Source organism: Papio anubis, chromosome 6 (assembly GCF_008728515.1).
Source record: "Papio anubis isolate 15944 chromosome 6, Panubis1.0, whole genome shotgun sequence".
In the NCBI taxonomy this organism is placed as follows: Eukaryota; Metazoa; Chordata; class Mammalia; order Primates; family Cercopithecidae; genus Papio; species Papio anubis.
In genome coordinates, this window is record NC_044981.1 from 48,167,394 (window position 1) to 48,239,482 (window position 72,089).

At 35.6% G+C, this 72,089-nt stretch overlaps 1 protein-coding gene across 1 annotated transcript; it reads right to left on the bottom strand.

The window, feature by feature from the left end:
• Positions 1-339: 339 nt before the first annotated feature.
• CRISP1 (cysteine rich secretory protein 1) lies at positions 340-38,032 on the bottom strand. The gene is made up of 7 exons (XM_021937360.2): positions 35,000-38,032; positions 29,658-29,786; positions 25,757-25,847; positions 20,081-20,229; positions 14,479-14,576; positions 12,028-12,116; positions 340-9,287 (listed from the first exon to the last, which is right to left on the bottom strand). The coding sequence occupies exons 1-7, from the start codon at positions 35,087-35,089 to the stop codon at positions 9,160-9,162; spliced, it is 774 nt and encodes a 257-aa protein (XP_021793052.2). The 5' UTR covers positions 35,090-38,032; the 3' UTR covers positions 340-9,159.
• Between the last annotated feature and the right edge of the window lie 34,057 nt (positions 38,033-72,089).

The following is a 72,089-nucleotide window of genomic DNA, read 5'->3' on the forward strand; positions in this document are numbered from 1 at the left end:
AATATTTAGAAAGAATGAATAAGTGCTACTATTTGATAGCACAATAGAGTGACTACAGTCAATAATAACTGTACATTTTAAAATAATTTAAAAGACTGTAATTGGATTGTTTGTTACTCAAAGGATAAATGCTTGAGGAGATAGATACCCCATTCTCTATGATGTGATTATTTCACATTGCATGCCTGTATCAAAACATCTTGTGTACCCCATAAATATAGACACCTACTATGTATACACAAAACATAAAAATCAAATAAATAAATAAATGAAGAGAGAAAATAGTTTATATGGTAAATAATATTTGATAAATTGGCTTACTGACAGGGGAAAAATAGAAAAATAGATCCTCAGCTAACCTAAATTATTTTTAAAAATATTATAATACATGAAATACATTAGGAAAGAATTCAGGAACAAATAAAACCGCAGGTCCAGGAATTTCTGCGAGTACATACTCATGTAAAGGGGTTTATGGAAGAAAAGTTAAGACATTTTTCACAAATGGATGAAAACTACTAAAGGAGGTGAAAACCTGGGAGATGAGTATTAATATATAGTTAACAGCAAATGGATAACTTATGACCATATTTTTTAAAAAGTCAAATTACTTTATTTGTTCAAAACAATATGGTTTGTACATTAAACAGATGTTATTAGATATTGCTTGTTGAAAATATTACCATGGTTCAGATTATACTGGAGAAATCCTTTGTTGTTTCTTTGTGGCATCCTTTCATCTTGTAAGTTATCTTTTCCAATAGACTGTGTCCATATTTATATTAGTGGTACCATCAATAATTGCACTACCTTCAGTGTTTTAGAATTTTCTGAAGGCAATTGAAAAGCAGGAGATTGACTTGCCAATGATCACATACTGTAGGAGCTTCTTCTTCATATATTTGCAATTTTTATACAGTATCTATGCTGAGCTGTAACATTCCATTTAAGTAGTTTGCAAATGCGCTTAACAGAATAACAATTTTTTAAAGAAAATAACAAAGATTCATAATAAATAGAAATAGATAATACTAATAAAAGGATCCCTCAGACATTTAGCTCTTTATCATTCAGTTGAGAGCAACTTCTTGCCAGAAATTTTTCTGTCGAGAGAGTTTACACGTACCGTATGCCATAATGATTTGTCACTTTACAAATATGTTTCATGGTCCTGAACCACAGTGGAGAACTTCTTACTCAGATTTTAAAGCCCCACCAATTAGAAGAATTGCTTACTATATATATAGCAGGTCAGGAAACCTCTGTTTTCTTGCATCTGTAGGTAATTGACCCCCTACACAGCGAACTTAGGAAACATCTTCATTTATGCAAAAAAATGCAAGTTCACTTAGTGATAGGGTATTGGCCAAGTTAGAGGAGCCACGTTCTCTCAGATTCTCCTTCTTAAAACTGAGAAACTTGAGCATACACAACAAACAAGTACAGGAAGACTCTAGAAGTGAAACTAAGAAAGCAAACTGCATAAGGACCTTGGACTTGAGTATCATCATAAAAATGACTTCTCTGAGTTTCCTTTTTGCTTCCCATGTATACTAGACAGAGCACTGCAGAAGTCTCAACCCCAGAACTAGTAACAGGATCAGGCAAAAATTAAAACAAACAAACTAAAACAGAATAAGGAAAGCCTGCTCAACTCAGCCAAAGGATTAAGAAGGGTGAAATAATAAAGAAGGAAAAAGAAATTGGCAATAACTGTCTGACTCCAGACAGAAAATGAAAAAACTGTCCACAAAATGCTTGGAATAGCTTCAGTAGAACTCAGCACAAAGGCCATAACACCTTACAAACTTCTGAAAAATTAGAGCTACTGAAAAAATTTAATAGGCAGATTTAGTGACAGTAGATTTCTCATTTGAAACCACAAAGTTCAGAAGAGAGTGGCACACTTTACAAGTACTTGAAAAATAATGATTAACCCTGAATCCTATATCCAGTGAAGGTATACTTCAGGAATAAAGGGAACATAAAGGCATTCTCACATAAAGAAGGGTCAGATAATTGATTTGTAAGCCTACCCTTAAAGAATGGCTAAAGGATGTTTTCTAAAGAAAAATAAAAATAAATGATAAGAGAAGTTTTAAAAATTCAGCAAAGAAAGAACGTCAGAATGGATAAAAAAAAGGGTTAAATACAGGAGACTTGTCTCTTCATGATTTTCTTAAAATATTTGTTGGTTGAAGCAAAAATTGTTACACCACACATGGCGATGTTTAGTATATGTAAAGTTAGTACTTAGCATAAATATATTATTAAAGTGGGAGGGAAAAGTACCTAAATAAAAGTGAGGTTTCTACCCTTCACTCTAAGTGACAAAATATCAATACAAGTAGACTGTGATAATTTAAGTAGATATATATATATATTTTTATATGTAGAGTAACCACTAGAAGAAGCTATACAAAGTGGTATACTCAAAAACAGTATAAATTTAAGATGAAAATATTAAAAATGTTCAAATAACTCACAGGAAGGCAAGCAAAGAGAAACAGAGGAATAACAAACAGAGAAACAAATGAAAATAAATAATACAAGGCCAACTTAAGCCCAAATATACTAATAATTTTAAAAAGCACAAAGAAAGAAAATGGTGGAGAGAGTATCAAGAGGGATCATGACATAGTTCAGTAAACAATTGAATTCAAAGCTTGACCAAAGTGCGAATTCTGCTATGACAACATCATTTAATACATTATATTTAGATAGGTACGTGGATACATTTTCAGTGAAGTCATCACAAGACCATCGCGCAAGGAAAACTTCAATGGTATTTGAGTCTTCCTGGATACCTCTGCGAGGCATGATGATGTAGTGGGAATGGTATTAGACTCAGTCCAAAGGAGTGGTTAAAATGAGATAAGAACCCCATCGAAGCTCTCACATAGTTTCAGACACAAAGAGAGGTATCAGGGCTCCATACCAGGTCTGTTCTCTAAATTGAAACATGTCTCACTTAGAAGCTCATTCTCTATCATGGTTCTAACATTCTAATTATTATTTGACAGCTCTACGCAATGCTTAGTTTAACAAGTATTTAAAAATTCTGTTCATAAAATGGTTGGAATGGATGAGAAAGAAAAGAATTTCAAAACCTACATTTCATGTGTATACTTTCCACATTAGAGTCTTCTAATAACTTCCTTTATACTATTTTATGACATCTAAATTTTAGAAGGAGCTATTTTTGTGTAGGATCTCTCTATTACTTTCAAGCTATTTAATAACGAAGTCATGTAAAATTTTGGAGCCTTAGTGTTTACATACATAAAATTGTAATAATAAATCCCACCACAAAAGGCTATATGTAGTTGAAGTGATACTGTATAACTGACACAGTGTAGTAATAACATTCAGCATAATTCTAAACACCTGAATATAGTTACTATTTGAAAAAATGATTTGACATTTACAACCTCAAGTCAGAAACCTAAATGCAGTTGAGATTTGCAGAAGCAAAATAATTATCATGCCTCTTCAGAGGTAATTTAGCTTTATTTTAAGAACATACATGTTTGATATGTCTTTTACTAAATAATATTCTCAAGTTTTTGTAATATGATTCATTTATCTGCCTAAAGAAGCTCCAATATTCACAAAATTTTACCAACAAATGTGAAGTTTTTCATACACTAGAGATATCTACATAAATAATTCCTCGAAAGTGTTATAGGGTGTTGTACAGATTAAGTAAAAGACCGGACATGGTATTTATGGTCCTTTTGTGCCCAAATGTTCCCTTCCAAAAGGGTTGCTAAATGCAGTGTATATTGCTGTGAATGCCATAAATACCACCTTATGGTCTTGTTTTGGAAGTACTTTTCTGGAAGGATTTGCATTTAAGTGGTAGTGAATTCTGAACTTTACATTCCGTGAAGCCGGATAAAAACATTTCTATTCCATTTTTACATGAGGCCATTGGTTTCACAATATGAAATTTTCTATATTGCTTCATGATTTTTCTTCCCATAAAAACATGCAGTAACTACATGCTAATATACGTATAAGGAACATACCACATCCCTACTATGATACAATGGTTTGCCGTATATAATCCCAGAGCTATTCTGGTATCACCATTCCTTTAGCAGTGAGGGAATAGCAGTGCCCTTCCTTGTTAAGGAAAACATAGTGTTTACCATGATGTCCCAACTATGTGCTTTGAGCACATTTCGAAAGTCCACTATTACCTTGCATGGCAATTATCAGTCTGGACACTTTGAAAGATTTTATTTTTGTCTCCATACACATCTATACAGAATATAGTATATATTGTAGTATTCTTATAATGAAGAGTCAAGAACGTGCTATCTTTGTTTGAGGCATCATTTAGGCTTTCTTTTCAAGTTACCCAGTAATCTAAATCTATTTTTTGCCACCCTGCCCTCCACTGCTACCTGACAACCTAATCAGATTTTTATTCGGAATGTTGACCTTTTCTACCTTTGCTTCACAGATCATCTTGACTTTCATTCATACATGTAAACACACACACACACACACACACACACACACACACACACACACCCAGAGAGAGAGAGAGAGAGAGACAGAGAGAGAGAGATTCAGAGAGAGAGAGAAACACATACCTGTTTTGGGCTCCTGAGTCTGTGACACTCCGCCCCTGACAGTGACCTTGAAATATATCATGAGTTTTCATACTATGAGTAAGTGTGCTACTCTGTCCATAGACCCTGTTGATAAGCTATGGGCATGAGGGTGATGTTGAAGACCATTCTGAAAAATTACACCATTGTTTGCCACACGTTTTCTTGGAGATAGCCTATGAAGCTATTTAAGTCACTTAGCCAATATTCTTCTTATAAGCAAGCATGGTTTCTACTCCCTCTTCCAAGTGATGTGACACATGGTGGATACCCAGGGAACTTTCTTTTGTATCAATTTTCAGGAGAAAACAGCGGATTTTTGGGAAAATAAAACACACTGAAACTAAAAACAAATACCAGGTATTGGGCTTTGCTTGTAGCTACACTATTGGCCATATTTCTTTAGTGTTCAAATTTACTAATGTTTATGTCCTCATTTGAAACAGGCAAAGATTTGTGCTTCTTGATCACTGAATATGTTAATATTTTACAACACTAAGGGCTCATTGTTTAATATTTTGTTTTCACTTTCATTCCTCTACTTACTTAAAACGTGTGTCTAGAAAAGTTATCTGCATTTTTTCAAATTGTGTAATTTAATAAAATGAAATCAAAGGATTAGATATTTCAAATAACTCACAGCGGTATAAAGTGTTTCCAGTCATGATGTTAGAAATGTAAAAAATCAAAATGTTTGAGTGAAAGGAGGAATGAGAGCAACAGAGAAGTGGATGGGGGAGGGAAATACTAGATCATGTCATATGTATGTAGATTCTATAATTTTGACTTTTAGAAAACTGCATCTCTCATCACAAGAATATAAAAACTTTAATCGTTTTTCTAACCACCTGCCTAGTATTTCGTATCATGGATCATTCCTAATTTACTTAGCTTTTTATTTCTGCACCTAGGTGTATTTTTATAGCATTTGGTTTTCCTTAATTATAAATAATGCTTAAGTAAAAATCTTTTTATGGAGACATATTTTTGCATGTGAGCATTTCAGTATAATACATTCCTTCACGAGAAACTGACCAAAAAAAAGCATGTTTTTAAAATTCACTTGGTATCTTTAAATAGGGGTCTTTCTACAAACTTAGTTCCTACTAATAATGTATAGACATGGTTGCCTCTTCCACTTCTCTGATGGGTAGATTTTAGCATATAATTAATTTATTCTTAGCTGGACAGAAAGATAATCCTACCTATATTTGAAATACATTTTTGTATTATGAAAGAGATAACTTTTCTGTTTAATGGTATGTGTATTTCTGTATCTATTTAGTGGTTTTTCTCTCCTCTTTTTTTCTAATGTAACATTTTTCATTATTACTGATCTATAGATTCATTTTTTATATTTATGTAAACATACATAAGCCACACAAATCAACTGTGTATAGACCTTTTAAACTAAAAGATTTAAAAATTAATCTTAACCTTTCACTTGCTCATTTTTTAAAAAGTTTTCCAGTGAAATTACTGTCTTCAAATAAACACTTTCAAGATTTCATGTCATGATTTTGTTCAAATTTCCTGCCCTAGTATTTTAATACTGTTTTCCAAACGTTATCTTTCTCATATGTAAATATCTTTATCAAAACATACATCTTTTAATTTAATTTTAATTTTGATGATCTCTATCGAATAATTATTTTCTGAATGAATTTAGGATAAACTCTATAAGAGCTCTTCTTGCTATTTCCATTATGATTGTACGGTATTACTAAATAATGTAGTGAAATCAGATATTTCTGCTAAATTGAATGTTTTGTTTAATTAAAGGTAGTTTTATACTATAGATTTCTTGAAAATCCCTTTGTTGTATTAATAAATTACTCCATACTTGTTATGTTATTTGGGTTGGGGAAGAGATTGTTCATTTATTACCATAACACGTGTTCACTGCTGAGTTCACAAAAGGAAGAGTCCAGAGAGTGCCGTCAACTATGTCTGAAGGGCAGAGCTCAGGGACTGGAGTTTGAAGAGAATGAATACTAATGCCGGCTAATAGTCATCGAGCACACTTTAAGCACCAGATACCTTTCTAAGGATTTTACATATGAACTCATTCAATCCTTAAAACGAACTTATGAAGTAGGTTCTGTCTCTTACTATAACTTATGGATGAGGACAAAGAAAAATAATCTTTTTCAAAGTCACAGAGCAAGCACATGTTGTGCCCTGAATTCAAACCAGCTGGGTGACATCTCTGCTCATGCTCTTAATCTTTGTATTATACACCTAGACTTTTTTTTTTTTTTTTTTAATACTGTGAAAGTACAGACTGCCACTGGATATTGCTTCTGCTTCAAAATTATTTGTTATATTTATTCTATATTCAGTAACGTTTGGAAAGAGGTATAAGACTTTCTGTTTTTTAGAAAGCTGTTGCATAGTAAATAAGAATTCTTTCCACTGTCATCTAAAAATAGCTTTTTAAAATGATTTTCCAAACAATATGTGTGATTCTGAAAGCTTCTGAGATAATAGAAGAATGGTGTACATGAGGTCATCCCCCACCCCCAATCTTCTTCATTACGGGGTACGTTTCACATAGTCAATGTGCTCTGAGATATTTTGGGGGGAAATACTTTTCATATTTAACAAATATAATTTATTGCGAAGTAAGCCAGCATATTATTTAAACTTGGGTAATGTAGACAAAGTCAAAGTTTTGTTACTTGCATATTTGATTTTCCTAAGACATAGACTTACCCTTCCTCCTCCTTCCCCAACCCTTGAGAAATATTTGAATATGCTTACTCTTATGCAAAGTGGGAAGATATGTAGTTGGAATGCAAATTTTGAGAAGTATCATGTTAACTTCTAAAGAGAGCATATTGTAGTGTAAGAACACGGTAACACTGCCTATAGTAGACTGCAGGATTAGTTGGTTACCTAGCATGCAAAATTCAGAACTCAGGGCTCTAATTTGATCACTCTAAAATCTAATGCTACCTTGGTGAGGTAAGAGAAATCATAATACCTGATAATGAAAAAATAAGTAAAGATTTTCTACAGCACATGCATTTAATTTTCTTAGGTAAATTATTATTACTTTGATTTTTGTAATGTATTAAGTATTTCAGCTATAAAGTACCATCCTACTTACAGTGTCACAGGATAAGTTACTGTTCTCCTGATGCTAATATGTCCATGATTATGCTAATGACAATTACTCAAAAGATAGATACAATCAAGTGGGTAGATCTAACGAATGTAGTTTAAATAAAAAGTGAGAAAGGGTCTGAAGGATTTACATGGGAGAAATGCCCATGGATCTAGATGGAAAGACATGGGTCATGTCAAGAGGGCATCATTCTCAAATTGTCCTCTTTTCTTGGAGCCACACAGAATTTTTGTATCTGTGACAAGAACCTCTGTAAGATGCAGAATAGGTTTAAGGCATGGTTTTTTTACTTTTGGAAAGTGGGTGATGTCTTTTTTTTCTCCAAGTACTTTATTAAAATGAGTAAAGAAATATACAAGTAGGTAGAGCTACTTTTTATTAAAATGAGCAAAGAAATATACAAGTAGGGTATAACTTTGGTATAATGTTAAAATTTGACCAAATATTTCTAGCCTTCCCTTTTCTCATGTCAAGCCCTTCAATATTCCCTAATGCTTCAGTGCATTTTACGTTTGTTGGCCTTAACTGTGCTGTTCCATTGTGTTGAAATAATCATAACCTTTGCAATCCTGTTTACTCAGAAGATGTGTCATTCCACCCTTAAGGCTTTCCTGAATCTCCAAACAAAAGCTATTTATGCTCATCTGGCAATAATAATATGTGACCCGTATGTCTTTTGGGACTTATTTATTTCTCATATTATGCTATTTTTATATTTCTTTTATACTGCCTTTGAAATGAAATGAAACTGTATTCTTTCTGTATATATAAACATGCATCTTGCATGCAATCAGTACTGAATACATATTTTGTTAAATTAATGGCACACGAAGCTTTTTTTATTGTTTCTTGCTTCACAAATGTATATATAAATGTGACAATAAAACAATGAGACATTTAAACTACTTCCAATTAAGTGATATTTACCTTGCAAGATGAGACTGAACTCTGTTTGCTTTGTGGATTCCTTTAATTATTGATTTAAAGTAGAAGTAAAATTTTAAAAGTGAAGAATTATTACTGGATGTTAGTTGTGCAGGGAAGATAATCAGAGTGGCTGAAAATATGGGGAAAGCAGGGGTCGGAGTTCAACCACGTAAGACCTACTTTAGCCCAGGTTACTGTTGAGGCACTCAGTTATACCGTAAGTTGAATTATGCCAACTTAAGAACTATAAATTGCATGATTTAAATTTAAGGCAGGTGTTGGGCTTGGCCTTTTACTCCAGTAATAAGAAAATTGAAAACAGTGTTACTTCAGGATGTATCAGGACAGGAGTTAAAATCTCTAGCATGATTAAAATCAAATAAAATTTAGCAGAAGCTACTGAACTATAGCAAAAGACATGATCCAACAGACATCTCCTCCTCATCATCACAGCACAGAACTGATGAAAATAACAAAGACCTATTTTATCTCAGTGTCACACAGACAAGTGGCTTTACAGAACATGCGAGGTGTCGAGTGGTTGCATCCAAGAAAACGGACTTCTAAGCTACAGTCGGTGTATTCATCATAGTAGATACAGGGGTTAGCTGAAAGAAAATAGTATGGTTTTACAACACAACCTTTTAAAAATCACATTTGCTGAGGAAAGAGACCATCTTATTAAAGACACAAAGAAATTTTTATTAACAATAGCTAACTCAATTTGATTAGCATAAGCTAACTTATGCTAATCCGAATGCAAAACAGGTGATAAGATCATGTTTGAAAGAAAAAGGTAAAATTTTTGTCTTTATATAAAACAGGTTTTTTATCACAATTTTTAAAATCCAATATAAACAGATTGGAGAGGAATTATTTTTTAAATTACATTGTCATTTTGAAAGTATTAACTATGCCATTGCAATATAAAATAGTCACACTATTTTGTCTAATTATCTACTGCTGCATTGTTTATTGGTTAAAGGTTTGCTTTGGATTATTAAAAGTGATGTATAGCCAATGGAAAATGGAATTAAAAACCACATATAGGATGGCACCCACCCACCCAGAGGTTATCTCGATTAACATTCTAGTGATTTTTCTCACCTTGCTCTATCCCATGGATGTGCACACACCTATATTCTGGTACATACAGAGGCAGAAATGCACACAAAATTCTCCAATCACAATGAAGATACCCAACATTTTAAATTTGTGGCAATAGCATCAAAAAGTTTACTAAAATAGTTTTTAACCTGAATTCTCTATCACAAATAACAAATGGATCTATTTGTCTCTCTATAAAGGCAAGAATAACAAGAATTTAATTCCCTCTCTCTTTTAAGATTTTCTGACCTTATCATGCAGTCCTGAATTTGAATCTTGATAATTTGGTGGTCAATTTAAATTTTTCCATTATATTTCTTCTCTTTCAATTATAAAGTTCGATCATTGCATGAAATTTATAACAATCTTATAAATTTTAAATTTACATTTATGTCTTACTGTTTATTATTTTAGTCAATATCTTTCTACGCTGTATACATTTTCCCTTCCTAAATTATTAAACTGATTCACCTTTCAGGAACTTGGAGAATAACTACAGTAGATTTATCAAGGTGCAACAAGGAGATGAAATGTGGATGTTATATTACTCCTGAGCAATTGTATATTTGATGGTGTATCTCTGCTTCTTTTTCCTATAATCAGCAATTTGCCAAAGTCATTACTCCTTTTTGAAAAAAATCAATTACCTATCATTATCCTACTTTATTCTCTTATGTAGTATTCTGGTGAAATATGATTATCAATGGATTTGTTTTCTTTAGAGGTAACATTTTTTTCTTTGAATCTGTAAAATTATCAATGGATTTTTTTTCTTTAGAGGTAACATATTTTTTCTTTGAATCTATAAAGTGTTGTAATATATTGTTTTCTTTTATCTGTTGTTATTAATTTATATACTTTCCTAATATTATAAGTAAGAATTATTATTTTTATACATTTCATTCGAATTGCATTAAATGATTTATATCTGCATATCTAGGTCTTACATTTTTAGCACTGTTTGTGCCCAATATATTCAATTCTTAAGTTCATATATTTCTTTAATAGCTCTCACTTCCTCAAACACTTGCAGGTAAAGAAAGGGCTTATGATATACATCGTCTATGTAATAGAATCAATCTTCTTGAGTAACATTTCTCTTTCCTACTCTTCTTTTACTTCTATTAAATTATTATACCACTACAGACATTGTTTTTCTCACCTAGATTCTAAAAATCTACTAAACTGCCATCCTTTCTCCCCCTAAGGCATAGAAAATTGGTTGATTTTTATTTATTTATTTATTTTTTTGATGGGGAGGAAACTCTCTCCAACTACATTTTTTTTCCAGAAACGGGGTATAAAAAGTGAAGTGGATACAGAGAAAGAGAGAGGGAGACAGACAGAGAAGTAAATAAATTAAGAGTAAAAGAGAAGAGAAATGAGAGAAAGGTAAAAGGAGGAAGAAGAATCCATTTTCTTTCTTACTTTAAAAGCAAATAGAGTAACCTGATTAGGTGAAGAAAAATAAGTGACCTTTCAAGTTGGAGGTCACAGGATATTTTTCTTAGGTTTATTTTTTCCTCCACAGACTTATTACTAATATAATTTATCTTAATCAATATTATTCCTAGGAATTAAGAAATTATGGTTGCAGGTAGGCTTTAAAAAGTGAAATTTGGCTATCTAAGTAAATAAACAGAAATGGCACCCATTTGGCTACAACTTCACCTTAGGTAAGATTTTTCAAGAAATTGAAAAAAAAAAGAGGCTGTAAGGAATGTAAGAAATAATATGAGCATCAGCTAACTTTTCAGGTGGTTCACAGGAACAAAAGAAGAATAAGGATCACTCAGTAAAAATTTCATGCTATAATAAGTGGTCAGGCAACCTGAGTAGTCATGGAGTGGCAAGCAATTGGAGAACATCGGTAAACTGAAAGCAATGAGCCTAAATTATGGGCTGCAATAAGAGGGCCCAAGAACTTTTTAGAGAGCAGAGAAAAATCTACACTTACCTCAATATTTTATCTAGGTTGACCTTAAGTATTTTAATCTATAGGGTGGGAACTCGAGTTGTCAGACCTAGACTTTGTGATTTCCTTTGCCATAGGTTAAATCAACAGTCTTCAGTCACTCTGGCAATTGGGGAGGGGTAAGCAGAAATAATTTGTGTATTTTCTTTGGTATGGATGAGATGAAAGCTGTTCAAAAGTGCAATGATTTTTAATGCTTAATTTAAAGATGTATCATTCCCAGACCAATGGGTTAACTGTAAACAAACATAATGTAGAAAACTTACTGCAAAGTTTATCTTCACAGTTATTTGGGCAGGCTTCACATGGGACACCCTTCTTATAAGGTTCATGCTTTGTTTCAGGATCATTTCCCCTTGAATAAAAAAAAGTGATTTCATAAAACTCATCTTTGAAAAATGCATATAAAATCTTACTCACAGTGTACAGCCAACTTTAAAAACAAATTGTGCAAATATTCTTGTAAAGAAGAGTGATAATTTTTAAAATGGGTATAAGATTTCCAGTCTTATAGCTATAATTTTTTTTTTTTTTGCACATAGAACCAATAAATGTGAGTGACATGAAAATATTTTTCAGGCAATGTGCACATCTCGTTGGACAGTCAAGTCCTAACAGTACTTGGGAACTTTGGGTACCCTCAAGTACAAGCAAGAGCACTCATAAGCAAGAGGGCTTTAGAGCCAATTACAACAGAACACTATTCTTCATTAATACCTATAAGGACTTGGTAAACCATCATTTAAAAGGGCATGATTCTTACCAATGTTAAGAAGAAAGTCTCAAGTGAGGCAAGTTAGAGAGGTTCTAACTCCATCTTGCACTATGTTATAAGAAATTTTTTACATGTTAATGTCTTTTGTTGAAACAGATGGTATATATAAAAGATGAAAGTACATCAGCATGGATAAAACTAAAGTGTTGGGGTGTGGGAAAGAAAGTAGATAAGAAGTTCTAGTTCTGGACTAACTTGAAACTTTTGAAAAGACAGGCAGGGCTCAATGACTTATCTCTGTAATCCCAGCACTTTGGGAGGGCAAGGTGGAAGGATTACTTGAGCCCAAAAGTTCGAGATAAGCCGGGGCAAAAAAAAAAAAAAAAAAAAAATTAGTCAGGCCTGGTGGCGCATGCCTGTAGTTTCAGGTACTTGGAAGACTGAGGTGGGAGGATAGCTGGAGCCCAGAAGGTCAATGCTGCACTGAGCTATATTGACACCTCTGTACTCCAACCTGGGTGACAGAACAAGGCCCTATCTCAAAAGGAAAAACAAAAAAGAAAAGACAATTCTTACCTGTGTATGTCTAAAAACATACATAGTGTCTAAAAACATAGATAATATCTGTTTCTAAAGTAATACAACTTAAAAAAGTAAATGTTCTGGTTTTAAAAAACCTTTTTAAATCTGGTATTCGTTTATCTGAGCTGCTAAAATTTCACTTTGAAAAGAAGATTATTACTAAATTCAGTAAGAGATTTAGTCAGAGACTTGGACTAATCTTCAACCAAGAAAATTCCCCTATCATAGCTCTCCATGTTTTATACTTTTCTTTTTCGGAGCAGTTGAAGTTCACTGCAGACCACCAACCCTTGAAAATACGTATTGCAAACTATGTGTTGTAGGAGCAAAGAGATTTTATTGTCTTCAGCACAATTTATATATAACTCAGATAGAGTTATTATATGATGATATTACACTCTGAATCAATAGTGATAGTGGAGGCATCACTGCAAATGTGAAGTACGGCAGTGTATTTTCAAATCAGTCATGTTCAGTGATTCATATTGAACATCTAGTATTGTGCTACATACATGGGAGACAGTGGTTGAGCACAATGCATTGAGCTAACATTATGGAGGAAAGGCTTATGTGTTAATCTGAGAAATACATGTAGCTGAAGGAGATGCATAATGGCGTCACTGACTTTTATCAGCAGAAGTGATATTGAACTGGCATTTGTAGTCAAATATCAGGCAGTTCTATTCAACTCTGAACAATCTTCTCTTTTCTGATAACCATCACTGGAGCCACACAGATGGGCCCTGCAGTCATCTTTGTCTTACTTGATCTTGTGTCATAATCACAGTTCATAGGAGAAGAAGGTGCAGCAGACCCTTACTGAAACAATCGGATTAAGTTTTCTAGGAATTGCGACTAGTATCTGTGATAGAAACTATAACATGTGAATTTCATTTTTAAAGAGAAGACATACATCAACTTTTTGACTAGATAGCTAAGTACAGAGAAAGATACTTGGCTCTTTCCATTTGTTTCCTTGTTAAGACACCACTGCATGCCTGTCCTTTTGGTCTAACAATACTCTTGTTTCGTTGAAGTAAATGCCCTCATTTCTTTGCTTAACCAAATCTGTTTCTCTTATATAATAATTACCTGAAGAATCAATGACACATAGGAAGACTGCTGGTAAATTGCTATGAAAATATATTGGAGTTTTTTTTTTAAATAAGAGAAAATACAGTCAAAGGAATAAAATAATATGTAACTAAATATGTGTTTTCACATAAATAGGAAGTAGCCAAGACTCAAACTACAGATTGTATAACCATTCATCTTTGAAGGACGCCTTGGTTATTTCCAGCTCTTGTCTATTATGAATACAGTTGCTATAAACATTTGTGCACACACAAAAAACAAAGTTCAAAAAACTAGATTAGGTTACCTTAGGGGGTTATATATTTTAAAAACTAATAATACATACTCATGACAATAGTGACAAACGTAGAAATATCGAGGTGATCCTTTGTGGCGGCATGGTGTAATGGCACAGCCAATCAGGTAAGATGTGGCCCAAACAATCTGCAATGATAAAGAGTTGTTTTACTGCAGATTAGATATTTTACTAAATGACTATAATATCAATATAGTCATCCATGATTAAAAGTTAACATGTTGCTTTTAGGTTTACTTTGGGTATGGCTTAACAAGAAGTCATAGAAACAAAAGGACTCCTACATGTCTAGATACCATACATGCATGTACACACACATAGCTGCACACAATGCAAACCAGGTGGAGAAAATCAACTGACAGGGGAGGGTGACTTGATGGTTGGCATTGTCTCTATTTATTGTCAGTTTTTCTTTCTGAAAATAAGTAGGACTTCTAGATGTAATTTCTAATTTTAAAGAATCCCAATGTTCATTTTCTCTGAGATAGGAGAGATGGGTAGAGAGAAGGTAAAGGTACATAAGGTAGTGTTGATCATTTTGTTATGAACAGGCTGATGTTCAAAGGAGACTTGAGTGTTGCCTTTCTGGACATGGGCTGTACATGGCTGTGCATAGGACTAATTTCTCTGATCGTATCCAGTGTACTCACGGCTGATCAAAACTCTGTGTCGACTCTCCATGACTCATTCTTATTGGAACGAAACATGAGAGGCTGTCTTCAATGCTGGCTCATTCTCCCCTTCTCATCAAACTTATGTGGATGAGATAACTTATCAGTTTACATAATGAAGGCTGCTTGGTGATTATATAAAAATCAAAGCTTGGAAGAAACTTTTCTTATCGGTCAGTGAACAGGCATACTGTAGAGTACTGAGTTTGTTTTTGAGGAATAGTGAGCCAGGTTTAAATTCCATCATTTACTTCTTGGGTAGGTTGTACTTAGAAGTTTGTTTTATGCCTCTGAGTTTCATTTTCTCAGCTGTAAAATGGGATACAACAATGTTGTCCTCTACACCATCAGTGAAAGGTAGGATTAAACATTCAAATATTTAAGAATATTTAAGTGGTTCAAAAGGAGATGTTTTCAGTAAGTGCGATTGTTCCCACTTGCCACTGCCCCACATGAGCCTGGGTAGCTTTCTTACAGTCCTAGAGACTTTCCTCACATTTCTGTTCATGTTCTTGATTACAGAACATGTCTGCTATGACTCTTTTAGATAAAATATTGTTTTCTCTTTACAAAGAGAGTCATGCATGAGTGCCAATCTCTCCACACCATATGGCTTTTAATTTTCTGCTGCTAACCTAGGCTTTTACTAAAACTATTGCTCTACCTGGGCATAAAAATTTTTATAATGTAGATTCTTTGTTTGCAGGTTCTTGCTAACATTTTCTACCAATCAGTATTTTCCATAAGAGACCCTGTTGAATTCAGACTCTAATGGAGCACATAACCTGAAACATGATTTTAATAAAAATGCAGCTGAACATCTATTTTGCTATGTTCCCTTTATATGTTAATTGGTAATAAGATTATTGAACTTAATTTATTCATTTATTCCTTTAACTCATAGCAAAGAAAAATTGAAAATGAAACTTTTTTCATTAGGTCTTCAGACACAAATGACTTTAGAAAAAGAGCTTTTATTTTACAAAATTTTTCATGAACATACTAATGTATTTATACAAGGTTACAGAAAATGTCGGAAAATGTCTGGAAAAGACTTGTGGTATATTCCCCCACTGGGCCTGCTGTCATGGGCTTACTCACCTTCACATTAACATTCTTGTTGTTCAGTTGATTCTGCTTGGAACCCTATATTCTGCTCCTTGCCCTTCCCTGCCCTCAGCTGCTTCTGATTTTTAGAACATTAGGTGAAATGAAGTTCCCATCTCTCCAGTGCATACGAAAGATTAAGAGCTGTGTAAAGACCACTGGACTAGGATTCAGATCTGGGTTCTAGTCCTCACTCCTCCATTTGCTAGCCATGAAAAAAATCCATAACTGGTGGAATGTAAAATGTTTCTATATTCTACTGTATTAAATTTTAAGCAAATGAAAGCAAATTTCTTTGATTTCATTGTCTTCATTCCTTGGCAACAGGAAATGAGAGAAATCATTTTGATAAAACGTGTTCTATTTTGAAAGTGACAATGATTCACTTTGAAGGAGACAAATCAAGATTATCTGAAGGTGATGGAATTCAGTTAATATACCACAATGATGAGATAATGCTTTTGCGATAAAATTAGTGTGTTAGTTGACTTATATAGGAAATAGAAGATTTGAATCAAGGCCACAAATTTGTTAGATTTTTAGCTTTCTAGATGTTCATTGTATTTTTATCCTCTAATCCTTTGATAAGGTAAATTATATGATTAAGTAGTTTAATGTTAAGATACTCCCAGATTCCTGCCACATACCCTTTGTATCTAAGTGTATCAATCTTAAAAGAAAATGCTATTTACTAGTGTTTTATTTAGGATTTCTGCATTAATTTCTGTGATTATGCTTCTTTTTAAATATGCTTTATCTTCATTGACTTTTAACATCAAATTTAAGTAGGCTTTATTTCAAGTGGATTTTATTTTATGAAACTTACCAAGGGGTACATGTGAGAATATAGTGAAAGGAAGCAATCTTTAAGCCAGAAGGAGAATCCTCTCAAGAAACTAACCATGCTGGCACTCTGATCTTGGACTTTCAGGCTTTGTGAATTCAAGAAAATAAATTTCTGTTGTTTAAGTCATTCAGCAATGTGATGTTTTGTTACGGTAGGCTGAGAACACTAAAACAGATTTTGGTATCAAGAACTGAGATGCTGCTTCAACAAATACCTAAAAATGTGGAAGCAGCCTTGGAATTGGGTAATGGGTAGAGACTGGAAGTTTTAAGTGCATGCTATAAAAAGTGTAGATTGCTTGGAAGGGACTGGTGATAGAAATAAGAGCATTCAAGTATATTTTGTTGTGGTCTCAGATATAAATAAGGGACATGTTCTTGGAAATTGGAAGAAAGGTAATCTTTATTATAAAGTAGCAAACAAAATGGCTGCTGCCTTGTCTTCTAGTGTTTGTGGAAGGCAAAAGTTGTGAACAACAAACGTGGAAATTTAGCTGAGGAGATTTCAGAGCAAAGGGTTGAAGGAGTGGTTTGGTTTCTCCTCACCACTTACAGTAAACTACAAGAGGAGAGAAAGAAATTGAAGAAATATTTATGCAAGGACAAACCAGAACTTGAAGATTTACACGATCATTAGCCCATCTATATTACAGAAAATGAGAAAGTATTTTCCAAAGAGAACCCTAATGTCACTGAACAACCATTAGATAAAGATACCATGGATATGATTTATGGATTCAATCATACATCTCAGCAGAAATAGACGTGTGATTATACAGTGGAGGTACTGCCAGTTTGAACTAAAGTGGACAGAGAAAACAGACCCAAGTGATGGAAGGCTGTCAGACTTCTTAGACTCTTCAGAAAGACATGATGGAGATATTTCATTGTAAACATGCATTATCCTTCAAGAAAAGGGAAGAATGACTCCCCAAATGTTTCAGAGATCATGATGGCTGCCATTCCCATTACAGGTCCAGGGTGCAAGGCTGCTTCCTGCTTAGCTTCGAAGAGTATTGTCCCTTCAGATGATCTCTGAAAGCAGCCATGTTAGCAGGGCCTCTTCGGAGAGTCATTTGATGAGGCTGCCTCACTGAGCTAAAGGGAAAAGGCTGCCCACAGAGCCATAGGTGATGCTGCCTCCAAGTTGGCCAAGAGTGCAGAGCATCAAACCAAAGAGAATTATTCTCAAGCCTTACTATCACATGAAATTTCTTTTGCAAGGTTTTGGATTTGCCTGGGACCCATTACTGCTTCCTTTTCTATTTCTTTTTTGAAATGAGAATATCTATCTTATGCCTGTGTGTCTATTGTACTATGGAAGCATATAACTTTTCTTGTTTCATGGGTTCACTGCTGGCGAGAAATGTTACCTCTTGCTGAATCACACCTTGAATCTCATGCATTTAGATAATATTCAGATAATATTTAGATGAGACTTTGGGCCTTAGACTTTAGAGTTGATGCTGGAATAAATTAAAAATTTGAGGGCTCTTGGGATAGAATGAATCTATTTTGCATGTAAGGAGAAAATAAGTTTGTTGGGGAGGGGCAATGGTACAATGTTATGAGCTGAATTGGTCCCCCAAAATTCATATTCTGTACCCCTAACTTCCATCCAGTGTAGCTGTATTTGAAAATAGAGATTCTAAGGAAATAATTAAGATTAAATAAAGTCATATGACTTGGGCCCTGTTCCAGTAGGATGTGTCCTTATACGAACAGATGCTAGACAGCTTGCTCTTATGGTCTCTCTTGTCTCTGTCTCTATCCTTGATTCTCTCTGGCTCCACTTTTGCACTGGGAAAAAGCCGTGTTAGGACATTATGACAAGGTGTCAGGCAGAAAGCTTTCACTAGAAACTGACTATGCTCTATTAAGATCATAGACTTCTAGGATCCAGAATGTGGGAAAATAAATTTCTGTTGTTTAATCCACCTAGCTGTGGTATTTTGTTATGGCATCCTAAGCAGACTGATAGAGCAAAGATGTGAAGAAATTGCAAATTTTGTAAATTGCTGGTGGGAATATAAAATGGTGCAGCTGCAACAGAAAATATAATAGTACTCCAGTTTTTCAAATAATAAACATAATATTCACATATGATCCAGTAATTCCTCTCCTTGGCATATGCCCAAAACAATTGAAAGCAAGCACTCAAACAGATATTTTCACACCAATGTTTAAAGCAGTATTATTCACAATAGCCAAAAAAATGGAAACAACTCAAATGCCCATCAGAACAGACAAGCAAAAGGTGATATACACATACAGTGAAATACTATTTAGCCTTTAAAAAAGAATACAATTCTGACACACGCTACAACATGGATGAGCACAGATTTAATATATTATGCTAAGTGAAATAAAGCAGACACAAAAGGACAAATATCATATAATTCCAAAGTTATGAGGTACTTTGAGTAGTGAAATTGTTCACAGAGACAGAAAGTAGAGTGGTGGTTGCCAGAGGTTTGGGGGAGGATTGGAAGGTATTGTTTAATGAGTACAGAGTTTCGGTTTGGGAAAATGACAATATTCTGATGATGGGGTTGCACAACCATCTGAGTGGACTTATTGCCACTGAACATTCATGCCACATTAATGCTGAACACGAAACCATTTAAAATGGTTAAAATGGTAATTTTTAAAATGTATTTTTTACCACAATAAAACTAAAGTTAGAAATCAGGGGTTTCCCTGTATTTTAAGGTACCATTATTTTCACTTTTACAAATACTACCAATATCAAATTAGATTGACATCTTATGATTTTGTGAGTTTCTGGAAAATCTAGTGAGTAAAGAAGGAAACTGAGAAGTTAGGCATCTTCTCTGAGCCATATTTTGAACAGAACAATTCCTTCTATTCCAAATTATAAGAGGAACTCAGTAAATTCAGTAAAGATTGCCATAAGAAGGGAATTATTTTCGGTTGTTTCTCACCTACGTTTCCACACACATGCTTATCTCTTAAACAATGTGCATGTTTGCCAGCACACAGGTTACCTGAGTGTACCGGTCAGTACTTATGTCATCATCCGTTGATGGCCATAGTCCATATTTGAAATATTTAGACTCACTGTACCAGACTCCAATTATACTGGACCATGATACAGGATAAGATGTCATATTCATATTTTCTCCGCAAAAGGTATCTGAAATGAGAAAACGGGCTGGGTCATACTCTGAACAAATGGGAAATAGTATACAAGGAGACTTTCCTCATTTTTATTTTGTGAATGGTTCACTAATCATCTTGACAACATCTTCTGAGAGGAAGTAAAATCTGTTGTATCCCTGCTGAAAGCCTTCTTTCTCATTGATGAATGAGCATATGGTACTCAAGTTTAGTGAAAAGTTGATAGTAGGTGATGAACACATTTTGAAATCAAATCAATCAACATTTCAGTCTCTGCTGCTTCCAAGCTGCTTTAGATAGGTGAAACCAAATCAGAGAAGCCTAAGAGTTTTAACAGGGTCTATGGCTTAAAAGAAGCTACACACAGGTGTTCACAATACAAAGATGTTGAATAATCATTTGTTTATTTAGCCATTCATGTATGGTGTGGGCTTTTGGTTGAACATGGTAGTCAGGAGTATCTGCCTTTTCTTAAGGCAGGCAGGAACCACTTTGCTATTTCACTGCTCAAAAACATTGGACCAAGATTCCAAATATTCTGTAGATATAAATGTGAGTTAGCATTTTTAAAACATCTTAATTTTGAAAAGATTCTCATGTTAAAATATAATGTGTATTCCTGAGTGAAGGTGATATAGTTTGGATGTCCCCTCCAAATCTCATGTTGAGATGTAATCTCAGTGTTGAAGGTGAGGCCTGGGTGGAGATGTTTACCTCGTGGTAGCGGATTCCTCAAATAACTCAGTGCTGTCTTCATAATGGTGAGTGGGTTCTCAAGAGATCTGGTTGTTTAAAAGTGCGTGGCACCCCCCAACTCTCTCTCTCTCGCTCCCTCTCTCACCATGTAAGACACTTGCTCGCCCTTCACCTTCTGCCATGATTGTAAGCTTCCTAAGGTCTCACCAAAAGCCAGGTAGATGTGGGTGCCATGCTTCCTGTACAGCCCACAGAGTTATGAGCTAATTAAATCTCTTTTTAATAAATTACCCAGGCTCAGGTATTTCTTTATAGCAACACAAAAATAGTGTAACACATAAGTAATAATTTTTTTAAAAATTTATTTCGTGGAAACTAGCAGTAAGTTACCTAATCTATATGCTTTAAGATGGGCTCGGGAGGGCGGAGCACGATGGCCGAATAGGAACAGCTCCAGTCTTCAGCTCCCAGCGTGAGCGACACAGAAGATGGGTGATTTCTGCATTTTCAACTGAGGTACCAGGTTCATCTCACTGGGGAGTGCCAGACAATCAGTGCTGGTCAGCTGGAGCAGACCGACCAGCCAGAGCTGAAGCAGGGCGAGGCATCACCTCACCTGGGAAGTGCAAGGGGGAAGGAAATCCCTTTTCCTAGCCAAGGGAAACTGAGACACACAACACCTGGAAAATAGGGTAACTCCCACCCTGATACTGTGCTTTACCAAGCGTCTTAGCAAACGGCACACCAGGAGATTTTATCCCACACCTGGCCAGGAGGGTCCCACACCTAGGGAGCCTCCCTCATTGCTAGCACAGCAGTCTGAGATCTAACTGCATGGCAGCAGCGAGACTGGGGGAGGGTCGCCCGCCATTGCTGAGGCTTAAGTAGGTAAATGAAGCCGAAGCCGCTGGGAAGCTCGAACTGGGTGGAGCCCACAGCAGCTCAAGTAGGCCTGCCTGTCTCTGTAGACTCCACCTCTGGGGACAGGGCACAGCTGAAAAAAAGAAGCAGAAACCTGTGCAGATGTAAATGATCCTGTCTGACAGCTTTGAAGAGAGCAGTGGATCTCACAACACGGTGGTTGAGATCTGAGAAAGGACAGACTGCCTGCTCAAGTGGGTCCCTGACCCCTGAGTAGCCTAACTGGGAGACATCCCCCACGAGGTGCAGACTGACACCCCGCACCTCATACGACGGGGTACACCCCTGAGATGAAGCTTCCAGAGCAAGAATCAGACAGGAACACTCGCTGTTCAGCAACATTCTATCTTCTGCAGCCTCCGCTGCTGACACCCAGGTAAACAGGGTGTGGAGTGGACCTCAAGCAATCTCCAACAGACCTACAGCTGAGGGTCCTGACTGTTAGGAGGAAAACTAACTAACAGAAAGGACACCCACACCAAAACCCCATCAGCACATCACCAACATCAAAGACCAAAGGCAGATAAAACCACAAATATGGGGAAAAAGCAGGGCAGAAAAGCTGGAAATTCAAAAAATAAGAGCGCATCTCCCCTTCCAAAGGAATGCAGTTCATCACCAGCAACGGATCAAAGCTGGGTGGAGTCAAAGCTGGGTGGACAATGACTTGTCAAGTTGAGAGAAGAAGGCTTCAGTCGACAAACTTCTCAGAGCAAAAGGAGGAACTACGTAACCAGTGCAAAGAAACTAAAAATCTTGAAAAAAGAGTGGAAGAATGGATAACTAGAATAATCAATGCAGGGAAGGCCATAAACGAACTGACACAGATAAAAACCATGACATGAGAAATACGTGACAAATGCACAAGCTTCAGTAACTGACTTGATCAACTGGAAGAAAGTGTATCAACGATTGAAGATCAAATGAATGAAATGAACTGAGAAAAGAAGTCTAGAGAAAAAAGAGGAAAAAGAAATGAACAAAGCCTTCAAGAAGTATGGAATTATGTGAAAATACCAAATCTACGTCTGATTGGGGTGCCTGAAAGTGAGGGGGAAAATGGAACCAAGTTGGAAAACACTCTTCAGGATATCATCCAGGAGAACTTCCCCAACCTAGTAAGGCAGGCCAACATTCAAATTCAGGAACTACGGAGAACGCCACAAAGATACTCCTCGAGAAGAGCAACTCCAAGACACATAATTGTCAGATTCACCAAAGTTGAAATGAAGGAAAAAATGTTAAGGACAGCCAGAGAGAAAGGTCGGGTTACCCACAAAGGGAAGCCCATCAAACTAACAGCAGATCTCTCAGCAGAAACTCTCCAAGCCAGAAGAGAGTGGAGGTCAATATTCAACATTCTTAAAGAAAAGAATTTTCAACCCAGAATTTCATATTCAGCCAAACTAAGTTTCACAAGTGAAGGAGAAATAAAATCCTTTACAGACAAGCAAATGCTTAGAGATTTTGTCACCACCAGGCCTACCCTACAAGAGATCCTGAAGGAAGCATTAAACATGGAAAGGAGCAACCAGTACCAGCCATTGCAAAAACATGCCAAAATGTAAAGACCATCGATGCTAGGAAGAAACTGCATCAACTAACGAGCAAAATAACCAGCTAACGTCATAATGACAGGATCAAATTCACACATAACAATATTAACCTTAAATGTAAATGGACTAAATGGTCCAAATAAAAGACACAGACTGGAAAATTGGATAAAGAGTCAAGACCCATCAGTTTGCTGCATTCAGGAGACGCATCTCACATGCAGAGACACACATAGGCTCCAAATAAAGGGATGGAGGAACATCTACCAAGCAAATGGAGAACAAAAAAAAGCAGGGGTTGCAATACTAGTCTCTGATAAAACAGACTTTAAACCAAAAAAGATCAAAAGAGACAAAGAAGGCCATTACATAATGGTAAAGGGATCAATTCAACAGGAAGAGCTAACTATCCTAACTATATATGCACCCAATCCAGGGGCACCCAGATTCATAAAGCAAGTCCTTAGAGACTTACAAAGAGACTTAGATTCCCATACAATAATAATGGGAGACTTCAACACCCCACTGTCAACATTAGACAGATCAATGAGACAGAAAGTTAACAAGGATATCCAGGAATTGAACTCATCTCTGCACCAAGTGGACCTAATAGACATCAACAGAACTCTCCACCCCAAATCAACAGAGTATACATTCGTCTCAGCACCACATCACACTTATTCCAAAATTGACCACATAGTTGGAAGTAAAGCACTCCTCAGCAAATGTAAAAGAACAGAAATCATAACAAATTGTCTCTCAGACCACAGTGCAATCAAACTAGAACTCAGGATTAAGAAACTCAGCCAAAACCACTCAACTACATGGAAACTGAACAACCTGTTCCTGAATGACTACTGGGTACATAACGAAATGAAGGCAGAAATAAAGATGTTCTTTGAAACCAATGAGAACAAATATACTACATACCAGAATCTCTGGTACACATTTGAATCAGTGTGTAGAGGGAAATTGATAGCACTAAATGCCCACAAGAGAAAGCTGGAAAGATCTAAAATTGACACTCTAACATCACAATTAAAAGAACAACCCCATCAAAAAGTGGGCAAAGGATATGAACAGATATTCCTCAAAAGAAGACATTCATATAGCCAACAGACACATGAAAAAATGCTCATCATCACTGGCCATCAGAGAAATACAAATCAAAACAACAATGAGATATCATCTCATACCAGTTAGAATGGCAATCATTCAAAAATCAGGAAACAACAGGTGCTGGAGAGGCTGTGGAGAAATAGGAACACTTTTACACTGTTGGTGGGATTGTAAACTAGTTCAACCATTGTGGAAAACAGTATGGCGATTCCTCAAGGACCTAGAACTAGAAATACCATATGACCCAGCCATCCTATTACTGGGTATATACCCAAAGTATTATAAATCATGCTGCTATAAAGACACATGCACACGTATGTTTATTGCAGCACTATTCACAATAGCAAAGACTTGGAATCAACCCAAATGTCCATCTGTGACAGACTGGATTAAGGAAATGTGGCACATATACACCATGGAATACTCTGCAGCCATAAAAAAGGACGAGTTTGTGTCCTTTGTAGGGACATAGATGCAGCTGGAAACCATCATTCTCAGCAAACTATTGCAAGAACAGAAAACCAAACACCGCATGTTCTCACTCATAGGTGGGAATTGAACAATGAGATCACTTGGACTTGGGTAGGGGAACATCACACACCGGGAGCTATTATGGGGAGGGGGGAGGGGGGAGGGATGGCATTGGGAGTTATACCTGATGTAAATGGCAAGTTGATGGGTGCTGACAAGTTGATGGGTGCAGCACAGCAACATGGCACAAGGATACATATGTTATAAACCTGCACGTTGTGCGCATGTACCCTAGAACTTAAAGTATTAAAAAAAAAAAAAAAAGATGGGCTCATTTTTGAGCACCTAAAATTATCTTATGGGCAGCTGTGCAGGGCTGCATATAACTTATTTCTCAACTGCATTACCGTTCCAAAGCTAAGAAGATCCCCTGGTGTTATTGTTCAGTAGCTAAAGTAACTACACAGAATGGAGACCTAGGTCTCTAGCTGCTCACTCCACTCTTCTGCAATACTGAGAGTTTTGATTCATTTCTCCTGATGGTCAGAGCTTGGAATCTGAAAACTGCAGAACTTGGAATCTGAAAACTTAAAGGTATAAACCTTAAAAATTCATGAGTTAAAAACAGTGTAATAGTCCACAACTCACTGCCATGTATGACCCAGTGCAAACAAGGAAATCTAGATGACTTAATTTACTTTCATCAGGGTACATAACAATCCCTGTTTTACTATTTTTTTTTTCTTTTTAGTCCAAAGGCGGGTCATAGAGACACACACTTACTTGGAAGTCTCCTCTCAAGGGGGTTGCTCTCTGTCATATCACAATAGCGTGAAAAAGTTCTGGCATTTTGTGCAGCCTCTTCACTCCAACTCTGTAGTGGAAAGAAAAAAAAAAAAAAAACAAGCACATGGTCCAATTAATATTTTCATAAGATTCTAATTTATTGTTTCTAATAATCCATGAGATATAATATCTTCCATTGTATCAACTAGAAATATAAATAATGAGATTACTATTAAACGTTCTAGTAGAAAGAGAAAGATAACAATTTCAATTTATTATGTTGGCCCTTGAATTCACAAATTCAAAATTTGGTTATTACATTCAGAGATAGATTCTCTCACAGATGTAGTAGAGAATTTAAGTAAATGCTTCCAGGGAAACAGACCAGAGTTACCTAGTAATTTATTTGTAGTTTAAACTCAGACATGTTATTTTATCTCTTTGAATCTCAGTTTATCCGTCTGGAAACTGTTAGCTGTAATTTATGCCCAAAGGTTTGTTCAAATGTGATAATCCAAGGAATACAACTAAGATGTGATAAATCTTATGTATTGAATAAATGATGGCTGTGATTAGAAGCAAGGACACAGGCCGGGCGCGGTGGCTCAAGCCTGTAATCCCAGCACTTTGGGAGGCCGAGATGGGCGGATCACGAGGTCAGGAGATCGAGACCATCCTGGCTAACACGGTGAAACCCCGTCTCTACTAAGAAATACAAAAAATAGCCGGGCGAGGTGGCAGCGCCTGTAGTCCCAGCTACTCGGGAGGCTGAGGCCGGAGAATGGCGTGAACCCGGGAGGCGGAGCTTGCAGTGAGCTGAGATCCGGCCACTGCACTCCAGCCTGGGCGACAGCGCGAGACTCCGTCTCAAAAAAAAAAAAAGAAGCAAGGACACAGTCACATTTATATCTAAAATTATGAATAACAAAAATGGAAGCTAACTCCACATGGCAGAATCTGTCACCAATTTTGTGTGTATCTTCTCTCACTTTAACCTCATAGCAACTCTACAAAAGAGATAATATTATATCCATTTGTAAATAAGGTAACTAAGGCACAGAGATGTTAAGTAACTTTTAGGGGGTCATACTACAAATAATTGACAAAATAAGAATTTGAATCCACTTAGGATGGCTTTAGAGTATGTGTTCTTGAATCTCAGTGTGCATCAACTACGCTGAGTTGAAGCATTTGGTCAGGTATGAGTAAGTAACAGCTATTCTCCCAATGCAGAAAGGGAGAAATTCTGCATCTGTAAGTATGACACTCCGTGGTAAACGATCTCTCTAACATTCTTCTATCATTGTGGTGTATATGAAACTGCCTAATTTTTACAAAGAACTGAGCCTATGAACATTTGTCTTATCTGAGTTCCTTTGTCAGGAAACCCACCATCAGGCCCCTCAGGTGGTAGCAGGGAACTGAGGCTTTCCTGATCACCACACCTGGGCAAGGAGACACAGCTACTACCTGTCGACCAGCTCCTCTTTCTTGTCCCTCCTGTCTTCCGTCCCTCCTATATAAACCTGTAACTTTGGTTGGTTAGGGAGAGGGAAGGATTTGACAGGCTGACATCACCCACAACAAAGTCTTTCTTCTCAGGCAATGGACAATACTCATCTAGTGACTGGCTTTCTGTGCTGCAAGCAACTATACCTTGGCTGAACGCCTGGTGTTCAGCAGCATATACATCCATTTAAAAGAATATCCTTATATGTGCATATAACACATTGCCAACAGAAGGTGTAGAGTTTGTTTTTACTATAAGTTTTTATGTAAATCATTCAGCTACTCTTTAGACTGTTTGGAGGACATTCATTTTCAGTATCGTCCTGAGCATGTAAAGTTTAATTATTATATGTATTTGCTGCCATCTTGTGGTCAACTTTTTGAATTACCCTTGGGGTTGAATGAGACGAATTAAATAACTCATTCGCTTAGCACTGGGTAAAACCACGGTTTTGCAGGTTTTGATCGTTTCAAGAAAAAAAAAAAATTATTTTAGTTATGGCTATGTCTAACTTTTGAGCAGAAATGACACAACACATCTACCAGTGTATAGGCTCTCTGGGCTGGGGGAATACCATGGCATTCACTAGCAAAGAAAACCTACGGGAACCGGAACTTATCTGGTTAAAATATAGCAGGACGTTTGCACTTTGAAGAAGCTGTATAGGACGTTACCTCTGATTAATGTTGGTGAGATACTCCTTTTTTGAGACATATTCACAATTAAAATTGAAGTTTGTACTATGATCATACCAAAGCTCAGAATTTCAGCTTTAACAAGTGACTCTGCTTTGGTTATAATATTGTGTTCAGAAACTATTTTTTTTAACAAAATCTCTGCCTGGTAATTGCGGTTAACTCTTCAGTCCTATTGTTCCTTAAATTTGCTGTTGCTACTTCTAATCCTATATATGTCCTATGCATTGTTTGTGGACCAGCTGAACCCTCATATTTCTTTTGAAATATTTCTCAGTTTTACTGGTACACTTACTTTTATCATCTTGTTGACATTTCATACCTTTGTACCTTAGCGCTGGAATATATGCATTCTTATATTGTTTCCAGTTTTTCTTCTGTATTTGCCTTTCATCTCCAATCTCAAATCAGAGGCTATATTTTTTCACGTTTCTTTAACCTTGTTTGTACCTCCTAGGTAAACTTATTTGCTCATCTGGCAACCAAGGAATTTGGACTCTACTTCTCCAGCTCCTTGGATCTGGCCCACTTGCATTTTAATCTGGGCCCCAGTTCTTAAGATTTTGAATAAGCTCCTCAATTTTCCTTAGGTTCAGTGTCATAATATGTAAAATGAAGAAAATTGTATTGGAAGAATGCAATGAGCTAATGTAACAAGGTATTTGAAAAATGCCTGTAAATAATAAACACAACATGTATGTTTGCTACAACACCATGCAGGAATGCCTATGAAAGCTATTGATTTTTATCTTTAGTTCAAATACCTCTTTGGATTTTAAAACGATTAAGAGATAAATCTCAAAATCATTTATCTATTTCCTTGTTTCATCCTCTTCATCATTTGTAAGAGAAAGGTGTTCCTTAGAATCACCCTCCACAGCCTGCACTATTTCTAACCCTTGTTGCTATAGGCTGGTCCAGGGTTCAAGGAAACAGGCTGAGGGTGCTCATGAAACTGAGTGATGCTGCTGGATAACAAATGTGAGAGTAATCACCTAAACACCTGAGACTTCCCTAAATTTGTCTTGTAGCAGAGCATAGCAGGTTTATAATGAAAGAATTTCTCTTCCTCTTTATGGGATGCAATGTTGATGAGATACCAACATTGGTATGCAATGTTGCAATGAAACTGGAGGATAAATTTATGGGTGCAATGAAACTGGTGGATAAATTTGCCAATATTTATTTACCTGGCCACATCAACTAACTAGATATCTGGACATTTTAACTCTAGGAAGAGTGTCTTAGCCTCTGGACTACTGCCCAATGAAGACAGCTATGAAATGCATGGATAACTTGTTGATCAATATTTGTCGTATATACTGGCAGCATCAGCATCAGCTGGGAGCTTGTGGCGGTCTCCAGGTCAGACCTCCTGAATCAGGATATCAGACACCAAGAAAGTGTGCTTTACTAAGTTCTTCAGGTAATTCTTGAGTACATGAAAGGCTGAGAAGCACTGTCTTAGAGTATTGAGGAATGAAGCTAGGCTGGCTGAGCTCTGTCCTTGACTAACCATACAATCATCAGAAAGTTACTTACCTTCTCTGGGTCTCTCTTTCTTCTGCTACGTAAAATATTTGTTGTGAAGATAAAACTTTTAGCACTTTGAAAGTGCGTAGAACTTAATAAAAACTCAGTAAACACCACTACTATTATTGCCATCATGGTTGTTGCTATTGTTCGATCTTACCATCTTCAGCATGTTGCTGGCTGGTGGAACTACTCCTCTTCTGAGAGTGTTGTGTATATTAACGATCTCTTGTTGTACATTTGGCAAGTCAGTGAGGAGCTTATTAAATTGTTTTTTAGCTGATTTCCTCTGTTACCAGAAAAATATTAATTAGTGTTACTTCTTTGAAGTGGAATTTGTCACATATATTTTGCAGACCTATAGGCAATGCAAATTAAGTTTATATTAAACAGTGATTTATAGCATTTTCAAATTTATAGTGTCTCATTATATTGGATTCCATTTCTCCAGTACTAGTTTTGAGGATTTCTGAACATCAGGATGACATTACATTAGTCTTCGGAATAATGCACTGTTTATCCTGTGATTAGGATTTTTCCAGGTTCATACTTTGGACCATGATGAAGCACTTTTTATTGGGCAATAAGATCCACAAAGGAAGATATCTTCAAAGCACGCCTGTTACTTACTTCTCTGGCTTATTCTCCACACACCTCCCACCCTGCAACAACTGTACTCTCTGCTTCCCAAATAAACTACTTCCACTTGAACCCTTGTCTAGTGGTGTGTGTCTGGGAGAACCCAAACTAAGAAATTCATTACTGAGGACAAAGCCGCAAGTGCTATCAACACAAATTCTGTGTCTTCTTCCTGTTGGTATGAGAAAACATCAATACTCTCAAGTGTATGTGTGAGAGAGTATAACATAGAATTCAAATTCAGCCTACAATCTTGAATTCGTGACTGTTCTTTTCATTTATTTATTTTTTATTCTGAAACTCACTAAGAAGAAAAATACATGACCAAAGTATTTAGTTTAGCATTAATCGCTATAAAGAGCATTATTTTATGTGTGTGTGTGTGTGTGTGTGATATCACATATACTTCATACCTTTTTAAAAAAATGTAGCAGAACTAATGTACTATAATGTGAGGGGTGTCTGTTGCTTCCTTAATACCACATGACCACCAGCACAATTTATGAATGCATAAGATCTAGCACCATAACTTACACAAATAAAGAAGTATTCACTGTCATTTATATCAACAGTTCAGGGTATAGGAAGAAAACTTAAATATGGAATTCAGAAGACTCCTCTAGAGACTGTCTCTATGGACATATTCACATGGTGTTATTTTTTTTTCTCACATTGCAAGTCACTCTGATTTGGACTAGAGGAAAGGCTGAGGACCTACATGATTCCACATACCATTTCCAGATTACAACTCTCCTTGCTCCTCTGAAAACCTTTGCCGTATGGAAACTCATGACATTTGCCTCTCACACCTCAGTCTTGAACATTTATTTAACATCTTATCATGTTTTTTTTCCTACTTCCTCTCTTTCCTGGAAATTGTGTTTCCTGAAACGAATTCATCTTTTCCATTCAGATTTCTGAAGTCAACTCAAAGGACTTTAATATTCACATGGATGAATCCAACCCTTTGATGTCTCAGGCCCTTAAAATCTTCCTCCTCTAGACTTCTCTTTCAATCATCTTTATCCTCACTTTAATGGTCACCAACTGTATCTCACTACATCCCAAAACATCATACCTCTCAAATCACCTGGTCAAGCATTTCCCTGCCTGATCAGAATCTCCTGTTCTTCCAAGTTGCCATGATCAGACATTCTGACTGTTCTTCAATATAATTGAGCCTGCTAACTCATTCTTCATTTTCTCTACTAGCCATCTCTTGTCTTTCCTTTCATCTCTATCTGTGTTCTCTAATTTCACAACTCTCATTTTGCAATATTTAATCTTTTGTCTGCACACCATCATCTAGAAATGCCTAACTAAAACACCCCAACTTTGGATGAGACTGACAATTCTCCTGCCTGTTCTATCAGCTGAGCATTGCCAGAAAAAATGTCTCAAAAAACAACACAACACACATCTGCATGACCCCAAATCAGTAAGATTGACCTCAAATAGTTCCTTAATTCTGCTAATCAATTCTAATGAATTGTTTGGTTAACTCACTCTGTCACCCTCCACATTACTGTAGAACTTTTGCACTCTCCTCTATTCACAACTACCTTCTCTCAACAGATTGTGAAACATCCTTCTTCCCTCAGTAAAGAGAAGCAATCAGAGGGCAGCTGCTTCAACTGTCTTACCCAGTCTGTCAATCTACCTGTATCTGTCTGCTTTCTTTCCTCTTCTTCTGTGGTACAAGTGAATGGGTCATTCTTTCTAATCTTTCTAAGGCTCAACTCTCCAACAGTGTTATTTAGTCCATTCTCTTCTACCTTTTCCCCAAATCTTACATTATTTTTCATTTCGTTTGCTGTCAGCCACTCTTTTTTTTTTTTTCTCCCTTCCCAGACCTGTTTACTTATGATTATGCAGCTTATATCTTTTTTTGAGAAGAAGTCCTGCTCTGTTGCTTGGAGTGGAGTGCAGTAGCATCACCTTCACTGCAGCCTCTACCGCCCAGGCTCAAGTGATTCTCCTGCCTCAACCTCCCAAGTAGCTAGGATTATAGGCATGCACCACCATGCCTAGCTGCATGCTGCTTATATCTTAAAACAAATAAACAAGCAAACACCTCTTCGTTTACCTCACTTTCCCATTCAACTATTGTTCTCTGTCTCTGCTCTCTTTCCCTATCTATATTCTGGAAAATATTGCCAACTCTGGCTGTGTACAATTGCCCAAGTAATAGAGCCTTGCATTTACCTCCCCCCGTTTTTTCAATAATATGTTCTCTATCCTAGGCGATCCACCTCCCCTGCTGCTTAGGCATTAGGCAATGTCTGGAGAAATTTGAAGTTGTCATGATGGGCATGATAGGGGGAGATAAGATTGCCATCTTAGAATAGAGAGCAAGGATGCTGCTGCTAAATTCCTGCAAGGCCCAGGACAGCCCTCCCTGAAACAAATAATTATCTCATACAAAATGGCAATGAGGTTTAAGTTGGGAACTGCCTCCATTAAAAATATTCCTATTAAGGTCTCTGACAAGCTCAATTTGCATATGCAATATTGTTTTAATGACTTTATTCTGCTTCGTTTATTGGCAGCTGACTCCTCTCACTAAGCTTTCAGTGTAGAAATAGTCTTTCTTTTGGTGTGAGGAACAAAACACTCTCTTTATTTTTCTCTTTCCTTTCAGACTTCTCTGTTTCTTTCACCTGGACTGATTGTGGCTACTGTCTAGCTTTCCACTGGCCTTCCTGAATCCACTAATGCTTTACTACATCTACATTCTCTGTCCCACTCCTTGATCCATTCTTCCATAATCCAGTCTCCAGTCATCATTGAGAGCAAAAATTTTAAAACATAGACACAATGGAGTTACTTTACTGTTAAAAGTCTTCAACAGTTTACCATTCATAGAAAGAGAAACTAAAATCTTTAACAAGGCCTTTGAATATTCTGTTTATTCTCAGCCTCTATCTAGGATATGTGCCCTTATCTCTGCTGTAGTCACATTAATTTTTTTTTTTTTAGTTATCTGAATGTGCCAGTTTCCTTCCTGCCATAGAATATTTGCCCATGCCTGTATCTTTGATAGTACATCTTGTTAGTTTGCAAGGCCAACTTATTCTTCAGATCCCAGGTATACCATGTGCTCAGAGAAGTCTCTAATTAACTCAGAGAAGATTCAGCCTGCCTGTTATCTGATCATAACTCTCTATAGTTTTCCTTAAGAAAACGATTTGTGTAACATCTACCAGATTGTCGTGGAAAACTACCTATATAAAAAGTAAAAACAATTTCTGTTAAATTAGATGCTTAATATCCCAGCAAACACTGCCACTTGTGGAAGTTTAAAATACAATTCAGGTCTGATGGTTAGTCCATTTGATTTCTACCTGGAATCTGAAAAAAATAAAGCATAATACTATTTTTGTTGGCAAATTGGAGCACATTATTTACTTTAACTGAGACTCATGTTTAAAGTTTATGTAATAAATTTGTGTTGGGGGCTTAATTTATCTTCTTGTTTAAATTTAAAATTCTTAAGCCTTTATTTTATGACCAAACTGTCTACAAAATTGTATGAAAATATTCTAATAGATCTCTGTTATAAAGCATAAAAATATTGTTTTATCAATGCCTTCTACTTTTTCTTTTATATTCTTGGTCAAAAGCGGATTGGGTATGGTTTCCCTTGGATGGGTGGAGTTCTACTTATCTACTCTTTGCTCTGGACTTTTAACTAGCGATGCTAATTTCATCTTTCACATGACAATCTGAGTTAGGCTGTTTCCCAGAATTTGGCCTAAGTGGTCTAGACAGCCTAGTACTAGGTCTTAATGGCAAACATAGGTTTCTGACTGTTTGCCCTTTTCCCGTTCCTCTGGAAAGGTGGCTACACTTCAGATTAGCTTTTTCCTTATTATGAAGCATGAAGATCACCCGTCCACACTGGGGAAGTAAAATGGTCAGAGAATCAGAGGGAAGGAAGAAGTCTTATTTAGGACTCTAATTCAGGACACTAATTCCAACTTACTGGAGGATTACTGGGCATTAAACAGGAGCTCCACCTAGTCTCTCTTTGGGGAAGAGGAGTGAGTAATAGGATTCAAATACCAAACCAACACCCTAATAGCCTACTGCATATGGATTTTCTTTCCACAATAAAACTAAGTGCCTTTTATTTCTTACTTCTCTACCTGGCCTATGAAAATATTTTCTATACCAAGGTTTTCTATACCATGGTTTTTTCTATATCACTCATTTTCTATACCAAGGTTATTTACTTCAGTTTGTCATAAAATTTTGGGTAAATTAAAATATATATTATTTTCTTTATATCATTGAAGTTATTTAAAAGTGAATATTGTTGGCTGATCATAGAATATTATGTCATTGTGTGTTCTACTTCTGTTTTGTGACTGTTGAAGTTATTGTTTTTAATTATTAGTGAGATTAAGGTAGCCTATGGAATTCAAACTGCTAATCAGCTCCTCATGTCACTCTTTGTGCTGTTGGCACCTTTCCATTTTATATTTAATTTTGATGCTTTAAATTATTGTTATAGTAAAAAATTATGTAGCTCATCTGCATTCTCAGCTTTTTTCCTGTATTATCCAGAGAGGCCACAATGAAATAAATATGGACCCATGGAGCTAACTGATTAAGTATAATTTCAGGCCCTGCCATGTCTTATTCCTCAGATATTGGCCATATGACTCAACTTTCCTATTCTTTGGTTCTCTCCTTTATAAAATAGTATTAAGATGAGTACTTGCCTAACAGGGCTATTGTGAAAACAAAGTGAGTAATGGGTGTAGCAGTCTCACAACAGTGCCTCTGACGTGAATTCTATTAAAGTGTTAGCTCTTATCTTTATTTAGAAAGTAATTATGAAACCCAACCCTCACATACTTTCATGGACAACATAGGCAGTAAGCAAGCAGCAGCAACCACCAAAAACAAGAGGTGTTTAATTTCCATCCCTGAAAAGAAAAATAACATAATTTTAGATTATTCTCAATTCATAGGATAACATCTTGTAATAAACTTTATTTAAACCACTTTTACATGTGTTTGCAATATTTTCCCTAAAAGAAACCTTTAGGATCCAAACAAGGTTTAATGTGTTAGTCATTAGGACCCAGATAGGAAGGCAGGACTGTTGTTTGAAGGATAGTAGATTCTCAAAAATATAAATTGTTTTAATCCCTGGACCTTCGAATATGTTATATTGTGTGACATAAGGGAATTAAGGTGGCAGATGGAATTCAAACTGCTAAATAGCTAACATTAAAGTAGGGAGATTTTCCTGGAATATCTGGGTGGACCTAATGTAATCACAAGGGTATTTAATGTTGAAGAGGAAGTCAAAAGAGTCAATGTCAGTGATGAGCATGAGGCAGACTTGACCAGTCATGCTGAATTTGAAGACAGAGGAAGATACTGCAAGCTAAAGAATATGGATAGCCTCTGGAAGTAGGAAAAGGTAAGGAAACAGATTCTCCCCATAGAGTTTCCCTGTTGACATCCTGATTTTAGCCCAGGAAGACCTATCTGAATTTCTGATCTCCAGAACAGTAGGATAATAAACCTATATTTATTTTAGAACATTCAATTTATGATAACTTGTTATAGTAGCAAGAGGAAACTAATATAAGAAACGGAAAGATTATATTTAAACTCTCCATCAGCTACAAAGAAGAGGAGTAATTTGGTACTACTAATTTATGTAAGTGACTTAGAGATATTCCATAATATCTGATCACCTTGCTAAGCATGGTTGTCATTATGAGTCTAACAAATCAGAGCTAATGTACCCTCTCCTTTCTTTTTAGTTAATATAGCTAGTTAACTCTAGGATATTAATAAGTATAGATTATTGAATTTGGTTGGCACCTTCTTTTCACCATCTGCGAAGTTTATTTCTGAATTAATCCTGCTGTGTGAGAAGCAAAAAAGGCTAACAGTTTGGTTCTCATTTTACAAAAGCAAGCACTCTTAAAGAACAAGTTACCAGATTTGTGCAGAATAATACAGGGCAGACAATTACTCGTGCTTTTCCCCCCAATGATGTAGTTTACCACTGCTCTCACGCTTCCCATGCTGACTGCCATACATGCTCAATATGAGAGAGAACTCTCTAAATCAATTCTTTCAGAGAACATACACATGTAAACAATCTCACCTTTATCATTCTTTTTTATCTATTTCCTTGCCTTTCTCTCTCCCTCCAAATGTTCACATAGCCTCACATTTCAAGATTTATTGTAATATGGTGACACAGATGACGAAATATTCCTTTTTCTTACTAATCCTCAAAAAATCTAGTAAAGCAGACAATATTAACCCTGAGGTAACTGAAAAAAAAGTAAAATAAAAGGGAGATTCTGAGGGGAGGGGCTTCAGGAGAGATAACTGACTAAGCATCTGGCACTTGCCTTCTCCGCAAAGAAGAACCAAAATAAGGAGTAGATAATTAAACTCCAAATAGACCATCTAGTATTCAACAGATAAGTGACATGAAACACCTAAAGCAAGGAAGGAGAGAAAAACAAGGCAGTCTGTTCAGTTGGGTTGGCTGGGAGCCTGGAAAGACTCCTTAATGTATGGAAAGGGTAAGAGAGTGACTCCCACTAATGCACATTTTCATCATGGACTTCTGCATCCTAGCCATTGGGATGCCTCTAGACCCTCACAGACCACCCCCCCTGCCCCGAGGCTACCAAAGAGTTGCCTGGAGACTGCCCAAAGGCACAGTTCCAGAGGAGAGTTCACGGTGGGGCCCATGGGTTTCACACACCCTTGAGTGCTAGGCAGCTACAGAAGGGTCCTTTATTGAGATCGTATTCCCAACCAGGCTGCATTCTGCACAGGGTCCCAACAGCCCTTGCATATCCACATCTCTGGAGCCACATTGACATTTCCCACCTGAAGTGTCTGCTGCACCCAGCTGCTGCTGCCAGAGACGATATATTTAACAAGTGCTGAAAGAAAAAAAAAAAGAAACTTCCACCTATGGATACTGTAACCAAGAAAGTTATCCTTCATAAATGAAAGATTAAAAAAACGTATATTCCAGACAAGCAAAAGCTAAGAGAATTTGCTACCATTAGACTGGCCCTACTGGTAATGCTTAAAGGAGTCCTACACATGGAAGTGAAAAGATATCTACCATCATGAAAACACACAAAAGTATTAAACCCACTGGTAGAGCAAACACAAATAAGGAAGAGAGAAAACTCAAATGTTATCACTATGTAAAACCAGCTGACCACAATGATAAACAATAAGAGAAAAAGGAAACAAAAAAATATACAAAACAACCAGAAATTAACTAACAAAATGACATATCAATGATAACATTGAACATAAATGGATTAAATTTTACACTTAAAAAATATAGAGTGGCTAAGTGGATTAAAATATAACCCAACTATATTCTATCTTTAAGAAACTCATCTCACCTATAAAGACAGATATAGATGAAAGTAAAGGGATATCAAAAGATATTCCATGCAAATGGAAACCAAAACCAAGCAGAAATAGATTATATCTTTATATAAGATAAAACAGACTTTAAGTTCAAAATAGCAAAAGCAGACAAAGAATGTCATTACTTAATGAAAAAAGGAATCAATTCAGCAAGAGAAAGTAACAATTCTAAATGTATACACCTAACAATGGAGCACCCAGATATATAAAGCAAATATTATTATATCTAAAGGGAGAGATAAACTCCAATACGATAATAGTGGGGACTCCAACACCCTACCCTCAGCATTAGACAGCTCATATAGATAGAAATTAACAAATAAACATTGGATTTAAATTGTACATTAAACCAAAGGAACCTAACAGACATTTATATAACATTTTATCCAACAGCTACAAAGTACACATTCCTCTCATCAGCACATGAAACATTCACTAGGATGGACCATATGTTAGAAAACAAAACAAGTCTCAATGAATTTTTAAACATTGAAATGATGTCAAGTATCTTCTCTTACTACAATGAAATAAAACTAGAAATCAATAACAAGAGGAACTTTGGAAACTGTAAAAAATGTGGAAATTAAACAGCAGACTCCTGAATGACCATTGGGTCAAGGAAGGAATTAAGGAGTAAATCAAACATTTTTTTAAACAAATAAAAATGGAAATACAGCATACCAAAACCTATGGGGATACAGCAAAAGCAGTGCTAAAAGGCAAATTTATAGTGATAAACAACTACCTCAAACAAAAGAAAGATTTTAAATAAACAGTCTAACAATGCACCTCAAGAATGAAAAAAAAAATAAGGACAAATCAAACCCAAAACTGGTAGAAGAAATCACAAAGTTCAGAGCAGAACTGGACAAAATAGAGACTTTAAAAAATAATACAAAGGATTAAATAAGTTGAACTTTTGAAAATATAAACAAGACTGATAAACCAGTAGGCCAAGTAACTAAGATAAAAAAGAGGAGACCCAAATAAATAAAATCAGAAAAAAAGAAGATATTACAATTGTCACTAGAGAAATACAGAAGACCACAAGACAATCATGGATAACTGTATACTAACAACTGAAAATTTTAGAGAAAATAAATGAACTCCTGGAGACATACAACCTACCAAGATTGAACCAGAAAGAAATAGAAACCAGAGCTGACCAATAATGAGTAATGACATTGAATTGTAATAAAAACTCTACCAATAAGAAAAGTCCAGGATCAGATGATTTCACTGCTGAATTCTACCGAGTTTTCAAAGATGAACTAACACCTATTCTTCTCAAACTATTCCAAAATATTTCAAGAAAAGTAAAGTTGCCCTAATTCATTCTAAGAGGCTGGCATTACTCTGATACCAAAACCAGACAAGGATGCAACAAAGAAGAAATCTATAGGCCAATATCCCTGATGAACATAGATTCAAAGTTCCTTAACAAAATACTAACAAACCAAATCCAACAGCACATGTAAAATGTAATGGACAATGATCAAGTGGGATTTATAGCAGGGATGCAAGGATGGTTTGACATATGCAAATCAATAAATGTGACATATCACATTAACAAAATAAAGGAAAAGAACCATATGGTAATCTCAATAGACTCCTTAAAAGCGTTTGATAAAATTTAACATCTCTTCCTAACAAAAAACTCTCAACAAACTAAGCATTGAAAGAATCTAACTTGGCCAGGCACAGTAGCTCACACCTGTAATTCCAGCACTTTGGGAGGCCGAGGTGGGCAGATCACTTGAGGTCATGAGTTTAAGACTAGCCTGGGCAACACGGTGACACCTCGTCTCTACTAAAAATACAAAATATTAGCACGGCGTGGTGGCACGTACCTGTAGTCCTAGCTACTCAGGAGGCTGAAGTGGGAGAATTAGTTGAACCTAGGAGGTGGAGGTTGCAGTTAGCCAAGATCATGCCATTGCACTCCAGCCTGGGCGACAGAGAAAGACTCCATAAAAAAAAAAAAAAAACAAAACATAATACAACATAATAAAGGCCATATATGACAAATCCACATCTAACATCACACTAAATGGGCAAAAGCTGAATGTCTTTCCTCTAAGACCCAAAACAAGACAACATTGCCCATGTTCAGCACTCTTATTTAATATAGTGCTGGGAAGTTCTAGCAAGAGAAATCATGCAAGAGAAAGAAATAAAAGGTGTTCAAATTTGGAAAGAGAAAGTCAGATTGTCACTCTTTGCAGATGATATGATCTTATATCTAGAAAACCTAAAGACTCCACCAAATTCTTAGATCTGATAAGTAAGTTAAATAACTTTGCAAGATACAAAATCAACATGCAAAAATCAGTAGTGTTTCAAATAAAATACCTAAAGATAAATTTTACCAAAGAGGTGAAAAAATTCTACAAGGAAAATTGCAAAAGTCTTATGAAAGAAATTGAAAAGGACACAAATAACTAAAAGTTATCCCATGCTCATGAATTAGAAAAATTAATTTTGTTAATATAACCATAATGTCTAAAGCGATCTACAGATTCACACAATTCTCATCAAAATACCAGTGTCATTTTCTATAGAAATAGAAAAAAAGTCCTACAATTAAATGGAACCAAATATAGCTTAAATAGCCAAAGCCATTCTGAGCAAATAGAATAAAACCAGATTCATGATACTACCTGAGTTCAAAGTATATTACAAGTCTCTAGTAAATAAAAATCGAGGTATTCCTATAAAAATAGATACATAGAAGAGAGAACCAATAAAATGGAAGAGAGAACCAAGAAATAAACCCACATACATACAGCCAACTGACTTTTGACAAAGACACCAAGAGCATTCATTAGAAAAAGGATATCCTCTTCATTAATGGTGCTAAAAAATTGGATGCTCATATGCATAAGAATGAAAGTGAACCCTTATTTTTCACCAAATGTGAAAATAAACTTAAAATAGATTAAAGACTTAAACACAAATCTTGGAACTATAAGATTATTAGAAAAAATCATAGGAAAACTTCAGGACATTGATCTAGACAAAGCTTTTATTATTGAGACCTCAAAAGCACAGACAAGAACAAGAATAGGCAAATGGGACTGTTAAACTAAAAACTTCTTCACAGCAAAGAAAACAATCAACAGAGTGAATGGCAATGTGTTTAATGGAAGTAAATATTTGCAAATATTCTTCACTAATATCCAGAATATGTAAGAAACTCAAACAACTCAACAGTGAAAAAACAAATAATCCTATTAAAAAGTGTGAAAGGACTTTTGATGAATAGATATTTCACAAAAGAGGACATAAGAATGGCCAAAGAATATATGAAAAAAATTCAACATCATTAATCATCAGGGAAATGCAAATTAAAACAACAATGAGATATTATCTTGCTCCAGTTAGAATGACTATTATTAAAAGACAAACAATTACAGATGCTAGTTATGGATGCTAGTGAAAAAAGAGCTCTTATATGCTGTTGGTGAGAGTATAAATTAGTATTGAAAACATTATGGAGATTGAAAACATGTAAGTAGAAGTACCATGCAATCTAGTAATTCTACTGAGTATTTATCCAAAAGAAAATAAATGAGTATATCAGAGGAATACCCATACTCCCATGTTTATTTCAGCACTATTTGCAATAATCAAGATAAGGAATCAATCTAAGTGCTCATTAATGGATGAGTGGATTAAGAAAATGTGGCATATATACACAACAGAATGCTATCAGCCATAAAGAGTAATGAAATTATGCATTTGTAGCAACATGGACAGAACTGGAGGTCCTTAGATTAGGTGAATATGCTAGGCACAGGAAGACAAATATTGTATGTTGTCACTCATATACAGAAGCTGAAAAAAAGTTGATCTCATGGAGACAGAGAGTAGAATGATAGATATCGGATACTGGGAAGGGTGAGTGTGTAGGTTGAGGCACGTGGGAGTGGATAAAGAGAGGTTGGTTAATGGGTGCAAACATACAGCTAGATAGAAGGAATAAACTGCAATGCTTAATAGCACAGTAGGTTGACTATAGTTAACAACAACTTATTGTATATTTCCAAATAGTTAGCAGAGAGGACTTGAAATGTTCTCAAAACATGGAAATGATACTCCAGGTGAGGGATGACCCAAATATTCAGGCTTGAATATTACACAGCCTTTGGATGTAACAAAATATCACATGTGCCCCATTAATACATACACATACTAAGTTTCAATAGAAAAGGAGGTTCTGACACAAAGTAGATTAATGTATAGTCACACATTTATATATATACTATACACACACAAGTATATATATACTTTACATATTTATCTCTACATTATATATATTGCATACATGTGTAAACACATATATATACAGAAAATATATATATATACCTATACTCTGACATTTTATTATTCATATTAGTCCTCATTATGAGGCTATCTATACTGCTGTTTTTACATTTTCTGAGGGACACTTTTTTGGGGTGATGTGTGCTTATTATCTTGATTGTTATGATGCTTTCATGATTGTACACTTACATGTACCTTAACTGTACCTCAAAAAAGCTGTTATGAAAAGCTCAAGAACTACCCTCCCAAATTTATTTGTTTTCCACCAGATAAAAATTGGTACTGATAATTTAGATTTTGTCTTTCAAGTCTTCTTTTTTCTTATATACAAATCCAGTACTTAGTAGAATTTACACGTAAAAACATAATTTATGTAAAATATTATCTTGCTTTTCTCAGAATTTCCATTTTATTTTGAAAATATGATTAATTTGTAATTTACCTGTGATTTTGATATAACACTAAATCTAGGTAAATTAATCCCAGAACTTATTTTCTGTGCAAGTACTAAAAGCATCCAGAAGAAAACTCAGTATAATCTCTTGAGAATGATAATGGGATAATCGGTGTCACCTGGGATTATGGTTACTTTGCATGTTGGCATATCCAATGAATTCTGATTGATCAAAGTTTAGGGCAACTATGCTAAGGGAAACTGCTAAGAAAGGACCTTAGATTTTTCAGCCCATGTTTTGGCTTGAGGTCAATGAATAGGTAAAACGCATATACTCGAAGTTACACCTTGTCAGAGAAAAGAAGCTGCAAACAAACAAACAAACAAACAAAAAAACAGGAGGGCCATTATTTTTGTTTGCTTGAGGTCTAAATAGTGGGTGACTGAGTCACAATATGAAGGTAAAAGTTAATAATTCAACATCAGCAGTAAATTAAGCATTTTAGAACGAGGATTGAATACAGGAAATTATGAAGGTATCTCTGTTGCCCCAGAATTATAATAGTGCAGATTTTGGGCCCTGGGATAATTCCTAGAGGTATGGGTCGAAATTGGGTAGGGCTGAAGGGATGGAAAACTGCAGGAAATAGAGCATTTGGCAAATAGCAAATCTTGCTGATGTAAGAAAGATGTAGACATAAAGATTAGAATTGTAGAGCATAGCTCAGAGCTGGAACAGAGGTTGTGAGGGTGGAAATATAAATGGGTCCAGGATAAAAGACCCTGTAGATCCAGACTGAGATACTAAGCCCTAGTCCAACCTCTGGGACTTATCTTATCTCAGTGTTCCAATGGAATAAATGATTCTCTACTGCCTGGAGGATTGCAAATCTAGGAACTAAGTAGGTCATTTCAGCCAAAGAATTACATAGCTGCTTCAACTCAGGTAAAGGTAGCTCTTCTGAACAGAAGTATTACAGAAGAAGAAGCATTACTTCATTGGCCTTAGCATAATTCCTTCTTAAGACAATTATTTTATACACAAATGGCAATCTTAAGCCAATACTCTTAAAAATTTTTTAGATAATAATACCAGCAACTTGATACATTATTTAAATGTATTTCTTTACCCTTTAGTTTCAGGTTGTGTTTCTTGTTGACAAATTTGTAGATCATAAACAACTGAAAGTTAATATTTTGTGAGAGGAAAGATCAAAGATGAGAGAAAAGACTGAGGACAGCTGGGTACTGCCCTGTGGCATGCCCTGGGGAATGCACTCTCATAGATTCAATTGTTAGACCATGACCTTCTCAGCACTTACATGAAGAACAGTCCCTTCCTTGCCTTAACCAAAGAAAATACATCTTCTTTTTAATCTTCCCCACCTCAGTGAATCTGTTATTTGTTTAAAAAAGTTACTGAGGTGTAACTTACATATAACATAGCATGCAAGTCTTAAGTGTATAGTTTGATTCATTTACAACTATGTATATACTAGTGTAACTATGACCAAAATCAACATATAGATGATTTCCAACATCCAAGAAGGTCCCGTACACCCCTTTCAGTCTGAAGACCCCGAAAGTAAAACCTATCTTGATATAACTAGGATTAGTTTCATCAGTTTTTAAACTTTGAATAAGTGAAACATATATTTTCAATGTCTAACCTCTTTCACCACTCATTATTATGCTTATGAGATTCATCCATGTTGCATGTGAAGAAGTTTGTATTTGTTAATAACTGCAGAGTATTCTACTGTATACACACAGTACAATTAATTTAATCATTCTATTAATTATAAGAATTTTGATTATTTTCAGTTTGGAACCATTATAAGTAAAACTATGAACATTTTCTCTGTACCTCTTTTAGTAAACACTGTTGTTATTCACTCTGTGTGTGTGTATGTATGTGTGTGTGTTTGGATACATACCCCAGAGTGGGATTATTGGGCTGTATGGTACACACATGTTTTCCTTTAGTAGATATTGTCCAATATTTTTCCAAATGAGTTTTATCAAATCATACTCCCGTCAGCTTCATATCCTCACCTATTATTTGTATTCTCAATTTTTTTTCAATTTTATCTATTATGTTTGTGTAATGCTATTTCATTGCAGTTTTTAATTTATATTTGTTTAATAACAAGATATTGAGCTTATTTGCACGTGTTTATCAGCCACTTTGATCCCATCTTTTGCATAATCTCCATCGAATGTTTTTTCCATTGTTGTAATTAGGTTGACTGTTTTTTTCCTTTTTCGCTTATATGAATTCTCTACATCTTCTTGATAAGGCAATTGTCAAATGCTTTACAAATATCTTCCCTTAGTCTGTGGCTTATGATTTGAACTATTTTAGTTGTAGCTTTTGTTAAACAAAAGTTTCTAATTCAAATAAATCTAACTAATCTTTATTTTCTTATGTTAGTGCTTATGCATGTGTTGGCATGTGTGTGTTCTATTTAAGAAATTTTGGCCCAAAGTTAATGAGTCATAAAGACATTTAGCATTGAAAAATATTGGAGAACAAAGCTGTAGGATTTACAGTACCAAGTATTAAAACTCACTATAATGCTGAAGTCATTAAGACAGAGTACTAGTAACACAAGTACAGATACATGGACCAATGGCATATTATGTAATTCAGAAACAAGTTCACATATATAGTCACTTGATTTATGACAGTCTCAAATGCAATTGAATGGGGAAAGGTTGATCATTTTTATAAAAGACAGGAGGTCAATGGAATATCTAATAGAGAAAAGATAAGTATTCTGATCACCACCTTCCACTAAAAACAAAAATTATTTTCCCTTGAGTTATAGATTTAAATGTGAGTACCATCTTATTTTTACAAATCTAAATGTGCAAACTATCATATCTGTAAGACATAAATTCCAGCTATTTGATAATTATCTGATATTATTTGAAGTGTGCAGTCACATTTCTCCCAAATTCTCTTGTCTAGTGATTTTCTCTCATTATAGTCAATTTGATCCATTGCATTATATGTAAAAGGTCTTCGTGAAAACAAAAGGAAGGCACTTAGTGGAGGATTTGGAATATATTACTAAACGTAAGATTTCCATAAGCGGTTTTGGGGAGAATAATTCAGAGAGTACGAAGCATTAATGGGATTGAGATAGAAACTGGAAAGGGAGTGAGGGAGCAGGAAGGGCACAAAGGGAAGTTGTCGAGAAAGGCCGAGGTCAGGTGGGGCACAAAAGTTGTGTAATTTATGAATCCAAGACCTAGCATGAAGACCTGGAGACTTGAAGCAAGAGTGGAGACTGGCAGATGGAAAGACTGCAGAAAGGAGTTTGGACAGCTTAAAATCCTGCCCGCTGAGGCCCACCACTGAATTCTCAATTTCTCCTTCATGCTGTCTTGGTTCTGATAGACGCTGCCTTACAGTCTTTGTAAAACAAATCTTTTATCGCCATTATCCACTAAATGTCTAGCAACTCTCCAAAATAAAATGTCAAGTTATAAAAGAAACAGAGGAACACTAGTTGTTTGACTATGGCCCCTTAATACTGGCTAACTCTTTTGGCAGCATTTTCAATATTTCATGAAACAAAATATGCCTACCTTGTCATTTTCAGATCTATATAACCACATGGTAATTGTCCCTACATGAAAAAATGTTTCTTCTAAGTCCTCCCCAAGAAGTTCATGAGAATGAACTCAACATGTAATATTACTTTGTATTTATATAGTATATTTTAGCTTGTAAACTCCTTTATTAAAAGCATGGAGATAACTAAACATTTACTTTTAGATCACAATAGTATTAGAATAAAACATTGCATGTAATCTCATTTAACATTATCACAGTGCTATTTGGTAGTCACTTATGAATCTTATTTTCAAATAAAGAAACTGACAAAGATATAATATAACTTACCCAAGTCCACACAGCTTGTAAATTTGTGTCCTAATAAGAACCCAGCCTTTCACTATGTGGGGTACTCGGGCTTTTAAATGACAGTACACGGGGGAGATCTGTTCAATGAGGCAGTCAGTACAAGTTACGTGCCTCTAACAGATCAAGGGATTTACAGTGGACACTGGACATGAATACATGATAATCAGAACAAATCTAGAGTCTGTGAAGATTACAAATCATGATTGTGAGGACATTTCTAGTTTGTAACCCAGGCAACATCATCAATGAACCTCACCAATTTTAAACTTTTACCTTGGGAACAAACTGCAGAGATTAGTTGCATGATTCGGCAGAGCCACAATCAGATAACAAAGGTCACTGTAAGGGAAAATGACTTGCTGGTCCAGAAAAGGGTAACAACTTCTCAGCTTTATTAAATTCATTCAGTAATTATTTTTTGAGGTCTTAAGATGATTTATGCTCTCTTCTAGATGCTGAAGATACGTAGAATAAACAAACATATAAACTACACAATCTTATGGAGTTTGGTAACTGTTCTATAATGTGTCACATACTTGGAGAGATTCTGGGAATGAAAAGATACTCAATTTTCCTAAGAACTTCCTGGTTAAAAGGAAAACTACCTGCAGTTTGGGAGAATTCTAATAGAGATTTGTCCAGAAACAATGTGGAAGCAACTAACTACGTTGAAAGGTATAGAAATACTGAACACTAAATTGTAAAACACTAAAAATTCCAGATATCGTTTGAGTCACATGATGAGAAATAAACAGGACATTTAGAACAAAGAAAGAAATATCACACAGACAGAAATCACATATGAGAATAGAAAATTTACTCTGAAACTAGGTGTAATCAGATGTTGTTGAATTGTCTTATTATTCTGAAAACTTGGGAAATATTTGTATATGTGAGTGCATGGCCATTTATATTGAAGTCTCTACATAGCTCGCTGGCATCTTTTTAAAATTATGAATTAAGTTTTTGTTCTTTGTAAGAAAGAATATATTATAATTTAATAAAAAAATATTTTTCTTATGTCTTGCTTAAGAAAGGGCAATCAAATATCTAAAAGGAAAGAGTAAAAATAAGGAAAGAAGTGTGTAGTCATAAGTTATTTTGTGTTAGTTCTGGGGTGATGGTTAGGAAATAAAAATTAAAAGAAAGATCAGAGGCTCTTAAGATAGAACTTTCTGGTCTTGCTAAAGTATATAATGAATGTCCAGAAAACTATCTGCAGGAAAGGAGAACTAAACATCACTAAAAATTACTCACCTACAGCCAGAAGAATTTTTTTTTTTTTGGTTGAGGCAGATGGTGTTAATTTAAAAACATACCAAAGCTTATCTGTAAAGTCTTTCATAGATAAGATGAATTATCTTTAGCTTAACTTTAATTGACTTTAAATAATTTTACATGATCTTGAAATTAACACTTACAAATTATTGAGCAACTTTCTCCAACAAACTAGATTGTAAAAAGAAAGCTGGAAAAGAATGCTGTTACTTCACCACACCAGCATGGTTTATATACTGGAAATGTATAATTGTCATTTATTTCTTGCTAAACTGCTGTTTATAAAGGAGAGTGTTGATTCAACACCAAGTGAAGTGTTTATGGAAACTTAATTGCTTTGGTTTTATCTGTTGGTCCTGTCAATTCCTGGCATTGCTCTACCCAACACAATGCTGTCTGTATTTATAGCACTGATGTCTTCATATAGAGTTGTTATCCAGCTTCAAATATGGTTTTAAAAGAATTTAGGAAGTGTTGGAAAGCAAAGAATAACTTGATTTGCATGTGAGTCCCAAACATGGGTGCCAGTTGGCTGTTTCTCTTCATAAATTTCCTATTTTCATAGATTGTTCTCTTTCTGTTTAAGCTTTTTAGCATAGTAGGAAATTATCTACAGTAACTTTTTTTCCCCTAAAACAAAAATTTGACACATTTATCTAGCATATAACAACATGATAGAATATTTCTACTTGAATTATCCCAGAACACTCTTGAGAGATAAAGGCTAATTTGCTTACAATCACATCTTGTTTGTCTGAATATATCCATTTTAAAAAGAACCTTTACATCAATCATTTATTCAGAGATTGGCTAACAAAAATTTTAGAAACCACATATAAATAATACATATTGAAGGAAGCATTCATGTGTTAAATGTGATTTTAAAATCGTATTTGTAAAATAATTGTTGCATATATTCTAGCTATGGCTTTATTCTAATTATCCACTGGACACAGACATCCTCTCCCTTCACTTTCTCCATGACTGAACTCTTACCTACAACAATCTCATTTGCGTCTGATTGCTTCTTCACGCCACTCAGTAAAATTGTGCTTATGCTTCAAAGTCCTCTATGTTGCAAGGGCTCAATGACTCCAGACTTGCTCAGAATCTCAGGCCAAAAAGTACTCTAGACTTTAACAAATTCAAACTTACATTGCACATAAAATAAAGCCAAAGTCAGTTTTTGAATTTGAATTTTAAGAACCCTGGGAGATTAGTGGCCCTTTGAAAATTTCCTCCTCTTATTCTACAATTTGCAGCCTCTCCTGTGTTCTTGTATCATTTGCTCAGGAGTAGATAACTGCCAAGTTATAAAGATAATCAGAAGCCCTGTGGAAAGGCCAATCTGGAGAGCAACTAGGGCCTCCCACCAACCAACAGTACCAACTTGCGAGTCATATAAGTAAATCAATTTGGAAGCAGGAAAGTTATCAGAGACATAAATGTCTGCAGTCTCAACTGACAACTGATTGCAATCAATGAGGCACCATAAACTAAATGTTTTCAGTCAAGCCATCCTTGAATTACTGGTTCCCAGTCCAAGAGACAACATTTGTTACTTTAAATCATTGAGCCTTGGGATTATTTATTATGAGAAGTAGATAGGTAAAAAAAAGTTGAATAGAAAGATAAATGTATATTGACTTTCATTCTGATTATGAAAGCTATAAATTGCAGAGTCATTGAGCCCTTGCAACATAGAGGACTTTGAAGCATAAGCAGATCTCAGGATATATTGCTTAATTTTTAAAAACAAATGCAATTTAATTTGATTAATGATCAAATACTATGAATCAATATTTAGTCTTCATAAATTTTTAGTTTACACTTTGGCAGTCAGTCCCTGACATAAAGCAACCAGCCTAAAATTACCTTATGTGTCCTCATGTCAGGCTATTTTTCCTACCTAGAGAATATAACACTTGAAATCGTTTCTCACTATGCACACTCAAACTTAATTTTGATAATTAAGAATGAAGTTTTCATTATTCATCAACAAAATGGAGCCAAAGGAACAGAGTTCTTTATAGAACTGGTCATATTAAATGTGAAAGAATGTTATTTCTTTCAAGATTATGTATTGCTTATATTACTGGTGGCAACAGTTCTACCTTTAGTAAAATTATTAGCAGTAGGAGATAAAATATTTAAAGTTGTTTTTAAAGCTCAGTACCTACACTTAACAAAATATAAACTTGACAACCCACTTGACCCCCAGATTTTATTTCCTAGCTTCATTTCAGTGAATCAGAACCATAAAGGTGAGCTACTAATATATTTTAAGGAGCGTTAAACTGATAGACACAAGCAAATATCTGTGTATAACTGAAAATTCCTAATTAGTTGATTGGTTTAAATACATTCTTCAAACCACAGATATTTCAATTTTCTTATTTTAAAATATAGAAATTAGGATATATGCTCTCCAAGTATTCCTCCTGAATTAATATACCATGTTGAACTTTAGTTTTCTCTGTTGTTCCAAAGTTAGAAAAAATAAATAAACAAATGAGGAGGGAGACATTTTCAGTCAATAACAGAACCTTAGCAAGCCAGAAACCTAATGTAGTTATTACTATTAATGATAGATCATCCTTCAGTAGTTATTGAATAATAAACATGGTAATTCTGAATAATATTAGAACTAAAACAGTTATATAGTTTCTTAAGGCAAGTACTGACACCTAATGCTATAAAACATTTAGAAAAATAGACCCAATTGATTTCAGATAACTAAAAACACTCAGAAAAATCGTGATGTTTTCCCTTCATGTTCTTCCAGGGTAGTTCAAATCATAACTGATAATGTGCAAAGAGTAATGACATTTGATTTTGAATGTAAATGTTAGAAATAACTTTCTTCTTGGGGTAGGGAAAACCACCATTTTTAAGGGTTGGTCGACTCAGCCCTTTCAGCCTGCCTTCAGGATATTATTTTATGAGGCCAGCATCATCCTGATACCAAAACTTGGTAGAGATACAACAACAACAACAACAAAAACTTCAGGCCAATATCCTTGATGAACATTGATTCAAAAATCCTCAATAAAATACTGGCAAACCAAATCCAGCAGTGCAGCAAAAAACTTATCCACCATGATCAAGTTGCCTTCATCTCCAGGATGCAAGGTTGGTCCAACATACACAAATCAATAAATGTGATTCATCACATAAGCAGAACTAAAAACAAAAACCACATGACTATCTCAATAGAATGCAGGAAAGGCCTTTGTTAAAAAACCACATCCCATTCATGTTAAAAACTCTCAATAAACTAGGTATTGAAGAAACATAACTCAAAATAGTAAGAGCCATGTATAACAAACCCACAGCAAACATAATACCAAATGGGCAAAAGCTGGAAGCATTTTCCTTGAAAACCAACACAAGACGAGGATGCCCTTTCTCAACACTCCTATTCAACATATTATTGGAAATTATGGCCTGGGCAATCAGGCAAGAGAAGAAAATAAAGGGTATTCAAATAGGAAGAGAGGAAGTCAAACTCTCTTTGTTTGTAGATGACATGATCCTACATACAGAAAACCCCATTGTCTCAGCCCAGAAGCTTCTTAAGCTAATAAACAACTTCAACTTCAGCAAAGTCTCAGAATACAAAATCAGTGTGCAAAAATCAATAACATTCCTATGCACCAACAAGAGGCAAGCAGAAGGCCAAATCATGAGTGAACTCCTAATTAGGTTCACAATTGCTTCCTACGAGTATAGCTAATAAGGGAAGTGAAGGACTTCATCTAGGAGAGCTACAAACTACTGCTCAAACAAATCAAAGAGGACACAAACAAATGGAAAAATATTCCATGCTCATGGATTGGAAGAATCAATATCGTGAAAATGGCCATACTGCCCAAAGTAATTTATAGATTCAATGCTATTCCCATTAAACTATCACTGGCATTCTTCACAGAATTAGAAAATTTTATTTTAAAATTTATGTAGAACCAAAGAAGACCCCAAATAACCAAGAAAATTCTAAGCATAAAGAACAAAGCTGGAGGCATCACTCTACCAAACTTCAAACTATACTACAAGGCTACAGTTATCAAAACAGCATGGTACTGGTATAGGAAAAGACACATAGACCAGTGGAACAGAATAGAACACTCAGAAATAAGACTGCCCACCTACAACCATCTGATCTTCGACAAGCCTGACAAAAACAAGCAATGGGTAAGGATTCCTATTGAATAAATGGTGCTGGCAGAGCTGGCTAGCCATACACAGGAAAATAAACTGAATCTTTTTCTTACACCTTATACAAAAATTAACTCAAGATAGATTAAAGACTTAAATGTAAAACCCCAAACTACAAAAACCCTTAAAAAATCTAGGCAATACCATTCTAGACATAGGCATGGGCAGAGAAGTCAAGATGAAAATGCCAAAAGCAATTTCAACAAAGCAAAAATTGACAATGGGATCTAATTAAAGAGCTTCTGCACAGCAAAAGAAACTATCATCAGAGTGAACAGAGAACCTACAGAATGGGAGAAAATTTTTGCAGTCATTCACCTGACAAAGGGCTAATATCCAGAGAGTACAAGGAACTTAAACAAATTCACAAGAAAAAAACAAACAACACCATTAAAAGGTGGGCAAAGGACATGAACAAATACTTCTCAAAAGAAGACATTCATGCAGCCAACAACATATGAAAAGAAGCTGAACATCACTGATCATTAGAGAAATGCAAATCAAAACCACAATGAGACACTATCTCACTCCAGTCAGAATGGTTACTATTAAAAGTCAAAAGGAACAGATGCTGATGAGATTGCAGAGAAAAAGGAATGCTTTAACACTGTTGGTGGGAGTGTAAATTAGTTCAACCATTGTGGAAGACAGTGTGAAAATTCCTCAAAAGACCTAAAGGCAGAAATACTACTTGATCCAATAATTTCATTACTGGGTATATACTCAAAGGAATATAAATATTCTATTATAAAGATACATGCACATGTGTGTTCACTGCAGCACTATTCTTAAAAGCAAAGACATAAAATCAACCTAAATGCCCATGAATTATAGGCTGGATAAAGAAAATGTGATGTGATATGTATACACCATGGAACACTATGCAGCCATAAAAAGGAACACAGTTATGTCCTTTGCAGTGACATGGAAGGGGTTGGAAACCATTATCCTTAACATACTAACAGGAACAGAAAACCAAACACTATATAGTCTCACTTATAAGTGGGTGCTGAATGATGAGAACACATGGACACATGATGGGGAACAACACCCACTAGGGCCTGTCAGAAGGGAAGATACGGGGAGGGAGAGTATCAGTAAGAATAGCTAATGGATGCTGGGCTTAATACCTAGGTTATGCAATGATCTGTGCCGCAAACCACCATGGCACATATTCACCTATGTAACTAATCTGCACATGTACCACTGTACTTAGAAGTTGAAGAAAAAAAGTATTATCTCACCAAGCTCTGTCCAGGTGGCTGCAAAGAAACTGCACTATGAATGCATAAAGCTCACACACACACACACACACACACACACACACACACACACACACACAGAGTATAATTTTCCAATTAATTTTTTTTGTACTTTAAGGAAATTTGAGCCCTTTAAAGCTTAGCTCTTGCCTTTAGGCTTTCACAGATTTAAGATAAAGTTAATATAGTCCTACTCTCATGGTATGAACATGATAACCTACTACAGGCAATATGTTCAATGATTCTTTCTGGTCCAGAAATTTCAAGCAGGTTAGAAAGAGAGGGAGCAAATGGGTAGGAGTGAATCATGACATTGGATTTATAGTAGTACCACAAATTACTCTCACAAAGTACTCTTTCTATTAGAATGGAATGTTTATTGACAATATAGATGAAAAGTCATGGCCTTATATAAATTTGGGAGCCATTTTTTAAAATTCAGACCACCAGTGGAAAGACAATGTTTCATGTGATATTACTTTAAAATCACTTCCATCAGCATGACCTGGGGAAAACCTCAACAGTCAAACCAATAGTCAAAAATCTCTGATCTAGTAATCACATTGCACAAATAAATAAAATGATACATATAACCATCTACCAGAGTATGCTGTATATTATCCAAGTATTTTTCAAAAACAAGCAAAAACAAGGATGCTACCTCAGCCTCTCACAAAGGCATATGTTTAATTGTACCTGTTCTATGTTCTGCTCCTTTACCTCTCACTTTGTCTGCTAAGGGGATGTTTTTCTCCACTAATATAAGAAGAGGAAGAATTTTCTTAATCCATTTACAATTCTTCCTTAATGCAGTTAGGAAAATGACAATATTCTTGTGTAATATTATCATCGCTGTCTTATGTATGAATGGAGTATGGTTCTGAGAAGCAACTTAAAATCTCAGAACTATGAGAATCCAGGCCCTATAGCTTTGAGTCTAGATTTTTAAATAATACTCTCTTCTGCTTCACATCATTTTAAAACAGATAAGTTAAATGAAACAAAATTAAAAATGCCCTTTCTCTCTTGCATAGTTTTAATGAGGGTGATATTTCTACTAATTCATAAATTGGTCACCAGGAACAAACAATGGGATCAATCTTCAGCAAACTAGGAAGACAATTTGCACAGAGATATAATTTTGTGGTGAAAACTCAGATGAAATAATCTGAACACAATTCAGTGTTCAATGTGTTTGATGTGGATATGTTAATGAAATATAGGTTGAGTATCTCTTATCCAAAATGCTTGGGACCAGAAACGTTTGGGATTTCAATTTTTTAAAATATTTGCATATACATAATGAGATATCCTGGGGATGGGACCCAAGTCTAAACACAAACTTATTCACATTTCATATATACTTTACACATAGCCTGAAGGTAATTTTATACAATATTTTAAAATAATTTTGTGCATGAACCAAGGTTTGTGTACATTGAACCATCAGAAAGCAAAGGTGTTACTATCTCAGCCACTCACTTAGACAATCTGTGGTTGCTTGGCATTGCCATTATTCCTGACTCTAAATACATATGCAATCTATAAACAATCATTTTCTTACACTTATTCACACATAAGTACTTAACAGAAAACAATTATGATATACCATTAATATAGTGAAAAATCATGTGTTTTTAGGCTAACTAAGCAATAGGGTAGCATCACCAGAATACCTGTATCTGCTGTTAAACAGCAACAACAAACAACAGCAAGTTTTTAGTCTCCACTTATAATGTGGTATTTTGATTAAAAGTTTACTACACACTGTATTTTTGTAACTTCTTCTGTGTTTTCTTCCTCCCATGTTTTTTATCCTTTTCTTTACTTTTAGTTTTGTGTTTTTTTGGTACAGAGTGAGCGTATATATTTATGGGGTACATGAGATATTTTGATACAGGCATACAGTGCATAATAATCACATCAGGGCAAATGAAGTATCCATTAGCCCAATTATTTATCATTTGTTTGTGTTAAAAAATCTAATTCTTTTATTTTAGTAATTTTTAAACATGTGATAAAATAATGTTGACTATGATCACCCTGTTGTGCTATCAAATACTAGATCTTATTTATTCTATCTAAGTATATTTTCTCTATCCCTTAACCAACCCCACTTCCCAACCTGCCCCACCCAACAACCTTTTCCAGCCTTTGGTAACCATCATTCTACTCTCTATCTCCATGGGTTCATTTATTCTAATTTTCAGATTCCACAAATGAATGAGAATACGCAAAGTTTGTCTTTCTGTGCCTGGCTTATTTCACTTAACAAAGTGTCCTACAGTTCCATCCATCTTGTTGCAAATGACAGTATCTCATTCTTTTTTATGGCTGCATAGGACTGCATTGTATACATATGGAGTATATACCACAGTTTCTTTATTTATTTGTCTATTGATAGGCACTTAGGTTGCTTCCAAATCATGGCTACCATGAATAGTGCTGCAATAAACATGAGAGTGGAGGTATTTCTTTGATATGCTGATTTCCTTTATTTTGGCTATATACTTAGCAATGGAATTGCTAGGATCATATATAATAGTTCTATTTTTAGTTTTTTGAGAAACCTCCAAACTGCTTTCCATAGTGGTTGTACTAATTTACATTCCCACTAACAGTGTATAAGGGTTCTCTTTTCTTCACATTCTCGCCAGCATTTATTATTGCCTGTCTTCTGGTAAAAGTCATTTTAACTGGGCTAAGATAATATGTCATTGTAGTTTTGATTTGCACTTCTCTGGTCAATGGTGTTGAGCACCTTTTGGTATACTCACTTGCCACTTGTTTGTCTTCTATTGAGAAATGTGTATTCAGATTTTTGCCTACTTAAAAATCAGATTATTAGAATTTTTTCTTTACAGTTGTTTCACCTACTTACATATTCTGGTTATTAAACTTCTGTCAGAAAGATAGTTTGCAAATCTTTTCTCCTATTATTTAGTTTATGTTGTCACTTCATTGATTGTTTCCTTTATGGTGCAGAAGCTTTTAACTTGATATGATCCTAGTTGTCAATTTTTGCTTTGGTTTCCTGTACTTGTGGGGTACTATTCAAAAAATCTTTGGCCAGTCCAATGTCCTGGAGAATTTCCCCAATGTTTTCTGGCAGTATTTTCATAGTTGGAGGTCTTTGATTTAAGTCTTCAATCCATTTTGATTCGATTTTTGTATATGGCAAGACATAGGGTCTAGTTTCATTCTTCTGAATATAGATATCCAGTTTTCCCAGCATCATTTATTGAAGAGAATGTCCTTTCCTCAATGTATGTTATTGATGCCTCTGTTGTAAATAAATTCACTGTAGATGTATCCATTTGTTGCTAGGTTCTGCATTCTGTTCCATTGGTCTATGAGTCTGTTTTTATGCTAGTACCAGGCAGTTTCGGTTACTATAGCTCTGTAGTATAATTTGAAGTCAGGTAATGTGATTACTCCAGTTTTATTCTTTTTGCTCAGAATAGTTTTTGCTATTCTAGGTATTTTGTGGTTTCATATAAATTTCAGGACTATTTTTTCTGTTTATGTGAAGAATGTCATTGATATTTTGATGGTGATTGCATTAAATCTGTAGATTCCTTTGGGAAGTATGTACATTTTAATACTATTGATTCTTCCAATCCATGAACTATGGATTTTTTTTCCATTTTTTTTTGTGTGTATGTGTGTGTGTGTTCTCTTCAGTTTCCTTCCTCAGTGTTTTATGGTTTTCATTATAAAAATCTTTCACTTTTTCTGGTTAAGTTAAATTTTATGTGTGGCTATTGTAAATGGGATTACTATTTAAATTTCTTTTTCACATTGTTCACTGTTGGCATGTAGAAATGCTACTAATTTTGTATATTGATTTTGTATCCTGTAACTTTACTGATTTTTTTTATCAGTTCTAATAGTTTTTTTCTGTGTGTGTGTGTAGAGTCCTTAGGTTTTTCCAAATATAAGATCATATTATCTGCAAATAAGGATAATTCGACTCTTCCTTTCTAATTTCTTTCTCTTGTCTGATTTCTCTATCTAGAACTGCCAGCATTATGTTAAATAGCAGTGGTAAAAGCTGGCATTCTTGTTATTATCTGGATCTTAGAGGAAAGGCTTTCAATTTTTCCCCATTCAGTATGATATTAGCTGTGTGTGTGTTATATATGGCTTTTATTGTATTGAGGTATATTTCTTCTATTACTAGTTTTTTTTAGGGCTTTTATTACGAAGAGATGTTGAATTTTATTGAATGCTTTTTCAGCATCAATTGAAATGATCATATAGTTTTGTCTTTCATTCTGTTGTTACAATGTATCACATTGATTTGCTTAGGTTGAGCCATCCTTATATCCTGCAATAAATCCCACTTGGTCATGATGAATAGTATTTTTAATGTTTTGTTGGATTCATTTTGCTAATAGTTTGTTGAGGATTTTTGCATTAATGTTTATCAAGGATATTGGCCTGTAGTTTTCTTTTTTTGATGTGTCTTTTTTTGGTTTTGATATCAGGTTAATTCTGGCCTCGGGGAATGAGCTTGGATGTATTCATTCTTCCTTTATTTTTTGTAATAGTTTGAGTAACATTAGTTCTTTAAATGTTTGGTAAAATTCAGCAGTGGACATTGGGTCCTGGGCGTACCTGTTACTGGTCAGGTTTTCCGTTTTTTTATGGTTCTATCCTGGTAGGTTGTGTGTGTCTAGGAATTTATTCATTTCTTCTAGGTTTTCCAATTTATTGGCATATAGTTGCTCAGACTAGCCACCAATGATCCTTTGAATCTCTGTGGTATTGGCTGTAATATCTTTTTCATCTCTGAGTTTATTTGAGTATTCTCTTTTTTATAGTCAGGCTAGAGGTTTGCCAATTTTGTTTACCTTTTCTAAAAACAAGCTTTTTATTTCATTCATCTTTTATATTGTTTTCTTTGTTTTAATTTCATTTATTTCTTCTCTGATAATATTTCTTTTCTTCTACTAATTTTGAGTTTGGTTTGCTTTTTCTTTTCTAGTTCTTTAAGATGCATTGTTAGGATGCTTATTTGAAGTTTTTCTACTTTTGTGATGTAGGCACTTACGGCTATAAATTTTCCTTTTAGTACTGTTTTCACTGTATCCCGTATGTTTTGATATATTGTGTTTTCACTTTATTGTGTTTCTAAAAATTTCAGAATTTTTTTCTTAATTTCTTCATTGACCCACTGGCCATTCAAGAGCATATTGCTTAATCTCTATGTGTTTGTAAAGTTTCCGTAATTCCTGTGGTTATTGATTTCTTTATTTTTTAACTTTTACTTTAAGTCCGGGGCACATGTGCAAGTTTGTTATATTGGTAAGCTTGTGTTACAGAGGTTTGTTGAACTGATTATTTCATCACTCAGGTATCAAGCCCAGTACCCAATAGTCATTTTTACTGATCCTCTTCCTCCTCCCACCTTCCACCAACCAGTCGGCCTCCGTGTCTGTTGTTCCCCTCTATGTGTCCATATGTTCTCATTATTTAGCTCCTACTTATAAGTGAGAACATGCAATATTTGTTTTTTTGTTGTTGTTGTTCCTGTGTTAGTTTGCTAAGGACAATGGTCTTTAAGTGCCATCCATGTCCCTGTAAAGAATATGATATTTTTCTTTTTTATGGCTGCATGGTATTCTGTGGTGTATATGTACCACATTTTCTTTCTAGTTTTATTCCATTGTGGTCAAATTAGATACTTGATATTATTTTAGATTTTGTTAAATTTTTGGCTTGTTTTGTGAGTTAATGTATAGTTTATGCTTGAGAATGACCCATTCACTGAGGAGGAGAATGCCTATTCTGTAGCCATATGATGAAATGTTATCTTAACATCTATTAAGTCCATTTGGTCTATAGTGCAGATTAAGGTCAATGTTTCTTTGTTGATTTTCTGTTTGGATGATATCGTATGCTGAAAGTAGAGTGTTGAAGTCTCCAGCTATTATTATATTGGTGCCTATTCTCTCTTTATCTCTAGTAATATTTGCTTTATATATCTGTGTCCTCCAGTGTTGAGTGCATATATATTTACAATTGTATCCTCTTGCTCTATTTACCCTTTGTCATTACATAAGAACTTCTTGTCTCTCTTTATAGTTTTTGTCTTGAAATCTATTTTATTTGATGTAAGTATAGCTACCCTTGCTTTTTTTTGGGTTTCCATTTCCATTACATATACTTTTCTACCCCTTCATTTTTAGTCTGTGTGTGTGTCTATATCGGTGAAGTATGTTTCTTGTAGGCAACAAATCATTGGTTGCGTTTTTTTCTTTTTATTTTTTGTCTATTCAGCCACTATACATCTTTTGATTGGAGAGTTTAATTTATGTATATTAATGTTACTAATGGTAAGTAAGAACTTAATCCTGCCATATTGTTACTTGTTTTGTGGTTGTTTTGTTGTCTTCTCTTTCCTCTTTCCCTCCCTCTGGTCTTCCTTTTGTTGAAGGTGACTTTTGCTGGTGATAAGTTTTACTTTTTTGCTTTTTCTTTGTACCTGTTACAGATTGTTTGATTTGAGGTTACTATAAGGCTTGCAAATAATACCTTATAATCTATTAATTTAAACTGATGACAACTTAGCACTGATTGCAGAAATAAACACCCAAAGAGAAAACTAATAAAAACTATACACTTTAACTTCATTCCCCCATTTTTAGCTTCTTATTGTTTCTAATTATATCTCATTATATAACGTATAATAAGATGTCTATGTCTTGAAAATTTGTTATAGTTTTTATTTTTGATGAGTTCATCTTTTAGTCTTTCTATCCAAGTTATGAGTAGTTTACATACCACAACTACAGTGTTATAATATTGTGTATTTTTCTGTGTACTGTTATAAATGAGGTTTGTTCCTTCAGATAATTTATATTTACCATTAACCTCCTTTTAATACAGATTGAAGAACTCCCCTTAGCATTTCTTTTTGTTTTTCTTTCTTTCTTTCTTTCTTTTTTTTTTTTTTTTTGACAGAGGCTTGCTCTGTTGAGCTAAATTACAGCGGTGTGATCTGACTCACTGCAAACTCTGCCCCGAGTTCCGCCATTCTTCTGCCTCAACCTCCAGTGGCAGGACTGAAGTGCCTGCCACCACACCTAGCTGAATTGCTTTGTTATTTATTTTACCCCAAGTAGAGACGGGGTTTCACCGTGTTAGCCAGGATGGTCTCAATCTCTGACCTCATGATCCACCACCTCATCCTCCAAAAGAGTCCCACTTAAATTTCTTGGCACTTTCGTCGCGTGTTGATGAAATACTTCACTTTTTGTTAGTCTGAAAAGTCTTTATTTCTTCTTCATGTTTAAAGGATATTTTCCCTTGATATGCTATTCTAGGAAAAGAGTTGTTTTTCTTCAGTACTTTAAACATATCATGCAATTCTCTCTTGGCCTGTAAGGAGAAGAGAAGTCTCCTCTGAGGTTTCCACTGAGAAGGCTAATGCCAGATATATTGAAGCTCCTTTGTATATTATTTGTTTGTTTTCTCTTGCTGCTTTTAGGATTCTTTCTTTATCCTTGGCCTTTGAGAGTCTGATTGTTAAATGCCTTGGTGTAGGTATATTTGGGTTATATCTGCTTGGTGTTCTATAATCTTCTTGTTCTTAAACGCTGGTATCTTTCTCAAGGTTTAGGAAGTTCTCTGTTATTATCCCTTTGAATAGATTTTCTTACCCCAGTCTCTCTTTGTACCTCCTCTTTAAGGCTCATAAATCTTAAATTTGCCCCTTTGAGGCTATTTTCTAGATCTTGTAGGCATGCTTCACTGTTTTATTTTTATTTTTATTTTTGGTCTCCTCTGCCTGTGTATTTTCAAATAGCCTGACTTTAATCTCACTAATTATTTCTTCTACTTGATTAATTCTGCTGTTAAGAGACTCTAATACATTCTCCAGTATATCAATTGCATTTTTTCAGCTCCAGAGTTTCTGCTTAATTCTTTTTTAATTATTTCAATCTCTTTGTTGAATTTATCTAGTAGAATTCTTAATTTCTCCTCTATGTTATCTTACATTTTATTGAGCTTCCTCAAAATAGCTATTTTGAATTATCTGTCTGAAAAGTCACATGTCTCTGTCTCTCCAGAATGGGTCACTGGTGCCTTATTTCATTTATTTCATTTGTTTGGTGAGATCATGTTTTTCTGGATGGTCTTGATGCTCGTGGATGTTCACCATTGTCTGGGCAATGAAAAATTAGGTATTTATTGTAATCTTCACAATCTGGGCTTATTTGTATCCATTCTTCTATGGAAGGGTTTCCAGGTATTCAAAGAGACATGGGTATCGTGATCTAAGTCTTTGGTGTCATGGAGGTCTTGAGTTAGATCTGGGAGAATTCCCTGAATTGCAAGGCAGAGACTCTTGTTCTCTTCCTTTACTTTTCCCCAAACAAACAGAGTCTGTCTCTGGGTTGAGCTCCTGGGAGCTGGGGAGGGATGACACAATTATACTTGTGCCCACTACCACTGGGACTGTGCTGGGTAAGACCTATTATTATTGGCACAGCACAACATTGGGTCACACCCAAGGCCCTCAGTGACCACTGCCTAGCTACCACCTATGTTCACTCAAGGCCCAAGGGGCTCTACAATCAGCAGATGATAATCCAACTAGGCTTGCTTTCTTCTCTTAAGGGTGATGAGCTCTCTTAGCCCTGAAAGATACTGTCTGGGAGCCAGGGCCTAGAGGAGGGAAACTTAAGAATCTACCTGGTGCTCCATTCTATTGTGGCTGGGCTGGCACCCAAGCTGCAAGACAAAGTCTTCCCCATGCTTTCTTTCCCTTCCCTAAAGCAGAGGAGTTTCTCCCTATGTCCACTAGTGCCCCAGGCCCACAGCAAGTGTTGCCTGGCTACTGCCAATGTTCATTTAGCGCCCATGGGCTCTTCAGTCAGCTTGTGGTGAATTCCAGACTGGGGTCTCTTCCTTCAGGGCAAGTGACTCCATTCTGGTCCAGGACCAGCAGCCAAGGCCTGGAATCAGGAATATCAGGAGCCTGCTTGTTGCTCTACCCAACTGTGGCCCAAGATGTAAGAGAAAGTCCCTTTTACTCTTTCCTCTCCTTTCCTCCCTTGGCTACCCTGGCTGGTGTCTCGCTATGTCACATGTACACCAAGTCCACTGGCTCCAAGTTCAGCACAGCACCACAGTTTGCCCAGGATTTGCAGTCCTTGTGGCCTAGACTTCTTTTCAAGTTTATTTAGAACCCCAGAGTCCTTTAGCCCATGGTGGCAGAGATTTCCAGAATTTTCCTCTGTAGGCACTGACTGAGTTCATCCGGGTTTTGCTTTCTGTTGTGCCAGGGCAGCACTGAGTTCTAATTCAAATTCCCGTGATCAATGCTTTCTCTCTCCCAAAGGCACACAGATTATCTCTGCACCACACAGTCACTGCTGGGGGATGGGACAGGATGGTGTCAGCAATTCAGGATTTCATTTTCTGTCCTTTTCAGTGCCTCTTTTAGTGATATGAAATTAAAACCAGGTACTATAATTGCTCACCTGATTTTTTGGAGCTTATAAAAAAAAGGTGCTTTTTTTGTATGAATAGTTGTTGAATTTGTTGTTTCCACAGAAGGGACAATTACTGGAGAGTTCTATTCGGCAATTTTGCTCTGCTTCCTCAATCTGTACTCTGTGTGTGTGTGTGTGTGTGTGTGTGTGTTATATATATTATATATAGTATATGTATAGTACAGTTTGCATGTTATATATATGTATATATAGTATATGTATAATACAGATTGCATGTTATTATATATGATTATATGTATGTGTATATATATGTGTGTGTGTGTATATATATATGCATCAGATTTTCATTGGCCATGACCTTGGAAAATTCATCAAATAATGTCTCCACTGCTTTAAGATCAGCATACACACACACACACACACACACACACACACATATAAAAGATCAGAAGCAGTTGGAGGGACAAAAAAGTTGGTCCTCCATGGGTAAGAAGAAACTTTGTGTGATGGTTTTTTAAAATGTCTTCTCTAGAGTCATCTGCCTCATTAACGATGGTTTTTCTCTTTGAAGTCTCTCTTTGATTTTATAAACTGAAAATGATTTCTTCTGTTATAAATGCATGGTTCTCTAGTACTTTAATAAAACAATCACATTTTCACTATGTTGTCTATACATATTTTTCTGCAGTGTTAACATTGTCATCTTCATCATCACTATTATGATCACTTGTATTCAGAACAACTTTGGCTATTTTACCATTGGTCAATGAATGAACAACTGGTGCTTCATTATCAATGTTAAAGCCTTCTTTGATACTCACTTTTTCCAATTTACTGACATAGTCTCAAGGCATAGTTTTTGTATATGTAACCAGGTCAGACATTGTTTTTATTCTCACTTCACATACAGAATCCTTCGAAGTCATCATCTTGCTCATGATAATCAGGGAACATAGTTGCAGGTCAGAGATTGTGCCAGTCATGCACAACTATGTATTTAGTCACTGTGTTCCACGCATTGCTATCAGCATATACAACATCCTTCATGCTAAACTCCTTTTGAAAACTCCCACACCCATGCCTCAATTCAGAAAGTGTTCTTATATTTACTCTTTATTGATCTAAGGATACCCTGGTCACATGACTGAATTCATAAATTCACATTTGGGGAAAGCATGTGGCATAAACAACATTTTTGATGAGTTTCTGCTGGAGGATGAGCAAAACAATTGTCAATAAATAACAAAATCTTGTAGTTTTCATCTAGTCCAAATTCCCTGCAGTGAGTATGAGCCACTCATACAAAATGTTTTTGAAACCAATCAGAAAAGATATTCCTAATGATTCATGCTTTTTTGTTAGCATAAAAATGGACTGGTAAAAAACTCACTCTTTGAAAATAGTGAGGATGCAATCCTTTGCTTATTATGGCAAGTTTACATTTATGTGTACCTACTGCATTAGCACATCCCAGCAAAGTTATTCTGTCTTGGCATCCTTAATTCCTGTAGGGGCTTCCTCATCAGCTGCAGTGAATGTCTTTCTTGGGCAACACCACCCAAACACTGATGTTTCATCGGCATTCTAGACTTGTTCTTCTTTCAGATTTTCATCAGCCATGACCTTGGAAAATTCATCAAATAATTTCTCCACTGCTTTAAGATCAACAGATGCTTAATTACCACAAGTCATTAAAAATGTAATGTCTTTTAAAAAATGTCTGACACCTGCCTGTTAAATATTCACAGTTCTCTTCACTGTTTAGTTCACCGAAATATATTTTTTTCTTGTTTCATGGTCAGCATGCCGTTAGTGGCATGTGTTCATTGTGATGCTGATGAATCCAGTCTTTCAACACATGATCAAGATCTTCACTTTGAGCTTCATGCAGTGTTTTTCTATTTTCTATTAACTTATCTTCATTGCTTTCAGCATAAAACTCCAATAGTTTATCCTTCTGTTTCTTCAGGTTATACATGGTAGTCATTTCAACACCATAGTCTTCTGTAAGATATTTAACACTTACACCACTGTTCAGTTTACCCAAAAGCTAACTTTTTATGCTATAGATAAACAGAAATGCCTTCCCTTTTTCTTATTACTGTTATCTCTAGGGTAACCTGAAGGTTTTTTGACATTTTCAACAACATCTATACACCACAGAGCAGAAAATAAGAAAAAAAAATATTATAGTAAGTAATACACATAGGTCTCAGACCCATTTAAAGCACTGTGTGGAACCTATTGTTAGTGCATCCAACCTGCAAGCATGTCATTTTATTACCCTTTGCGTGTGTACTGGTGTGGATGAATCTGGGCATGTGCAGAAAAAAATATTGGAGCTGAAGGGGCCAGTTGAGTCTTTTTTCCCTTGGGGATGAAGAATAAACTGTGTTTTGTGCAACCGGTCACATGAAATCAGATGTGGACTTTTCCACTTTTGGTATCATGGCACTCAAAAAGTTTCATATTTTGGAGCATTTCAGATTTCAGATCTTCAGATTAGGGATGCTCAACCTGAATACAACAAAACAACAAAATGAGATACAAAGATGTTTAGTACATTTTACGGTCAGAAAAACATAATGAACAACTTACATTTGGTGATGCATACTTGAATTAGGTTAATGATTAAAGCCCTTTTCTTCAGGAAGTCTCCTGTCTGTCTAGTTATTGACTGAATATCCCTTTATATATTCTCATAATTGTGCTTATATTTAACACAAAGCAAGGCATTTCACTGTAGCCTTTCCACTGCAAGTGTTTTGAATTGCATGTGTTGGGGAAGGGGGTTGATGAAGCTATTTAAACCTAAGGACATTAAAATGCCCTTGTCTGAGCTGGGTGCTGTGGCTCACACCTGTAATCCTAGCACTTTGGGAGGCTGAGGCAGGTGGATCACCTGAGGTTAGGAATTCAAGACCAGCTTGGCCAATATGGTGAAAGCCTGTCTCTACTAAAAATACAAAAATTATCTGGACGTGGTGGCAGGCACCTGTAATCTCAGCTACTCAGGAGACTGGTGCAGGAGAATTGCTTGAATCCAGGACAGGAGGTGGAGGTTGCAGTGAGCCGAGATCATGCCATGGCACCCCAGCCTGGGAGACAACAGCTAAACTCCATTTCAAAAAAAAATGCCTTTGTCTAAATGTAAAAATGTTTTCAAAAGTGTCAGATATTGCCAAGTCCGTTCCACAGCCTCTGGCAGAGTAACGGATGAAAGAAGTATGCAGACACAGGTATTTTGCCTGAGAGCATGGCTAGGGGACTGCATGGCTTAACACTGCTGATGAGAGTGCAGCCCCAATAAGCCAAAGAGGCTTGTATTTATTCAGTACAGTTTTAATGACAAAGACATGGACCAAACACAATTTGTGAGTAATTAACATTGTCGATCCCCAAGTAGAAAGCAGTCCTACACACGAATGATCAAAGGTTGGTTTCCAGAGATGAAAGTAAATGAATTCATCTAGAAAAATTCCTTTATATTCCCTGTTATCTACCCATCACCCTCTGCTTCAGGGTAAGAGAATTAGATGCCTTCAGCTTTTATTCTCTCCCAAAGCTTTGCAAAACCTCCCTGCCTTCCAAGAAGGTTCGTGTCTTTCCCTATAATTTTTCCCACCACCCTGACCAATCCCTTACATATCCCCCTTTTCTGTTTTTCACATCAGGCTTTGTTGATTGAAGAGTACAGATGAGTTCAGCAACAGGTTTGTCTGGGGTAGCAGCTACTGCTTGTATTCCAGCTTTGCATCCTAGAATTAGTAAATAATATGAGACAAACATGAGTATAATTAGTAATATTCTTTTCCAATCAAGGAGTGACATGTAGTGCTACTTGGCCCCTTAGTCTAATGAGTGTCATTACCAAGGAACACCACTGGGAGTATGTCAACCCCTCCCAGCCAAGCAGTTACATTATTAGAAGCTGGGAAGGGGTGTCTGCCCAGGTAACAGGGCAGAAGAAAGGCGGGTTTAGAAGATGGGCCTAATAGAGTGTAGCAGGTATCAGTTGCAGCCAGAGTGAGAGAATAAGAAAAGTCAATATTCTACGAGAGTTGCAATGTACAACAGAAAGCGTTTGTTTAGCTAGTTTTTGGATAAGTTGAAATTGTTTAGATAAGTTGCTCCAATTTTGGTGAAAAAATTGATACAATTAGGTGACTTGGTGAAGCAGTGACATCATAACCCGCAGGTCTGCTTGATTATTGCCATAAGCCAGTGGCCAGGAAGCGAGCTGTGGGCTCAAATATGTGTGATAAAAATAGGATGTGTACATTGATCCAGCAATTGCTGAAGTTGAAGAAGTGCACACAGAATGGGCTTGAGAGTGGACTTAATGAGGACTGTCTCAAGGTTAGGTAATAAGTAAACAGAATAAGCAGAGTCACTAACAATATTGATGGGCTGGGTGGAAAAAGTTTCCAAGGCCAATATTAAGGCTCCAACCTCAGCTCTCTGAGTACTAGTAAATCCAGATCAAGTGAAGGAGTTATGCAGTTCCCATCAGACAACTGCTTTTCCGTTTTTACTAGAGCTATCAGTAAAAAGCATTAAAGTGTTAGGTATGGGGCAGTGAACTACCTTTGTAGGCATAACTACAGGAGTACGAGATAAAAACTGAAGTAGTTTGTCAGCAGGAAGGGCATGTTCTATATGGCCTGCATAATCACAGAGTGCTATTTGCAGGTCTAGAGATAAGGGCAAGACTGCTTCTAACTGGTTTTTGCTCAAGGGAATTCTTATAACATCAGGGTCATAATCTAACAACAGATTGCATCATCTGTGGCCTGTATAGATTACTTTACTAACTAGCTGGATATAGGGAGACAGTGTTTTAGTCCCGGTATGTGAGCAAAAGATCCATTCTAGAAAGCACAGCCCTGGGGCCATCTGTCCTATTAATCCTGTTGGGGAATGTTTAGTGGGAACAAACAATTGGACTGAATATTGTGGTCTGTGCAATCTAGTTCCTTCTGAGAAAGAGCTTGCTCTATTTCCGCATTTCCCTTTTTGCTGCGGGGTTAAATACCTGGAAGAGTCTAGGGCTGTATTGCGCTTTAGGATAGAAAACAGGTTTTGTAACTTATCAGTAGTTATGCCCAAGGTGGGGCAAAGTCAATTACTATCACTCAGTAATTTCTGATAATCATTTAAGGTGTGTAAGTTGTCAGTGTTCAATAAACTTTTTGAAGTCTCACTGACTGGGAAGTGAGTATGCATCCAGGATATTTCAAAGGAGAGGACATCTGTACTTTTTCAGGTGCTATGATTAAACCTCTTAAATGTGTATTCTTTTGGACATAGGCATATAAACTTGAAAGTGCTGGCTCTGTTGGGCCTGCTAGTAAAATATCATCCATAAAATGAATAATCTTGCACTTAGAAAATTCTTTTCTACTGGGGAGCAAAGTCTGATTTACATGATACTGACACATGGTAGGACTGTTCAGCATTTCTTGAGGAAGTACTTTCCAATGAAATCAATGAGCTGGCCTTTCGTTACTGATAGCTGGTATAGTAAACACACATTTTTCTCTGTCCTGTTCTTCAAGAAGAATAGTATAAAAACAGTCTTTTAAGTCAATAATGACTACAGGCCAATCTTGAGGAATCAGCTCAGGGGAAGAGAGCTGCTGTTAAAGGGGCCCCATAGGTTGCAAATTAGCATTAATAGCCTATAAGTCATGCAAAAGTCTCCATTTGCCAGATCTTTTGGGAATACAAAAATGGGCAAATTCCAAAGGCTGTTTTATAGCTCCATATGGCTGGCTTTTAATTGCTCCTCAACTAATTCATGGGCCCTTTGTGATTTCTCTACCTTTAAAGGTGAATGCTGAGAGAATTTGCCATTACCAAGCCACTACTACAGGACCTGCTAAAAGGAGCTCTAAATCTTGAAACAAATTCCCAAAACACAACAAAACAGAAACTCTTTAAAGCATAAATCACACAGGACCTATAAAACAAAAATACAAGTTAAAAAGCAAAAACAAAAAAACAAAAAGCCAAGGTATACAGGCAACGAACAGCATGATGACTGTAACGATGCCTCACATTTCACTACCAACATTGAATGTAAATGGCCTACTCTTGCTCCACCTAAAAGATACAGAACTCCAGAATGGATAAGAACTCACCAACCAACTATCTGCTGCCTTCAGGAGACTCATCTAACATGTAAGGACTCACATAAACTTAAAGTAAAGGGGTGGAAAAAGGTATTTCATGCAAATGGACACCAAAATCAAGCAGTGGAAGCTATTCTTATACCAGATAAAACAAACTTTAAAGCTACAGGAGTTAAAAGATACAGAGAGGGACATTATATAATAGTAAAAGGCCTTGTCCAACAGGAAAATATCACAATCCTAAATATATATGCACCTAACACTTGAGCTCCCAAATTTATAAAACAATTACTAATAGACCTATGAAATGAGATACATAGAAACACAATAATAGTGGGGACTTCAATACTCCACTGACAGCACTAGACAGTAATTAAGTCATAAAGTCAACAAAGAAACAAGGTATTTAAACTATACCTTGTTACAAATGGACTTAACAGACATATACAGAAGATTTCATCCCACAACCCCAGAATACACATTCTATTCAACAGTGCATGGAACTGTCTCCAAGATAGACCATATGATAGGCCATAAAGTGAGCCTCATAAAATTTTAAAAAACTGAAATTATATTAAGCACTCTCTCAGACCACAGTGGAATAAAACTGGAAATCAACTCCAAAAGGAACTTTCAAAACCATGCAAATACATGGAAATTAAATAACCTGCTCCTGAATGAGCACTGGGTCAAAAAGGAAATCAAGGTGTAAATTAAAAAAAAAATTCTAACTGAACAACAATAATGACACAACCTAACAAAAACTCTGAGATACAGCAAAGGTGGTGCCAAGAGGAAAGCTGATAGCCATAAATGCCTACATGAAAAAGACTGAAAGAGTACAAACTGACATTCTAAGGTCACACCTCAAGGAACTAAAGAACAAACCAAATTCAAACTCATCAGAAGAAATAACCAAGATCAGAGCAGAATTAAATGAAATTGAAACAAACAAAGAAAAAACATATGAAAGATAAATGAAACAAAAAGCTGGTTCTTTGAAAAGATAAATAAAATTGACAGACCATTAGCAAGATTAACCAAGAAAAGAAGAGAGAAAATCCAAATAATCTCACTGAGAAATGAAACAGGAGACATTGCAACTGACACTACTGAAATACAAAAGATAATTCAAGGTTGCAATCACCTTTACTCACATAAACTATGAAACTTAGAAGAGATGGATAAACTCCTGAAAAAATACAACTCTCCTAGCATAAATCAGGAAGAATTAGATACCCCAAACAGACCAATAACAAGCAGAAAGAATGAAATGAATAAAATGAAAAGAATGAATAAAAAACTACCAACAAAAAAATTCCAGGACCAGATGGATTCACAGCAGACTTCTGCCAGAAATTCGAAGAAGAATTGGTATCAATCCTTTTGACATTACTCCACAAGATATGGAAAGAAGGAACCCTCTCTAATTCATTGTATGAAGCCAGAATCACCTTAATACCAAAACTAGGAAAAGACATAACCAAAAAAGAAAACTGCAGGCTGATATCCTTGATGAGCATAGGTACTATTTAACAAAATAGTAGCTAACCAAATCCAACAATATATCAAAAAGATAATCCACCATGATCAAATGGGTTTCATATCTGGGATGCAGGGATGGTTTAACATCAAGTCAACAAATGTGATACACCACATAAACAGAATTAAAAACAACAATCAGGTGATTATCTCAACAGATGCAGAAAAAGCATTTGACAAAATCCAGCATCACTTTATGATTAAAACTCTCAGCAAAATTGGCATACAAAGGACATACCTTAATGTAATAAAAGCCATCTATGACAAATCCACAGCCAACATCATACTGAATGGGGAAAATTTGAAAGCATTCTCTCTGTTAACTGGAACAAGCCAAGGATGCCCACTCTCACCACTCCTCTTCAACACAGTACTGGAAGCCCTAGCCAGAGCATTCAGAAGAGAGAAAGAAATACATGGCATCCCAATCAGTAAGGAGGAAGTCAAACTGTCACTGTTTGCTGATGATATGATTGCTTACCTTGAAAACCCTAAGGACTCCTCCAGAAAGCTCCTAGAACTGATTAAAGAATTCAGCAAAGTTTGCAGATTGAAGATTAACGTACACAAAGAGCTACAAATCAGTAGTTCTTCTATACACCAACAGTGACCAACCAGAGAATCAAATCAGTAACTCAACCCCTTTTACAACAGCTGCAAAAATAAATAGATAAAATAAAATAAAATACTTAGGAATATACCTAACCAAGGAGTCAAAAGACCTCTACAAGGAAAACTACAAAACACTGCTGAAATAAATCATAGATGACATGAACAAATAGAAACACATCCTACTGTCATATGTGGGTAGAATCAATATTGTGAAAATGACCGTAGTGCCAAAAGCAATCTACAAATCCATGAAATTCCCATCAAAATGCCACCATCATTCTTCACAGAATTAGAAAAAACAATTCTAAAATTAATATGGAACCAAAAAAGAGTCCACATATTCAAAGCAAGACTAAGCAAAAAGAAAAAATCTGGAGGCATCACACTACCTGATTTCAAACTATATTATAAGGCCATAGTCCCCAAAATAGAGTGGTACTGGTGTAAAAATCGACACATAGACCAATGGAAACCACAGAATAGAGAACCCAGAAATAAACCCAAATACAGTCAACTGACTTTCGACAAAGCAAACAAAAACATGAAGTGGGGAAAGGACACCCAACAAATAGTGCTGGGTAGCCACGTGTAGGAGAATGAAACTGTATCCTCATCTCTCACCTTATAAAAAATCAACTCAAGATGGATTAAGGATTCAAACCTAAGATCTGAAACTATAAAAATCATAGAAGATAACATTGGAAAAACCCTTCTAGACATTGGCTTAGGCAAGAATTTCATGACCAAGAACTCAAAAGCAATGCAATAAAAACAAAGATAAATAGCTGGGACCTAATTAAATGAAAGAGCTTTTGCACGGCAAAAGAAACAGTCAGCAGAGTAAAAAGGCAACCCACAGAGTGGGAGAAAATTCTTCAAAATCTATCCATCTGACAAAGGACTAACATCCAGAATCTGCAATGAGCTCAAACAAACCAGTAAGAATAAAACAAATAATCCCGTCAAAAAGTGGGCTAAGGACGTGAATAGATAATTCTCAGAACAAGATATACAAATGGCCAAGCAACATATGAAAAAATGCTCAACATCACTAATGATCAGGGTAATGAAAATCAAAACCACAATGCGATATCATCTTACTCTTGCAAGAATGGTGATAATCAAAAAATCAAAAAGCAGTAGATGTTGTCATGGATGTGTTGAACAGGGAACATTTCTACACTGCTCGTGGGAATGTGAACTAGTACAACCACTATGGAAAACAGTGTGGAGATTCCTTAAGGAACTAAAAGTAGAACCACCATTTGATCCAGCAATCCTACTACTGGGTATCTACCCAGAGGTAAAGAAGTCATTGAAAAAGATACTTGCACACCCATGTT

What these genes read in the sequence shown, in the direction of transcription:
- CRISP1 (XM_021937360.2), bottom strand. Translation starts at nt 35,089, where the DNA reads ATGTTATTTTTCTTTTCAGGGATGGAAATTAAACACCTCTTGTTTTTG. An exon ending in CCTTGAGAGGAGACTTCCAA is followed by an intron (nt 20,230 to 25,756) that starts GTAAGTGTGTGT and finishes TTCTCATTTCAG; the next exon opens with ATACCTTTTGCGGAGAAAAT. An exon ending in GTACTGACCGGTACACTCAG is followed by an intron (nt 14,577 to 20,080) that starts GTAACCTGTGTG and finishes TTATCATTGCAG; the next exon opens with ATTGTTTGGGCCACATCTTA.